Raw genomic sequence first — 71,897 nt, forward strand, 5'->3', positions numbered from 1 at the left:
AAGTCTGCTTTGCATGGTGATTTCATTCCCCTCTTTGAGCATATGGATCTCATGTATAATGGAGAAGAATGTATCATGTAAAATAGAGAAAGTAGTACTAACCTTGGATGATTAACTGTGATATCACACAGGAGACAGGTCCCAATCCCTGGGTGCTGGCTGCACAGTATAGGAAATCTACACCAGAGACACTACAGGACCTGTTGTAAACTTGGGGATAAGACTCGAGAAACTGCATTTCAGACAAAAATTCCAGGGAGGTTCTCATGAAGGAAAAAGCCCCAACATTAAACAAATGGCCGAGAATGAAGACCTTGAAGTCCTAGCAGCAACAGGCATGACTCAGCTTAAGTAAAACAAGTCCCTTGTCAAGGTGGCTTCTCAAGGGAAAATGTCTTCTTTATAGCATGGTGCCCAACCCTGCCCAACCCCACTCTTTTCCAGGACAGAACTGGGCAGCAGTGGCCAGTGGTACATGATGAGACCTCAGGAAGTGAGCATAACTGGAGACCTATCCTCAGGCTCCTCCATGTGCCAGCTTCACTCCAAACCCACAGGTAAACACAAAGCTGAGTGGGTCAGCCTGTGAAATGAAGTCTCATTTAGGATCCATCTCTTTTCTACCAGGGCATCCTCCTCCATTTCTCCTCTAGACCCTGCTCACAGAGTGAGGAAAAGGAAGGGCCCTAGCAGTGCCAAGTCCTTCCAAGTGCACCCCTCATCCTCCCCACCCCGGGCCTCGGGGCGGAGCAGGGTGTGAGCGAGTCAGTGATTATCTCTGTGCTCTCATCACATCCTTCTCAGTCCCTGCACCCTAGTCCCCTCGCAGCCCACTCTCAGACCCTTCCAGAATGCCAGGTGCCAACATTCACAGAACATCTTCCATCATCAAGAGTTATAACAGAATGTGGGGCTGTTTCTACACAGATCCTAACCCCATGAACGTGCCCTGTGTACCAACCCAATTCAAACTCTCCTTCTAACTCCTAGCTCCCTGGTCTCCACCTGGTGGAGAGGCGCATCACACAGGTGAATGCTGGGATGCAGCCCAGTTCCAACAGAAGACAACTGGGATTCTCAGAAAAAGGCTGTCCTCAGTTAAAATGAGGCATTTGATGGAGTCTGTCATTAGCACCCCACCCACTGCTCTTTCCTGCATCTTTTGTTCTTTTCTTTGGAGTGTTTTTTCCAACTCTCTATTCAGCTGTCAGATTCCTACTTCAGTGCCATACAGACAAAGATAATGTCATACTAGAGATGTTTTTATGCAAACACAGGTGCAGTCATTTATGGAGGAGTAGATAATTGTGACTGAGATTGAACTGGCACTTCCAAATCAGGGTTGCAGGTAGAAGAGCTAAGAAAAGGCATTTTAAGGTCTGTTTGCAAATAACAGGACATAGAATCAGCCAATCTCCTTTGGAAAAGCAAATTCACCTGGATTACCTGCTGGAAGCACTGGAGATGGCAAGTATTCAAAACTTTAGCAACCAAAGGCAATGGCCTTGATGAGGCAAGGGATGGTTAGTTGAAACATTAAATAGCAGACATCAGTACAATCATTTTTGCTCCCAAAGACCACATCACAGTTGAGGGAGCTTTCTTCCTTCCATAATAAAAGTGATTTCAGGGAATTGTTGAGAACCAATCATTAACCACACAGGATGAGTTGACATGAGGTACTAACAGTTTAAACTTTATTTATTTATTATTTTTGGCTGTGCTGGGTCTTCATTGCTATGCAGGACCTTGCTCTAGTTGCAGCAAGTGGAGGTTACTCTCTAGTTATGGTGCACAGGCTTCTCATTGTGGTCCCTTCTTTTGTTATGGAGCCAGGACTCTAGAGCATATGAGCTTCACTAGCTGTGGTGAACGCATGGGCTTTGTTGCCCTGCAGCATGTGGAATCTTCCTGGTCCAGGTATCAAACTCATGTCCCCTCCATTGGCAGGCATATTCTTAATCACGGGGCCACCAGGGAAGTCCATGAGATACCCACTTTTACCTTAGGCCTTCTCTCTAAGGGTGGAGGAAGAGCATTGTTCCTTGTGAAGGAATGTTCAGTCAAGGGTCAGTGCAAGGAGAGGAATTAAGCTTAATTGAGCTCCTCCCTAGTACCCTCAAGTCAACTGAGGCAAAGTTAACACCTGTCTAGGGTCTAGACCGAGAGCCACAGCCTTGAGTTATTTTTCTAGACAATGGGAAACGCCTTACACCTACCAGTTGCCCAGGTAACTGGCCATGTATTACAACTCCCTTACACATACCCTGTATGGGAGGAGGCCACTGGGGCTTGCTTAGCATCACCTGTCCTGTGTTTGAAGCCAGTTTACTCTTCAAGCAAGCTCACCTAAACTTCTGGATGTCTGTGTGAGAGAGGATGGTGATCTTTGGGATTTTGCTGGCCGAGCCCCACCCCCAGTGTGGGCCCCACGAGTGACCAGGGTGCTCCATCCCCACCTCCTCCTATCCTGCTAGGTGGCTTGCAGGGGCTGACCTGCTAGAGGAACATCTTGGTGAAATCTGGAATCTGCCCCAGGGCCTAGAGGAGTCCATCTGCATTAACAACCACCCACAGGAGCACCTGGAACACAGGCTCAGCTCCTCAGGCCCACGGAAGCAGTAGGAGAGGCCCAGGGCCTCCTATTTCTGGTCTATTTAGCGAGAATATATTTCCTGGCTTCCATTTCCCAGAGATTTTGTTGGTGTGGAGTCCTAGAGTCTGAATTTTTCACATAAACACAACCATATGTTTCTGATGTGGGTAAGCTGTAGATCACCGTTTAAGACCTATTGTTCTATAACACTGATTCAAACCCATATATAAGTTTGTTCTCTTTTAATTAAATATCTTTAATTAAAAAGTAGATTCGTTGAACCACAAATTAACATGAAGATCTTCAAACATTCCTTGGAAAATGTCCTTCGTTACATTCTTTTGCCTTCCAGAATTAAAATCAAGCACTCATTCCACAGTTAATTCCTAGTAACAGTTGAAAAATAAAACAAGCAACAACATGAACAAAAAAACTCACCACCCCTACCACCAATTACAAAACGATCCTTCAAGAGACTCAGCCCTGAGGAAGAGCAACATGCCCCCTTTTTGAAGTAGATGGAAAGACCTCAACTTCTGCTTTTTACACTTAGCTAATTACATATTTTCCATCAGCACCTCTGGCTGTCACTATAGAGGAACTCACTGGCAGAATCAGCAGAATGGGTGAAAAGTCAGCCAAGATATGAACTATTATTTTAAGATAAAGTAGTAAAATTGGAGTATCCTTTGCTGTGTGGTTATTCAAGCATCCCAGAAATTTTCCTTCATCCCAGTGTTGCTGGGGACTCTAGGAATTGATAATATAATCAGTAATTAATGGAGGACTCAAGTAATGCTTTTAAAAAACTTCATTTTGTGGACAAAGATTTTACAAAAACAACAGCATATGAATCATGTAAATTTCAGACCTGGTCAGGATCAAATCACAAATTACTTTTGGGGAAAATTCCTAAAAGCTATTTTGTGTTTCACCCTTTGAAAGGTAGTGCTTCACCCTAATTTTAAAAAAAAAGTTGCAAAAAAGTGTATCTTTAAGATGGAGTATTCTGCAATATTTAACTTTTCATAAATTATATTATTTCCCTCTACACGTTAGAATCCATTCTAAAACAAATGAAATCAACCTGTGTCATCACCAATGTCTTCCAATTTGCTGTAAATGAGAACCACGTTGGGTATAACTGTGCAGGAAATAGGGTGAGAGTCCTTGAGGGGAAAAAAATAGAAAGGAAAAAAGACACTTAATGAAATGCTTCAAAGAAGTACCAATATTGCTTGACCTGTCAGTAGACAACCTGCAGGTCCATACAGGGTTCATTATGTCCCCCATCTTATAACTTCTAAAGTGAATGTAATAGACACATTGAACTGATGTTCTATGTCTGCTGTAATAAGTGACCATGAGTTTAGCCTCTTAAAAGAACACACTTTTATTACCTTAAAAGAACACACTTTTATTATCTTCAATTTTGTTGGAGGCCAACAAAGTTCTCATTAGACTAAAATCAAAATGTCAACAGGACTGTCTTACCTTCTGAAGGCTTTAAGGGATAATATGTTTCCTTGTCAATTCTAAAGGAGGAGGAGGGGAAAACAGAGGCAGAGTAAGGAGGAAGATGACCAGAGCCTGAATGGCAAAGAAAGTTCTAGTCCTGGTCCCAGATTAGCAGCTGCTCTCTCTTGAACTTCTCCTGACCTCATGGTGGACAGTTACACATGCCCAACCACCTCTTTCATCTTCCAACCCCCTTGGTTCCCATAAGAGCAGCCTCTTATCACATCCCCCTCCAGCCCCCTTCCATGCTCTGATTCTAGGGATTTTTTCTTTTTTGCCTAGGTCTCCTTAGAGCTAGCCACAGATTTCTCAGCAGCACCCAAACCCTAGTCTGTGGCTCTGGAGAGTCCAAACCACAGAAATCTCCCAGGAGAAGAGGAAATGCAGGCCACATGTTCTCATGGGGTCACTCTGCAAAAATCTCAATCTGGCTGTTCAAAACATGCCAGGTTGATATTTGGGAAGATGCAAAAACTGTTTACAAAAAAAAAAACCAAACCAAAAAACCAACTCCTTTGTGCAGGTTATTGTTACATGGAATAACTTATACTATAAAACCCTAAACCAGGTGATCAATTCTCATTCTAAAGTCACAGATAAGCCTTAATAAGGGAAAGCAGGCTGTGAGTACTAATTACAGGAAATGAACAAAATTGGGGCAGATCCCACAAAGGCCCAGGTAGGAGAAGATTCTCAGGCCAATGGTTAAGCAACCTCCTGTATTAGTCAGCTCAGGCAAACCATACAAAATTACCATAGATTGGGTGGCTTACCTATCAGTCTGTTTTCACACATTCTGGAGGATGGTTGTCCAAGATAAAGACTCATGTCACGTTCATGTCATGTCATGTCAATTCAATTTATGATGCAAACACTCTTCCTGGCTTGCAAATGTTAGAGCAGATTTCTCACTGGGTCCTCTCCGGGCTTCTTCTCTGTGGTTGAGCTGGGGTAGGGCAGGAGCCCAAGCTCTCTGGTTTCTTTTCTCACAAGGACACTAATCCTATCAGATCAGGACCCCAAGGCTATGGCCTCATTTAAGCTTATGCAAGTGAAAGTTATATCCTTGAGTCCTGTCTGACTCTTTGCAAGCCCATGGACTGTAGCCTACCTGGATCCTCCGGCTATGGGATTTTCCAGGCAAGAGTACTGGAGTGGGTTGCCATTTCCTTCTCCAGGGGATCCTCCCGGCCCAGGAATCAAACCCAGATTCCCGCATTGTAGGCAGACGCTTTACATTCTGAGCCACCTTAATTACTTCCTTAACGATAGAAGGCAGGAGGAGAAGGGGACAACAGAAGACAAGATGGTTGGATGGCATCACCGACTCAACGGACATGAGTTTGAGCAATCTCCAGATGTGAAGGACAGGGAAGCCTGGCATGCTGAAGGCCACAGCAGTTGCAAAGAGGTGGACATGACTGAACAACATCTTCCTCAAAATGCTTTCTCCAAATACAGCCCCACAGGGATTAGGGGTCAACATATGAATTAGGTGGTGGTGGGTGCTGGTGGTGGTGATATACATTCAGTTCCTAACACCCTCCCCAGCCTTCTCCCCCCATGAAGGCATTTGCAGCTCTCAGCTCTTGTCCCTAGGAACTTCCCAGGCACTGGCTACTCAGATTCATCTCCCCATAGACTTTCTCCTTCTCTCTCTCTCTCTCTGACTCTACTGCCTGAGCTCAGGGCACAGCTGTTGACTGGCTGATTCTAAGAAGCCGTGGATTGACTTGCTTTCACCTGGATGAGTTTCAGAAGAGAGCAGAAATGTGGTCACTGAGGATTCTGGCTGCGGTGGCAGGCTAATGCTTCCCCAAAGATGTCCACATCTGAGTCCCTGGAATCTGTGATTATGTTACTTGACATGGCAAAAGAGACTTTGCAGTGTGATTAAATTAAAGATCTTGAGATGGGCACTGCATGGAATCACAAAGGTCATATAGAGGGAGGAAAGAGACTTGGTGTCAGAATAATGTGTTGTGAGAATAACTTGATCAGTTGTAACTAGCAGCCCATGAGAGTAGAATCTGGGCATCTTTTAGAGGCTGGACAAGGTAAACGGATTCTCCCCTAGCATCTCAAAGAACCACCACAACACAACTGTCACATTGATTTTAGCCCAGGGAGATGCATCTTGAACTTCTGACCTCCAGAATCATAAGATAAGAAATGTGTGTTGTTTTAAGGCACTAAATATGTAGTGACATGTAACAGTAGCAATAGGAAACTCCTACAGTGGACCTCGGTGAATAAAGAATATTTAAAACCACTTATGGTGGGAATCTGTTACCATAGCTTTAGACCAATTACTCTATCCCCAGAAATGGGAACTTTCAAGCTATTTAATTCTCAGTGAAGAAAATGTAAATAATACTGGATGAGGTACAACCATCCCCATATAAGAGGCTGAAACCTCGCTTGCACTCAGGGATAAACGTCTAATATGCTCCAAGAAAGGGTTGTGCATGCCTGGTCTATTTGACACAGGGTTGCACTGTGTCAAATGGGGCACTGAATTTATAATGTTCTTCGCTGGGCTAGCTGCAGGGCTGTCCTTTGTTATATCTTGATCAACTACTATCTGAACCCCCCTTCCCCTTGATGAGGAATTTTCCATATTCTACAACTTCTAAGGATCACACACTTAGTTTTCTGAGGGGCTAAGATGTGGATCTATTACCAGGAACTGGCCACTCCCTACAAGTTACAAATACTCCAGCATTTAATAGGAGGTGAGAGACACAGGAGTGGGCCCTGGGATAATTCTTTCTGGCCACTACAACAGAAGAATCCCCCCACGACAAGATCTTTAGTTGAACACCAACCAGGTGCAGCAGAAGTCATGGAACCACGGGTGGTGTCTAATGCCCAGGCCCAACAGGGTCAGCTGTGCAGTTAGAGGGTTTGTTACTGAGCAGAAGGCACCAGTGTCCTTTCCATTTGGTTTGTGTGCTGGCTTTCATCAGCCTTTTTTCTTCCTCCCAGTTTGTATAAATTCATTCTCCAGTTTTCTGGAGATTCTTTAAGGTATTACTAGCCCTGGATTTAAGTTTATGTCATATGAAAAGAGCCAGAATCTATTTCTGATACTGCAGAGATAGAAATGGGGGGGGGGGGAGGGAGGCAGAAAGCGAGATTCTTCGTGGAAGTTAACTGCATGCTGAGTTCCTTTGCTGTTCGCCCCAAGATTTTCCAGAAGTCACCTTCCCCCTTAAACCAAAGGCACCTCAAGGATCAAGTCAGTCCATTTCCCCTTGCTCTCTGGTCGGAAAACACAAGTTGGCTGTCTTCTCCAGCCTCCCACTTCTCTGCCCTCAGGTCTAACCCAGTCTTCTGCAGTAAGAGAAAACAAATAGACAAACCTCACTCTCCAAGCAAACCTCACTCTCTCACGTCATCTTTCTTGCCCTTATTTTAGTCATCAGTTTCTATTTCAGAGTCCTCATTTCTTGTATTCTGTATGGTAAGCAAAGGAAAAGCATGGTCCTTGGGATATCCTCAGAATGAAACAGGAAGAATCTGCACAGAAAACAAGTCCACCGAGTAGCACTTTGAGATGTAACCCGAAATCCATATGTTTACACACATGAAATATACATATGCTTTTATTTTGTCTCTGTATTTCTATTCACTGTTTTCAGTTCAGTTCAGTTCAGTCTCTCAGTCGTGTCCGACTTTTTGCGACCCCATGAATTGCAGCACGCCAGGCCTCCCTGTCCATCACCCACTCCCGCAATTTACTCAAACTCATGTCCATCGAGTTGGTGATGCCATCTAGCCATCTCATCCTCTGTTGTCCCCTTCTCCTCCTGCCCCCAATCCCTCCCAGCATCAGAGTCTTTTCCAATGAGTCAACTCTTGGCATGAGGTGGCCAAAATACTGGAGTGTCAGCTTCAACATCAGTCCTTCCAATGAACACCCAGGACTGATCTCCCTTAGGATGGACTGGTTGGAGCTCCTTGCAGTCCAAGGGACTCTCAAGAGTCTTCTCCAACGCCACAGTTCAAAAGCATCAATTCTTTGGTGCTCAGCCTTCTTCACAGTCCAACTCTGACACCCATACATTACCACTGGAAAAACCATAGCCTTGACTAGACAGACCTTTGTTGGCAAAGTAATGTCTCTGCTATTTAATATGTTATCTAGGTTGGTCATAACTTTCCTTCCAAGGATTAAGTGTCTTTTAATTTCATGGCTGCAGTCACCATCTGCAGTGATTTTGCAGCCCCCAAAAATAAAGTCTGACACTGTTTCCACTGTTTCCCCATCTATTTCCCGTGAAGTGATGGGATCGAATGCCATGATCTTAGTTTTCTGAATGTTGAGCTTTAAGCCAACTTTTTCACTCTTCTCTTTCACTTTCGTGAAGAGAATTTTTAGTTCTTCACTTTGTGCCATAAGGGTGGTGTCATCTGCATATCTGAGGTTACTGATATTTCTCCCGGCAATCTTGATTCCAGCTTGTGCTTCTGCCAGCCCAGCGTTTCTCATGATGTACTCTGCATATAAGTTAAATAAGCAGGGTGACAATAGACAGCCTTGATGTATTCCTTTTCCTATTTGGAGCCAGTCTGTTGTTCCATGTCCAGTTCTAACTGTTGCTTCCTGACATGTTTTTACAACTTATTTATTACTTAAAAACATTTGCATCAGTGTAACACACGATCCCTAAATTTCTCTCCTCGGCGTGCAATCCAGCCCGAAGGGTCAGACTCCGAGGAGGCTGGCAAAATCCGTCCGGATCTCCATGTATGTGTATGGCTGAATCCCTTCGCTATTCACCTGAAACTACCACAACATTGTTAACTGGCTATACCCAAATAAAAAATAAAAATTTTAAAGTGCAAAGAAATAAAAAAACCCATGTATGTCTCATTTAAACGGTGAAGGTTATATTGCTGAGTCGTGTTGGACTTTTTGCAAGCCCATAGATTGTAGCCTACCAGGATCCGCCGTCTATGGATTTTTTTCAGACAAGAGTATTGGAGTGGGTTAGCCATTTCTTCAGGGGACCCTCGCGACCTAGGAATCGAACCCGGGTTGCCTGGATTGTAAACTGATGCTTTACCGCCTGAGCCACCAAAGACGCCCCAGGTCTTTTCTATCGTTGTAAGTATGTCGATTGCTAACGTTGATGAAGTCATGACGTCACTTCCCGTCACAGGGGACTCGCCACTGGTCATCTCCACAGGCGTGGGTTGGGTTGAAGAAGAGGAGCCGCCTTAGAGGTCCCGAATGGGGTTGGTTTATGTAAATCTTGCAGCGAAGTGGTCCTGTTCCTAGCGAGCCACTTCACTCGTTACGGAAATTTTTATGAGATTTTGTTGGATATGTTTTTTTAGAAGAGTTATTTGGAGGGACTGAGGGGTGTGGGAAAGGAGAGGGTGCGGAGGATAGTGGAAGAACTGCGGGGAAACGGCAAAGTCAGCGTGTGTGTACAGTGAACGGGTCTAAGGCTGTGTGTGGCGCAGGGGGAAGGTCAACTCATACTTACCCGGCAGAGGAGATACCATGATCAAGAAGGTGGTTCTCCCAGGGCGAGGCTCACCCATTGCACTCCGGGTGTGTTGACCTCTGCGATTTCCTCAAATAGGGGAAACTCGACTGTGTAATTTATGGTAGTGGGGGACTGCGTGCGCGCGTTCCCCTGATAACTAAGTAATAACTGCAGACTTAATCCATGTTTCCTTGGCAGTGATTTAGTTATTCAGTTGTATCTGACTCTTGTGGTTCCCACGGAGTGTAGTTTGCCAGGCTTCTCTGTGAGATTTTTTCAAGGCAAAAATACTTGAGTGGGTCACTATTTTTTTCCCCAGGGAATCTTCTTAACCTGGAAATCACACTCGGGTCTCCTCGCATCAGGTGGCCCAAGGACTGCAGTTTCAGCTTCAATACTGGTTCTTCCAATAAACACCGTGAACTGATCTTCTTTAGGATGAACTCGTTGGATCTCCTTGCAGTCCAAGGGACTCTCAAGAGTCTTCTCCAACACCACATTTCAAAAGCATCAATTCTTCAGTGCTCAGCTTTCTTTATAGTCCACCTCTCACATCCATATATGACCAGTGGAAAAACCATAGCCTTGACTAGACAGACCTTTGTTGGCAAAGTAATGTCTCTGCTGTTTAATATGCTATCTAGGTTGGTCATAACTTTCGTTCCAAGGAGTAAGTGTCTTTTTATTTCATGGCTGCAATCACCATCTGCAGTGATTTTGGAACCCAGAGAAATAGCCACTGTTTCCACTGTTTCCCCATCTATTTGCCGTGAAGTGATGGCACTGAATGCCATGATCTTAGTTTTCTGAATGTTGAGTTTTAAGCCAACTTTTTCACTGTCCTCTTTCACTTTCATCAAGAGAATTTTTAGTTCTTCACTTTGTGCCATAAGGGTGGTGTCATCTGCATATCTGAGGTTATTGATATTTCTCCCTGCAATCTTGATTCTAGCTTGTGCTTCATCAAGTCCAGCGTTTCTCATGATGTACTCTGCATATAAGTTAAATAAGCAGGGTGACAATATACAGCTTTGATGTCCTCCTTTTCCTATTTGGAACCAGTCTGTTCCATGTCCAGTTCTAACTGTTGCTTCCTGACCTGCATACAGGTTTCTCAAGAGGCAGGTCAGCCAATCTTTAAGAAATTGAATGAAGGGGTGTGATTACTTTTGAGACACCTCAGACAAAACTTCTACTGAGATACTTGCAGTTGTTGTTCACTCACTCAATGATGTCTGATTTCTTTGCAAGATGTTTGCTAGTCGTGACACTTTGTGTGAAGTCTTTAATTGTTGTTTGACAAATGCAGACCTCAAAAGATTTTAGTGGGTACCTGTGTTCTGTACCATGTAGAACTCTTTTAGAATCTTAATGGTTTTTTCACAACTTGAGTTCAGAGGGTCCCCACACCCATATACAATTAATAGAAACTAAGTTTACTGAACTGCTGAAACCACAAAGTCAGACTGGGGACATTAAACAGAGATTTTCAGGAGACTTGGTATCAGGTGAAGAAGGACAGGGAGTGATCCCTGAGAGATGGGAAACAATGGCTCCAGTGGCTCCAACTGATTGCGTGGAGAGTTCCCAAGCGAGGCACCAGGAGCAAACTGAAAACCAGCCCAGTGGACCTTGCTGAGTTGAGGACAAGTTCCTGGATGTCAAAGGAGCTAGAGTGCATAGGACAAAGTCCCAGGGAGGAGAGAGATGCTGAGGGTAACCAGGAGAGCCCTGCAAAGGAGGCTCCTCCAGAGGGCAGCAAAGTACTGATCAGTGCAGCCCTGGGAGAAAACTCCCCAAAGTCAGGGGGAAATCTTCCACAGGCTCAGACAGAACAGAGAGCCTGGCACTCACAGTCATGCTTGCCCTCAACAGGTAGACTAGGAAATACTAATAATAACCTCGTAATTAAGGAGATCGTGGAGTGGAGTGCTCAAGGAAGTCTTAGCTCAGTAGCAGGAATTTGTTAGCCCTAGACTGAGTGTTCAGCTGCTCCAGACCATTTAGCAAATCATAAAAGCAAGACCTGAGACTGTCAAACTGTTTACAAATAACTTAAGGGCAACCCTGAACAAAACTCAACATTTATAGGAACACAAAACTATCTAGCACCCAACAAGATAGCATTTACAATGTCTGGCATTCCATCCGATTTGTAGGTATCCAAAGAGGAAGGGGAAATGACTCACAATGAAGGGACACATTGATCATTTATGAGTGACCGAGAGCTGACACAGATGTCAGAATAACCAGGGAAGGACATTTAAACTTTTATTCCAACTATATTCCAGTCAAAGCTATGTTTTTTCCAGTGCTATGTGCTTAGTTGTGTCAGCTTTGCAGACCCCATGAACTGTATGTAGCCCTCCAGGCTCTTCTGTCCATGGGGATTCTCCAGGCAAGAAAACTGGATTGGGTTGCCATGCCCTCCTTCAGGGAATCTTCCCAACCCAGGGATCGAACCCATGTCTCCCGCATTGCAGGTGGAGTCAAAAATTTCAGCAAATAAGAAGATTGCCTCAAAATCACAAAAAAAACATTGGGAAATGTAAAATGGCATCCATATTTTGAATTATTCTGAACAAAGCATTTGTAGACACATACACATGGAAAAAACTTCAATATTTTACCTAAGAAATTCAGGACATGAGATAGAAGTAGACAGGAAAGAAGAAATGAGAAATTGGAACTGGCAGAGATTAAAAAAAATTGAAGGTAAGGAAAATTCTTTGGGAAAAAAAAAGGCTAAATGACAAGGTACATAGAGAACATATTTATCTAAACTAATATGGGACACTGCATTAAAAATGAAAGCATCAAACAGAATAGAAATGGACAAAAGATAGTGAGGAAGGATCGGAGAGAAAATTATAGAGACCTAGGGGAAACAGACCTGGAATAGTCAGTCCTAAGACCTATCCTAGTAGAGCTGAAAGACTTGCTTTCTAAAAGAAAACATGTCCTGAAGCTCCAGATCACCCTTTGTCCTCAGTGAAAAAAAAATCAATTTGCATTCTACATCTCAGCAGAACATACAAATTAAGACAATATTTACTTTTCAAAAATCAATTGAACTCATTGTGGATAAGTTCTTTTTATTGAGCCAAGGTGTCTGTACTGAATCAAAGCAACAGAAGAAATGTATTAGGTATATCAAACTTAAGAAGTCCTCAGACCATCATGAGAAATCTTTAAAGATGAACTCTATTCATCAAGATTTGACAGGAAACTTGAGTTTTGTACATCTGGTCATCACTGAATATATGTGATTGTAGATTGATTAAGCCACTGTGTTGTGGGCCCTGCTCTGGGGGCAGCCTAGGTACACCCTCAAACTTCTGCAGGGAGGCTGCTAGTACTCCCAGAGTGGGACAGCCATCCTGTGCCACCAGGGGGTCGAAAGGACCCAGTGGGCCCCTCCTCCAGCTCCTACCTCTACCCTACCAACTAGCACATTAACAAAAAAAGGTAGGGAAAATATGGTATATAAAGGGCATACATTTGATTGGGTTGAAATAATGCAATAAGGTAATAATACTATCAGGTAGGTAAAGACAGAAGAAAAAAGCAAAGAATGTCCTCGATCATCACAGTAGTAAGTAGTTGAGGTTGATAGACAACATTTAAAACATATACTTCAAATATTAGACATGTGACAAAATACTAAAGGACTAGCGTGTCAAAAATGTTAGTGCACTAACTAGCTATCCAGGCCTTCCAAAATACCAAGCAAAACACACACACACACACAAATATGCATACACAAAGAAAAGAAAATCACAGAGAAAGAAACAGAGAAGATACCATCTACTACAAATAGGAAACATAGATGAAAAGATGCGAGAGGAGTTTAAGATACAAAACTGAATAGGAGAAACAAAGGGGCTTCCCTGGTAGCTCAGCTGGTAAAGAATCTGCCTGGGATTCAGGAGACCCCGGATCGATTCCTGGTTGTCGGATTCCCTGGAGAAGGGATGGGATACCCACTCCAGTATTCTTGGGCTGCCCTGGTGGAAGCCGCCTGTAATGGGGGACACCTGGGTTCGATCCCAGGGTTGGAAAGATCCCCTGAAGTAGAGCATGGCAACCCGCTCCAGTATTCTTGCCTGGAGAATCCCCATGGACACAGGAGCCAGGGGGGCTACAGTCCATGGGGGTGCAAAGAGTCGGACATGACTGAGCAATTAAGCACAGCACGGCACATGAGAAACAGAGTCTTTATATTAATAAAATCAATCATGTTAATAATGGACTGTGGGTGGGGGAGGGGTGGGAAGAAGTTCAAGAAGGAGGGGACATATTTATACTTACGTTTGATTCCCACTGGTGTATGGCAGAAACCAGCACAACAGTGTAAAGCAGTTAGCCTCCAATTAAAAATAAATGTAAGAAAATAAGGGATTATAACACTGAATTTTAAAAAAGCATGGGTCCACAGTGAAACACAAAAATATTTTTAATAATATGTTAGGGGTAGGGATTGTCTTTTCCACAGCACAAAGCTGGCAATACCACAGATATGATAACTGACACACATCAGGGATCAATAAAGGATGGTAAAATTTTTACAGAAAGAGCATCATAGAATATGATATTCATACACTCTCGAAATACCACTCATCAAATTACTCATTACAGACACAAAAGCCTGTCTTTTCAATGAACAGATCTTCTAAGCCTCTGCATAACAGTGTTCAATGCTAAAATAATGATAGTGGTGACAGGTAAAGTGGACACTCTTAGCCTCCAAACAGGCTGCACTAGGAAGCACACAGCATGTACTAGATGGTGTTCCTGGCAAAAAGGGTTCACCTGAATTTACTCATGAGGAAATGATCAGACAACTGCAAAATGGAGACCTTTGAGTAGACAGCTGACCTATCCTCTGCAAACAAGTCAATGTCACGAGCATCAAAGAAAACTGCAAGAAGCTGAGGAGATGTTTGAGGTTCCAAAGGACTAAAGAAATAAAGTAACATGATCTTTTTAGTCCTTTGGAGCCTAAAACATCTCTTTTCCTTTTTGCTGTCTTTTTGGTGCAAACATCGACTGTTTGAAGAAAAATTGGCCAGTTGTCTGGTTCAAAGGTCTAAATTCTGCAGTTATCTGATATCTACCTCAATAGTAAACACAGGACAAACACTTTCAGCAAGAACAATGCATAGTAAATGCTGTCTGCTTTGAGCACAGTCCATCTGGTGGCAAAGAATGACCAGGATGATATGTTGTCTTCCTCCAGTTGTTCCCATGCTGGTGTGTGGAGGATGAATATTTAGAGGTGCAAGAGTTAAGGTCTTTCCAAACTGTGTGTCCATCAAAGCACTGATCACATTACTGAGGATTACATTGTGAGGCTGATGACTGGGATGACTCCCATCAATTCTGTCCCTTGGGGTGTGGAGCGTGGTTGTCGGTTGGGATGCTCATTCTCAGGAAGGGATCCCTCCAGTGTTGCTGAGGTTTAAATTGAGTTGCTGTCGTAGATTTTTTTTTGCATCAAGTGGAAAAGGTACATTTTATAGTGTGGTTTCTCAAATTGACAATATCTTTCCTTAGTTCCTAAAGCAATTGGTATCTGTGAAAGACAGAGAGAGGGAGAGAAGCAATGTGAGTGTTTGTTAGGTCCTGCTGAGACTGGAGGGTTGGCCACATGGTGACTGGGGCCAGGGGCAGACAGAGCTCCTGTTGACAGGACGAGCTGAAGGGAGAGCACAGGCTGGCTGGAGAGGAAAGTGAGATCCATGATTTAGAAGGAACACCTCCCTAAACTTTCCTCTAGCCTGTGGTGCAGCATCGAAGGACCCCTCCTCACCCCACCTGTGCTTGGTGATGTCTCCGCTCAGAGCTGCTTCAGAGCCTTAACTGGATCCCCACCGCTCAATCCTCAACAGTCCTTTCACTCTTTAATCCCCTTCATCTGTACGCTTTCCCACACATTCAGGGATGGACGTGCTGAGCGTCCCTCATATACAGCTGGAAATAGACTGCTATGGGAGCAGAGGATCTTCATTGAGAAAGGACCCTCTTCTACCTTTTCATCGCTACCCTCTGAGGAGGAGAAGCAGGCTACTGGAGAGTCCTGGATGTGAGCAACAATAGGGACTTCAGAAGGTATCCAAGTCCAGTTCCATAATTTACAGGGGAGGAGCTATGTTTCCAAGGTCTAAGGACTACCCAAAACCACATGACTTGTTACTGAAAACCCAGGCCACAGGCCCTTCCTACACATTTGCGGGAAGGTAGAGGAGAAGAGGAAAGCTCCCATCTGGAGGAGTCAACAGTTAATGGAGCGTGTTTGGTTATCCTCCTGGACAGGAATAAGGCGTTCCAGGGAAATCCTGCTCCAAAGAGACTGAGGAATGAATGGAAAGGGGGGAAACTCAAAATAAAATGAGCAAAAAGAGAGCAGGGAGTGGAACTGTGTCTCAACCCATTTGCATCCTGTGGATACCAAAATGCTATGAAGGTGATTTCATGCTGGATCTACCTTAAGGCATTTCTAGGAATATCCTTGAGATCTACACAAATCAAACTCTGAAGTGAAACAGCATTCACTTTAGTTATACTAAATTCTCATCACCTTTTCCCCAAACTTTTCTTTAAAAAGAGTCTCTCCTAGTGTTTTATGCTAGTGTATAGAAAAACACCTACTTCTGCTTTCTTGACTAGGCCAAAGCCTTTGACTGTGAGGATCACAGCAAAGTATGGAAAATTCTTAAAGAGATGGGAATACCAGACCACCTTAGCTGCCTCCTGAGAAACCTGTATGCAGCTCAAGAAGCATCATTAGAACTGGACATGGAACACGGAATGGTTCCAAATTGAGAAAGGAGGATGTCAAGGCTGTATATACTCATATTGATTATTTAACTTAAATCCAGAGTACATCATGTGAAATGCTGGGCTGGATGAAGCACAGCTGGAATCAAGATTGCCAGAAGAAATATCAATAACCTCAGATATGCAGATGCCACCACCCTTATGGCAGAAAGCAAAGAGGAACTAAAAAGCCTCTTGTCAAAAGTGAGAGATGAGTGAAAAGGGTGGCTTAAAACTTTGCATTCAAAAAAACGAAGATCATGGCATCTGGTCCCATCACGTCATGGCAAATAGATGGGGAAACAATGGAAAGAGAGACAGACTTAATTTTCTTGGGCTCCAAAATCACTGCAGATGGTGACTGCAGCCATGAATTTAAAAGACTCTTACTCCTTGGAAGGAAAGGTATGATAAACTGAGACAGCATATTAAAAAGCAGAGATGTGACTTTGCCAACAAAGGTCCATCTAATCAAAGTTAGAGTTTTTGCAGTAGTCATGTATGGATGTGAAAGTTGGACCATAAAGGAAGCTGAGTGCCAAAGAATTGATGCTTTTGAACGATGGTGTTGGAGAAGACTCCTGAGAGTCCCTTAGACTGCAACGAGATCCAACCAGTCCATCCTAAAGGAAATCAGTCCTGAATGTTCATTGGAAGGACTGATGCTGAAGCTGAAAGTGCAATACTTTGGCCACCTAATGTGAAGAACTGACTCACAGGAAAAGACCCTGATGCTGGGAAAGATTGAAGGCAGGAGGAGAAGGGGACAAAAGAGGATGAGATGGTAGGATGGCCTCACCGACTCAATGGACATGAATGTGAGCAAGCTCTGGGAGTTGGTGGTGAACAGAGAAGCCTGGCCTGCTGCAGTCCATGGGGTCGCAGAGATTTGGAGAAGACTGAGGAACTTAACTGAACTGATAGACGGGTGTGTAAAAGGGTAAACATAGCAGGGTAAAGCCTAATACTCATTAGGGGGCTTTTGCATAAAGAATATATTCAGTGAAAAAAACTTTGTTGCATCTGCTCTTCTGAACCAGTTAGTAGTCTGTGAAACAGGTCAAGTGAATAGCTAACTGCAAGTGCATTTTAACATTTGAAAAGGAAATACTAAACTGCATTCTTGTGGCAAGGGGAGGGGTGATTTTATACTTTGAGGCATTTGTAATGTTCTTTTGTTTGTTTGTTTGTTTTCTTGTAAATTGTACTATGAAAATTGTAAGAAACTTGAATCCAAACAGAGAGATTATATATCTAACTTAACTATCTACATCTCTTTTTCTCTCTTTTCTCTTCTCCAGGCTGTACAAAATAGTTCTGTTGAGAGAAGAATGCAATTTCCCTTAACTGTTGATATTCAGCTTTTTGAGGAAGCAGCCACTCATAGGCCATTGCCATGTTGGTTACTTATATCCTATCCGGTCCACTGTCCTCTGATCCTTGATGCATATTAGCAGAGCTTTGAAAGATACTGATATCCAAACCTCATCCTCAGAACTTTAAAAATCAGAATTTCAATGGATTGGGTTAAGGCATTCATGTTAGCTCAAAACCCAACCCGTTTTCATTTTACAATAGCATGATTTAGAACTACACACTAGACTACACTATTTCACATCACTCTTTTTATTTTCTCCTTCTAGTCCAATATGGACTTCTCCCCACTGGCCCTAAAGATGTTTTGGTCTTTTGCTGTTACTCTCATATATAATTGGCCTTCTCAATTGGATGGTCAGAAGCAATGATTCCCTTGTATTCTTCTGTATCTCCCTGGGTCTTCATAAATGTGGCCCAAGTTAATTCAGTATAATGCTGTCCTACATTCCCTGGCCTCAGACTTCAACTCAGTTCATTTTTCTGGGCTTTGACTAATACTGAGAAGGACTAATGTGACTAAAACTGGAGAGGTCCGAGCGCTGTCCATCTCACGCTCTGTGTATTTTGAAAACCTGGCTTCTCTATCTCCTTTTCCCCAGTGTCCCTTTAGGGGGCCATTTACAGCCCTCCCCCTAATGCCAGCTCCAGTGAGATCCTCGAAGCCCCTGCACATTAGCAAAGTTCTGCCCATCAGGGCCTGAGGGGAATCATGACTCAGGCCAGTCCAGCACTCCCACCTATGACCCAGGTTCTTCTTTTATGTTAGTAATCAAGGCTTTTTCCTCCAGTTCTGGCATTTCTTATTCAGGTGGAAAAGCTGAGGGTTAAGGACTTTCCTAGGTTCATTTCTCCAGAAGCCAACTCACATGTGAGAGATTCCTTCAGTCATGATCCTGAAAGAAAGAGGCAGTGGACTTGGAGGCAAGGGGGGAAAGTCAGGTGAGGAAACCAAGAATGTGTGTGATTGAAGGCCAATGTTTTCAGTGGCTTAAATGCCGCTCTTCTGATGAGGAGGACCATGGATCTGGGCTTCCTTGTGGCTAATAGGAAAGGTCAGAGGGAATATGAGGATGGTAGCAGTGTGGAAACAGGATGGGTCAGAGTGGAAACAGGAGAGTGAGAGGGAAGGCCACTGCAGGGTGGCAGCCCCCACGGAAAAGAGAAGAAAGACCACACAGAGGTGTGTCAGCTGTTGAGTGAACAAATGGGGAAGAGCAAACTTAGTGGGAGATTGAGCCATAAGAGATAAAGAGCATAAGGAAGAAGTGCCTGGGATTACCTCTGTACCCTAAGCTTGAAGGCCAGGGAATCTGCACGCTAGTCTCCACTTGCCAAACAGCAGTTTTCTTCTGAGAATCTTCTGTTTCAGGACACTTAAGCCTTTAATCTTGTTACAGACTGGATGCTCCTGTGTGCTTGCTGTGGAGCCCTCACCTTCCAGCTTGGGAGGGTTCTTCATTGTGATGGAAGCATCCAGCTCTGAAGAGAAAACCACAGCCAACAGGATCCATTGTTATTCATGATTTACAGAGACTTACTCCTTCATCCAAGAAGGACATCAGGTACCAAAAGTGTCCAGGAACAAGAAAGGCCATCTGAAATCCCATGGGTAGGTGAAGCAATGGAGATATTTTTATATTTTCTTTTTTGCTGATCTTTCTCATACTACCCACTATTGCTAAGTGTGCCACAGGGCGAACGTGTTTCCAAATGCCAAAAATGAGCAAGAAAAATAAAATGGATGACAACCAAATGTTCCTAGGTAGAAAAGACAAAGGCAAGAAACTCCTACAGGATGTAGTTTGTACTGTTGGGAGGGAAGAGATGAAGGAAAGTGGAAGTTGAAGGAGAACCTCATGAGAGAAAAGAAGTGGGGAAGTCTAAATTGGAAAACTTTTAAATGTGCATCAATATACACTTCATATATATGGACACACACTACATATGATATTTATACATAATTTATATAAGGCATAGATGATATGATAAAAATGGAAGAAAACTCAAAGGTGAGTGTGTTTGTGATGGAATAAATGAATGAAGGATTTGAGCTATTGAATGGATCATTCTGTTGGCTTCCTGATGAGTTGAATTTGGAAAAGAAAATAGAAAAATAAGAAGAATGAGAAAGAAGCTCTATTTGGTGACAGGAACTAGGAGATATGGGGGAGGGCAGATGGGAGTCACAGTGTGAAGGGGTGTGAAAGTAAAGGGCATTAAGACTACCCTTTGCTGCAAAATCTGCTGTGAAGCCTGGATTTATGCTCAGGTCTCCATGGAAGATGAGCAGGAAACAGAGTGACTGAGCCAGTGGGGTTCAGTCTTGGCTGAGAATGTGGGAGACCAAGCCCAAGAACAGGAGAGATAAGCGGAAGAGGAGACAATAAACACCACAAGACCTACTGGCTCTTGTCAGGCTCTGCACCCCTCCCTCCCTGAGCACTTTCCGTGAGACTCTGGGTGCTGCACCAGGGGGCTCCTTCTCAGCTCAGCTCCACCTGAGGATGTGGGTCTCTCCTGGATCCTCACATGAAGCCACAGCCTGAGGGAGGAGCACCAGGCAGCCCCAGGCTCCAGTGGAGGATATGGAGAGCGAGGGAGGGTAAGGATGAATACGTCCCAGATGAAATGGATGTGAGGGTCTGAAAGCTCTTTGAAGGAAACTTGAACAGAGGTGGATCCAGAGGAGAGGAAGACTAGGAGACGGAAAAGGAGATGAGTGGAGAGAATGAATTAAATGGAGGGTCACAAAAGAGACTGACGGGTGCACTTCAAGAATGAGGGTAGCCCTTTATATTAAAATGAGGGGAAAATGAGGAAAAGAAACTGGATATGAAAAGCCAACATGGGACTGAGTTGCAGGGCCAGTGTTTACACTCCTATGGCATGTTGCTAATACACTGTTCCTGGGAGCACCCAACAGGAGTAAATTGCCTTGATGACAGATGTTGAAAGGAGAGGAAAATACTGGCCAAGCTACCTTCCTGAGAAAGCAAGGGAAGATGGGGTTTAGAGAAAGGGAGACAATAAAGCTTATGCTACCAGAGAGGAAACAACCATTGTGCAATCATTTTGTAAGCGTTAAAGCACCAGAAAGACACAATGCTTAGATATTATATATTCATAGTGGTTATCAAACAAATTTTAGCGAATCAGATGCCCTGGACATTATATTGTTTAAGATTCCCAACAATCATGCAAAGGAGATAGAATTTTCATGAGTTTAGTTGAGGGACGAGAGAGGCAAATACCTAGGAAGATAAATAAGTTGGCTCAGTTAAACAAGCAGGAGTTTGCAGAACCAGGACCTGAGGCTGAGCTGGTCCTAAGTCCCAGGCTCTTGATCACCTCACTCTGTTAGAGTGTCACGGGTTTCAACTGGGCCGTAAGAGGGTTTGGGAGAAGCCCTCTGCCTCCTCCACCCACAGCTTTGTGATGACCAGCACATGGACAGAGCTTTCTAATCCCCTTTTCTTTCTTACCTAGAAAGAGTGGTCCTTGGTTTCCAGAATCAGGGTTGGTGGTAAAGGCCCAGTTGGTGGAAGAAAGACCAAGAATGGCTTTGCTGTCACCACAGTCAAGATGCTGGTCCAGCTGCCGCTGCAGACAATCAGTCATGTGGGTGCTTTTCTGAAGCTGTGCTTGTGAAGTTGGCACCTCTGACCCTGGGAAACTCACAGGTTCTTGGTGAGAGTCCTCCCAGGTGTCACCTGAAAGGAAAAGAGGGTTCGTTGGACCAATGAAAGCTTTTTCTTGCTAAGCCCTCCCAGAGGGCCCATTTCTGCTGTCCTAGCCCATAAGTGAAACCACCTAATAACGCAGACAACAATGGCAGACATCAATGTGAAGAAGGCGCCGTATTTATGCCTGGGACTGGGGTGTTGAGAAGGCAGGTGCTAGGCTGCAATTTCTTGAGATGAGAAATCACCCACTTGAGTCGAGAGGGTTTGGGTGACACAGGAGGTCAAGCCTCTTATTCTGTTATTAGCCTTATTAGTCTTGAAGCCTAGAGAGAAGGTTCTAGACAAGCCTCTAGGCATGGGGGAGAAAGAGTTGTTGATATCTACCCACAGGAATAAAAGATCAGGAAGAGACATATGGCCTGAAAGCTTCAGGTCCTACTAGAATTTGAGCTGAGAAAATACAGTACATTCCAGACCCTTTTGAACTTCCTTGCTTGAAATGTTTGTCTACCCTTCCACTCACCCGTACATGTACATATAGAATAAAACCTATTCCCACGTGGGGCAGAATGGGGATGGATGGTATTAGCAGCTAGAACTAGTGGGGGAGAGGGCCAAGACCCTGTTGGAAACACCTATGTGTCTCTTTAGAGAGATTATATAAGTATACTCCTTCAATACATGTCCTCCTGCTGGTGCCTGGGCAGTGCTCCTAATGAAATCTGTTTATATTTCCACTGCGAAATGAGTATATATTCTCAGAACCTGGGCTAACCAGGCACGAAGATCCCTCCTCTGGTGCAGGTCAGGCTGCTGTGAGGTCCCGGCCGCCAGGGCCTGCTCTCCATTGCTGTGGGGCCCTCCTCTCACCTCCTTATGCGTCCGCACCCTCAACAGGGTTTGTTTCTGTAGCTGTCTCTCATGTGTCTGTTATGTCTTAGTCTTCCAGAGAGCATCTGAGTCTGACTCTCATCAAAGATTCATCCAACCTCCTTCCAACTGCTTTCTCTGATTCAGTCCTCTCCGCACTCTCAAAGGTCACCTGGCTTATCACCCCTCAATCCTGTTTTATCGCATGTGCCTCAGTTTATGGAAATTCATCCTCCCTTCCCTGCTACACAGATCTAACCTCCTCACCTGCCTTTCCAGGGCTCCTGGCTTCTGTCCCTCTTTCTTCTGCAACATCACTTCCCACAACACCCTCTGCAAATCCTCCTAGGACTCAGGCTGGCCCCTTTCTGACCCCAGCCCTGTACCAGGAGCCTCTGTGAGCTTCCAGGGCTGTTTCCAAAAGCACCTCTCTCAGTTTGATGTGCCCTTCATATTTCCACCAGGCAAACTTCATTAAATATTAATCATCATGTTTTAGGACACTTCATCAGATTTTATGATAATTCACATTGGGCTGAAGGGTAAATCCTTGTATATCAACAAATTTGGTATTTGAAAGAACTGTCACAACTAATATTCTCCAATGTTATTATGAATCGATGTCTAGGATTGTCTTTAATTAGCACTGTGTAATTTCATCATCTAATTTTATTTGCCTTTCTTGAGAATGGGTTTTATTAAACCTATGCTTTGAATATTCTTTGCGTTGACAGAATATATAATAACCAAACATTTTAATAATCATCAACAATACTGCCCAATATTGTTAGTGTGGGGAAGAGCCTCCAATAGAAGATCAAGATATAATTTAAAAATCAAGTGTCTGTGTTGTTTCTGCAGGGTTTCTCCTTGTACAGAGAGGACGGGGTAGGCCTGACTACTTGTACCCGCATGGCTGCATAATGGCTATTCACACTGTCCTCAGGTTATCATGTGAACCCAGACGCAGGATGGATCCTGTATAGTTAGATATTCTATTCATTCATCTCAATCCATCTGTGGGGCTTTGGCCTTTCCTGGCCCATTGTGAACAATGGATTCCCGGGACTGGGCCCTATCACACACTAACAAACATCTCAGACACATATCTGAGTCACGTGTCTGAGCCTCACTCATCCTCTTCACGGGAACCCACACCCGGCAGTCAGTGTCTCTGAGATAGAGCTCCACAGTTTTCAATGGCTTCAGCACAGCCAAATTCAAGGTCCACCTGGACCCGTCATGAGAGCAGGTGACTGGGGGGCAGGAGTGGGGAGCAGGTGGACTCTCACCCTGGCTGATCCCAGAGAGAGCCCCATGGAGCTGTGGCTCCACCTGGAGGGGCCGGGGAGCCGCTGGCTCTGCCCTTGGGACACAGTGCACAGAGGGGCTGGGAGCTGGCAGTCTGAGTGAGGGACCACAGGGCTTCTCTGCAGCCCTCTGGCAACTTTCTGTTGAAGATTAAGATAGTTGCAAATCATTTGGATAGGGCAAAGAGAAAAACGTGAGCAACATCCTCTCTGAGTCACTGATGGTCTGACTGCTGAGAGGAGAGGACAGAGCCTGAGCCAGGGAGTCGGGCCCAGGAGAGTTCAGTGTCCCACCTGCCAGTGGCCAGGAGTCTGGGCCCAGGGAAGGGACCTGCTGATCCTCAGTGCCCTCGGCTCCACCATGGGACACCACAGCTACCTGAGAGGGTGCCTGGGAGGGCTGCAGGGGTTATACTGCACTAGGAGCTCGCTTAGGAAGAGCATGGAGGACAGCAGGTGCACAATAACTGTGTGTTCCCTTTCTGGTTTGTGAACTACTGTGATCCTGAGAAAGCCTTTGCTTCTCTGCTCCTCAGGGAAGAATGAGAAATAAGAAAGAAACTGCTTCCAAGGGGAAAAGTCACCAAGTGATTGACGGACAACATTTATATGCCCAATATCATTTTAAAAGAAGTCAGATAAAGTCTGATACATAATGGAGTTTCTTTTGGTTTATCAAGATGATCTTATGTATCAAAGTCCTAACAATAAGAATGCTTCTCCTAAAGAAAAAGTCAAAAAACTAACCCAAGAAGGATTTCATACTAGGTTTTAATCTCCACACCCTATGAACTGCTACCCAAGTGGACCTGGCCCATAAATTAGGTCAATACCCCCATCAGATACACAGGTTATGGGTGTTTCCTTGAGATTATACCACTGATATTGCTTAAAACAATGAAACTGTAACCCACACATGGAAAACTCCGTTTTGCTTCACAAAGGATGAAACACAAGGGTGTTTCTAGAGGATGGAACAACAGAGACAAATATTTGGCTTCATGGAAATGACAGGGCATAGGCAGATTTGATGCTCAGGACCTAGTATCTAAATGCTTCAGAGGGAGATAGGCAGCAAAGGGGTAAGAATCTGGAGTTGCGCAACAATATAACGTGCATTAAAAATATGGAGCAGATTGCAATCATGAATGTAAAGCCAGAGAGCTTGCCAGAAACTATTCAAGAAATAAATTTAGGAACAAAATTTCATGACTCTAAGGATTCTTATCTTGATAAAAAGAGCTCTGTTACACAAATTCCTGCAGGTGAGACAGTGGGAGCTGAGATTCTGCCCTTATCCCTCCACTTGCCCTCTCTGGTCTGACTTGATACCACAGAGCAGTGCTGGTGAGACGAGTTCAGGTGACAGAGGGCAGCCTGGGGCAAGAAGTTTGCAAAGGCTCATGATGCCTTTTAAAAGTTCAAACTGAGAACATAGTTCTAATCGACCAGAGCCTAAGAATCTGTCTGGGAGTACTCACCGTTTACATCTAGAGCCAAGAAAACTTCTCTCTTCTCTGTTGGGAAGGAGACACTCCTAGAAGGAGGACAGGAGCCTTCCAGATGATGGCCAATCGAAGCAGCCAGATAACATTCATCCACTGAGTCCGGGTGGACTTCATTCTCTTCTACCACCAGCTGCTCCATACTGAGATTTGTGGGGTTGGGAGAGCAGATGGTTAAACAAGAGGGATTAGTCAACCTGGAGTCATAATTGGTTTTGATGGGAGGGTTAAGGGACATGTTGGGAAAAACAAATGAGGAGTCCCCTTAAAGGGAGGCATAACAATACCCCACCCACAAGCCCCATCTGGGGCCTGAAGGCGCTTGCAAAGGGAAAGTGAGAGAGAGTGAGGGAGAGTGAGCATGAGATGCTCTGAGCACAGAGAAGAAATGAGCTCAGGAGGAAGGAGAGGAGCCACCCCAGGACACAGAGTCATGTCACACACGCCCTCAGAACACAAAGGCGGCTTCAAATGCACCATAAATTTTGTTGAAATTTACATGCTGCATCCAGATGAATACCAGCTCTGGCAGCATAATGGACTCCTAGAATCTTGTGTCTACCAGACCAATTTTTCTAATAATGCGATGGGACATGAATTTTTTTTTCCCTAGTTACTTTCCTTGCCATGAAATACCTGCCAAGGTCTTAAGACCAAAGACAGAGGCATATAAGTATGGCATGCTGGTTTTAATAAAAAGGAGAGGACAGAGGAGTACAAGAAATCCTGTGGCTGATCAGTAGCCCTGCTTCAACTGACTGCAAGTTACTCTAATTGAGAGGGATTCATAAAGGGTGAAAACAGATAACGGTGTTACAGGGACAATTTGTGGTGGTCTGAATGGAAGGAATAGGCATGTTCAGCACTTTGATTCCCATGCATGTGAGATGACCAAATGTCACTACTGATGTCAGACCCACGTTTCTCCATAGTTACCTAGAACAGATGATGTCTTGATTTTCCTCGTCCTCAAGATCAGCAAGATTTTCTATGGATAAATTCAGACAGGTTGAGAAACATTTAGCAGATCTCTTTGTGTAAATTAATAATCCAATGTCTAATACTACCATAGGGACATTTATATCAGCAATGAGATGATAGGCTATTTAAGAAGGACATTCCAGGTGCCTCAAGTTGGATCTCTCAGAATCTGCTTGGTTTACTTTCCTGAGACATCAGGCAAGATCTCCCTTCCCTGGTAGATCCTCACCACAGTATTCTCTTCCAAGTCTCAGTAAAAGTTAAAGATTCATCTTCCCCACTAAGTCTGGGGAATCGCCCACAGCATTCTTACAGAATACTGTAATACTCAGGCTTGTCTCATCATATGCTGACTGCTTTAGCAGAATGATGAGTGGAATGAACAAATCCTCGAGTCACATGAATCCTAGTTGTTACACGGATCCTTCAGTCATTCATGGGGCGGGATAATGCCAGGGCTCTGCCTTGCTTCATGAAACACACATGCAAGGTGATGGGAGGGCTCTCTGCATCCTGGGGCCCAGATGATTGGTTTGCTAAGACAAGCAATTTAGAGAAGCAGACACTGGGGGTGCCAGCAGTGACACCAGGGGAGTAACAAATACTGAAGGCTGTGAGCGCCTGTGGGAAGGCGCAGAGATTCAAGGGGCACTCTGGGTGTGAAAATGGGAGCCTTGTGGGTAAGAAGAGACATCACAAAGGGGTCAGGAAAAAATACAGTCATCTCCAGACACCTGCACACATACAAGTGAGTGAGTGTGTCACACCAGCCTTGGGTCCGTGATCTAACTTGGGGCCTGACCTGTAGGCTTCACCTGAATGAAGAAGACAGCAGAGCTCCCAGACCCATCTGATGTCTGTACTTAAAACTCTACCACAGAGTCCGATTCAAATCACTGTCTACAGAACTTCCAACAGGGATGAGAAATCTCTGCACCCCAGAGGTGAGGAGTACGAAGCACACAGAGTCTACCTGGGTATCCAGGTGGAGTTCTATCACAAGAAGATACTCACTGGTTACATCCCGAGCATAAGAGACATCCAGGTCCTCAGGTGAGAAGACGGCTGTGCTCCTATAAGGCCAGAAGGAGTCTGACAGGTTAGGAAGCACCGAGTAAGTCAGATAATAGTCATCCAGAGAGTTCTGTGGGACACCATCTTCTACCATCTGTGGCATCTGTCTGCTGAACCTGGTCGGGGAGGGAGGGCAAAAGATTAAGCCAAGACTGATCAGAAACTGTACAGTTCTATCTGGTTCTGGTGGAATGTTTGAGTGGTGAAGCACGCCAAGGGTCTCATCCATTAGAGAGAGAAAAGTCTGTTTTGTGTGTGAGACACAGCGTGGTCTCACAGGGGCAGTAGAGAGAAAGAACAGTAGGTGCTCAGTGCTCTGGCCAAAGAACAGGCTCATGAACAGACTGAATTCTCTCTGATGGTGCAGTCATGCCTCACATACAGGGACACAGAACATTGGCTTTCACACTTCTATCTACACTGCCTTGACATTACTATGACACACATTCCAGGATGCTAACAACAAATGGAAAGCAGATATGCATCTCACTCTGTAAACCACACCTGACATAAAAGTTGAGTACAAAAGCACCAGTCGCACTTAGTTCACCCGGGTCAACTGATTTGGGTTTTAAACTTGACAAGTAAATAAGAAATGGGAAACAATAGAAGTACCACAGTGAAAGCAGAGAACATTATGAAAAAGGATAATAGTGGTGGGCAAAACTGCCGACACAATACATTCAGCACTTTCTGGTTTTCCCTGGATCGGGGTCTCTAGATGTCATCACTGTACAAAGGCCCACAGATATTCAAAATTACCTCGGGGCAACCACCTCTGGTCCTTTCAGGTCATCATGATCATTCTGCTTTTCTGCAAATAAATTAACAGGAGAGTAATATCAGGCAAATGCCTTTCAAAAACACCCAATCGTATGCCTAACTTCACAATGTGGTAACAGGCTGTTGAGACAGAAATCATCCAGGAGGCCCTAGAAAGAGCCTCATAAGAAGGCACTGGGTTTCCTTCTTGAGCCATTGGGCAAATTTCCTTGATATCATATGTCATTGGCAGAGTATCCTGGTCGTGATTCTGTGCAAACAGCTAAATAAATCCTTTTCCCCACAGTTCCTAGGGAACAACTTTGCTACATCCTCAGCCTGCTATAATACTCAGGCTTTTTTCATCTGAAATGTTGTTTATTAATGGGATAAGTGATTACACACTGAGATAAATGGAAGTGGAATCCATACACCATCAAGTCAAATGAATCTCAAAGCTGCAATCAGTGGCCATTCATCAGGTTGGGAAGTTCCAGGGCCCTGCCTTAGCTCAGAGAAACATACCAAAAGATGACAGTGTGGCTTACCTTCTGGTTTCAGAAGACTTCGAACAAGATAAGTCAAAGGAAAAGAGAGCCTATGGGTTGATAGAAGTGAATCAAAGTAGTGACATCTCCAAAGGTATAAACAAGCCTGCCAAAAGCCCTGCACAGGTGTAGGAACTCAGGGACATTACCCAGAAATGAAAATTAAAGCATTTCATGTGAGATAAGAGGTTCACTCAAAATTAGGAAGCCTGAACGGTACCTCCTGTGCCCCAGCTGCTGAGGTACACGTGAGTCTGGCTGGACCACCTTGGGTAGAGTGGTTTACCACAGGGACACCCATGACAGTGAACTTAGAAAAGTTCATTCATAGAATGTCTTATTTTAAATGGAATTATAGAGTCTGGTTCAAACCAGGCTTCAGGATGTAAGCATAGGGTCTATTAAAGGGGATTAATTCTCCTGGAGTAGACTAACAGATGTAGTGAAGCCTACCTGTGAGACCAGTTGGAATTTCATCCTCTTCAGCATGAGAGCAACCACAGGCTCCATCCACAGCAGACTCCACATTCTCTTCATCAAATGCAACTTTCCCATCACTGTAAGGCTGGTTGCAGGCAGAACCTTCCTGGGGAGTGGAAGCTACTGAAACACATTCATCCTGGGTTTGCGGGAACACCACCTTCTTTTCCACATCCTGTACATTCACGCTGTGTCAGAGGGAGAAGGGATGATAGATTAAGTGGACTCGACTCCAAGCTATCTGGCTGGTTTTGAGGACAGGCATTGAAAGTGGTCACAGAAAGCAAAAGGGCAGCCCCCTTAAGGAGGGAAGTAACTCCTCGTGCTGTGGAGTGGAGTGTGGCTGCCCTGGGATGGGAGAGAGACAGCAGGTTCTCCGAACACTGGCCACACAATTGATGGCTGAAGGAGGAGTCGGAACGTTCCCTGCATGCTAAAGTCATGACCCCCAGCACACAGAGAGGACTGGGACTCGGTTCAAACTTCTCTGCACACATTGTGTTGATCTGGATATCCTGTGTCCAAGTCAACACAGCTGTTAAGAAGTTAAAAATTTGTTTGAGTTTGGACTCTATTCCATTCAATTTAAAATTTTTTAGTTGCACAAATATACCTTCCAAATCAGTATTTCAGAGTTGGAGAAAAAGGAGTTATAGACTAGATATTCTGCCTTCAAGAACTATTTTTTCAATATTTTGTTGTAATATGAATACCATTCTGTTTTCTTCCGTTGAAATCTAATATTTGCCAACATGATGCTGATGCCAAACCAGTGTAAGACCATAGGATCTCACCCTATATTAACCACTCAGGAGAAAGCACATGAACACAGGAACTCCTAGGTTTGGTTATTTCACCTGCATCAACTCACTGTACATTACTAAACTTGAAGGATTAAAAAATTGAAATGCAGAAACTTATGAAACATAAATAGACAACATTGTTAAAGAGATAATTGTTGTTGAATGAATAGATGAAGGAGTTACATAGGCTACTTTCTATTTTTCTTTTGATCTGAGGTCTCTTGCTGTCACCACTGACATTCAAAGCCCACAGATCTTCAAATTACCTGGGAAATGTGAGCTCTTGTCCATTCACTTGCTTCTCATAATTTTCATTGTCTAGTAAGAAATACAAGACATCAGGTCATAATAAGAAAATCAGACCTCACACATATCTACTCAGTAATCACATATACAACAAGGACTTTAATATTCTCATTGTAAGACCATAATTCTTTAGTAAAGTTATTCTAGGACACTTAAGACTTATGAGAATTAGACTGGACTGCTTCCAGAGCCATTGAGGAAATTTGGAGATAGAATTTTTCAAGAGTTCAGATGAGGGACTAGAGAGGCAAATACCTAGGAAGATAAATTAGTTGTCTCAGTTAAACAAGCAGGAGTTTGCAGAACCAGGGCCTGAGGCTGAGCTGGTCCTAAGTCCCAGGCTCTTGATCACCTCACTCTGGTAGAGTGTCACGGGTTTCAACTGGGCTGACAGCGGGTTTGGGAGAGGCCTTCTGCCTCCTCCACCCACAGCTTTGTGATGATCAGCACATGGACCAGAGCATTCTAATCCCCTTTTCTTTCTTACCTAGAAAGAGTGGTCCTTGGTTTCCAGGATCAGGGTTGTTGGAAAAGGCCCAGTTGGTGGAAGAAAGACCAAGAATGGCTTTGCTGTCCCCACAGTCAAGATGCTGGTCCAGCTGCCACTGCAGACAATCAGTCATGTGGGTGCTTTTCTGAAGCTGTGCCTGTGAAGTTGGCACCTCTGACCCTGGGAAACTCACAGGTTCCTGGTGAGAGTCCTCCCAGGTGTCACCTGAAAGGAAAAGAGGGTTCAGGAATGAAACCAATGAAAGCTTTTTCTTGCTAAGCCCTCCCAGAGGGCCCATTTCTGCTGTCCTAGCCCATGAGTGAAACCACCCAATAACCCAGACAACAATGGCAGACATCAATGTGAGGAAGTTGCCATATTTACGGCTGGGACTGGGGTGTTGAGAAGGCAGGTGCTAGGCTGCAGTTTCTTGAAATGAGAAATCACCCACTTGAGTCGAGAGAGTTTGGGTGACACAGGAGGTCAAGCCTCTTATTCTGTTATTAGCCTTAGCTTGGAGCCTAGAGAGAAGGTTCTAGACAAGCCTCTAGGCATGGGGAGAAAGAGTTGTTGATATCTACCCACAGGAATAAAAGATCAGGAAGAGACATATGGCCTGAAAGCTTCAGGTCCTACTAGAATTTGAGCTGAGAAAATACAGTACATTCCAGACCCTTTTGAACTTCCTTGCTTGAAATGTTTGTCTACCCTTCCACTCACCCGTACATGTACATATAGAATAAAACCTATTCCCACGTGGGGCAGAATGGGGATGGATGGTATTAGCAGCTAGAACTAGTGGGGGAGAGGGCCAAGACCCTGTTGGAAACACCTATGTGTCTCTTTAGAGAGATTATATAAGTATACTCCTTCAATACATGTCCTCCTGCTGGTGCCTGGGCAGTGCTCCTAATGATATCTGTTTATATTTCCACTGCGAAATGAGTACATATTCTCAGAACCTGGGCTAACCAAAGGCACGAAGTTCCCTCCTCTGGTGCAGCTCAGGCTGCTGTGAGGTCTCGGCCGCCAGGGCCTGCTCTCCATTGCTGTGGGGCTCTCCTCTCACCTCCTTATGCATCCGCACCCTCAACAGGGTTTGTTTCTGTAGCTGTCTCTCATGTGTCTGTTATCTCTTAGTCTTCCAGAGAGCATCTGAGTCTGACTCTCATCAGATTCATCCAACCTCCTTCCAACTGCTTTCTCTGATTCAGTCCTCTCTACACTCTCAAAGGCCACCTGTCTTCAGTTCAGTTCCATCGCTCAGTCATGTCCAACTCTTTGCGACCCCAGGAATTGCAGCACGCCAGGCCTCCCTGTCCATCACCAACTTCCAGAGTTTACTCAGACTCATGCCATCGATTCGGTGATGCCATCCAGCCATCTCATGGTCTGTTGTCCCCTTCTCCTCCTACCCCCAATCCCTCTCAGCATCAGGGTCTTTTCCAATGAGTCAACTCTTCGCATGAGGTGGCCAAAGTACTGGAGTTTCAGCTTCAGCATCAGTCCTTCCAATGAACACCCAGGACTGATCTCCTTTAGGATGGACAGGTTGGATCTCCTTGCAGTCCAAGGGACTCTCAAGAGTCTTCTCCAACACCATAGCTCAAAAGCATCAATTTTTCGGCCCTCAGCTTTCTTCAAGTCCAACTCTCACATCCATACATGACCACTGGAAAAACCATAGCCTTGACCAGATGGACCTTTGTTAGCAAATAATGTCTCTGCTTTTTAATATGCTATCCAGGTTGATCATAACTTTCCTTCCCAGGAGTAAGCGTCTTTTAATTTCACAGCTGAAGTCACCATCTGCAGTGATTTTGGAGCCCCCGAAAATAAAGTCTGACACTGTTTCCACTGTCTCCCCATCTAATTCCCATGAGGTGATGGGACCAGATGCCATGATTTAGTTTTCTGAATGTTAAGCTTTAAGCCAACTTTTTCACTCTCCTCTTTCACTTTCTTTTTTTTTTTTTTAATAGTTATGAATATTCTTTAATATCACAAAATATTCAGGTTTAGTTCCTTCACTTTCTGCCATAAGGGTGGTGTCATCTGCATATCTGAGGTTATTGATATTTCTCCTGTCTTACCATCTCCAATCCTGATTTATCACATGCTCCTCAGTTTATGGAAATTCATCCTCCCTTCCCTGCTACACAGATCGAACCGCCTCACCCACCTTTCCTGTGCTCCTGTCTTCTAGTCTCTCTTTTTTCTGCAACATCACTTCCTACAGCTCCCTCTGCAAATCCTCCTAGGCTCAGGCTGGCCCCTTTCTGACCCCAGCCCTGTACCAGGAGCCTCTGTGAGTTTCCAGGGCTTTTTCCTAAAGCACTTCTCTCAGTCTGGTGTGCCCTTCATATTTCCACCAGGCAAACTTCATTAATCATTAATCATCGTATTTTAGGACACTTCATCAGATTTTATGATAATTCACATTGGGCTGAAGGGTAAATCCTTGTACAAATTTGGTGGTTGAAAGAACTGTCAAAACTATGTATCCCTTTATTCCCCAGTGTTATTTTGAATCAATGTCTAGGATTGTTTTTAATTGTCATTGTGTAATTTCATCATCTAATTTTATTTGTCTTTTCTTGAGAATGGGTTTTATTAAAACTATGCTTTGAATATTCTTTGCATTCACGAATATAAAATAACCAAACATTTTTTCAAACATAAACATTACTGCCCAAGTCTGTTAGTGTGGAGAAAAGCCTCCAATAGAAGATCAAGATATAATTTAAAAATCAAGTGTTTGTGTTGTTTCTGCAGGGTTTCTCCTTCTACAGAGAAGATGGGGTAGACCTGACTACTCGTATCCGCATGGCTCCATAAAAGCTATTCACACTGTTCTCAGGTTATCATGAGAATGAAGACGCAGGATGGATCCTGTATAGATATTCTATTCATTCATCTCAATCCATCTGTGGGGATTTGGCCTTTCCTGGCCCATTGTGAACAATGGAATCCCAGGACTGGGCCCTATCACAAACTCACAAACATCTCAGACACATATCTGAGTCACGTGTCTGAGCCTCACTCATCCTCTTCACGGGAACCCACACCCGGTGGTCAGTGTCTCTGAGATAGAGCTCCACAGTTTTCAATGGCTTCAGCACAGCCAAATTCAAGGTCTACCTGGACCCGTCGTGACAGCAGGTGACCTGGGGGCAGGAGTGGGGAGTGGTGTGGACTCTCACCCTGACTGATCCCAGAGAGAACCCCATGGAGCTGTGGCTCCACCTGGAGGGGCCAGGGAGCCGCTGGCTCTGCCCTTGGGACACAGTGCACAGAGGGGCTGGGAGCTGGCAGGTCTGAGTGAGGGACCACAGGGCTCTGCAGCCCTCTGGCAACTTTCTTTTGAAGATTAAGATAGTTGCAAATCATTTGGATAGGGCAAAGAGAAAAACGTGAGCAACATCCTCTCTGAGTCACTGATGGTCTGACTGCTGAGAGGAGAGGACAGAGCCTGAGCCAGGGAGTCGGGCCCAGGAGAGTTCAGTGTCCCACCTGCCAGTGGCCAGGAGTCTGGGCCCAGGGAAGGGACCTGCTGATCCTCAGTGCCCTCGGCTCCGCCATGAGACACCACAGCTACCTGAGAGGGTGCCTGGGAGGGCTGCAGGGGTTATACTGCACTAGGAGCTCGCTTAGGAAGAGCATGGAGGACAGCAGGTGCACAATAACTGTGTGTTCCCTTTCTGGTTTGTGAACTACTGTGATCCGGAGAAAGCCTTTGCTTCTCTGCTCCTCAGGGAAGAATGAGAAATAAGAAAGAAACTGCTTCCAAGGGGAAAAGGCACCAACTGATTGACAGACAACATTTTTATGCCCAATATCATTTGAAAAGAAGTCAGATAAAGTCTGATACATAATGGAGTTTCTTCTGGTTTATCAAGATGATCTTATGTATCAAAGTCCTAACAATAAGAATGCTTCTCCTAAAGAAAAAGAAACAAAAAATAGCCCAAGAAGGATTTCATACTAGGTTTTAATTTCCACAACCTATGAACTCCTACCCAAGGGGACCTGGCTCATAAATTCAGTCAATACCCCCATCAGATACACAGGTTATGGGTGTTTCCATGAGATTATACCACTGAGATTGCATAAAACATTGAAACTATAACCCACACATGGAAGACCCCTTTTTGCTGCACAAAGGATGAAACACAAGGGTGATTCTAGAGGATAGAACAACAGAGACAGATATTTGGATTCACGGAAATGACAGGGCTTAGACAGATTTAATGCTCAGGACCTAGTATCTAAATGCTTCAGAGGGAGGTAGGCACCAAAGGGGTAAGAATCTGGAGTTGGGGAACAATATAATATGCATTCAAATATGGAGCAGATTGCAATCATGAATGCAAAGCCAGAGAGCTTGCATTTTCAAGAAATACAATTAGCAGCAAAATTTCATGACTACAAGGATTCTTATCTTGATAAAAAGAGCTCTGTTACACAAATTCCTGCAGGTGAGACAGTGGGAGCTGAGATTCTGCCCTAATCCCTCCACTTGCCCTCTCTGGTCTGACTTGATACCACAGGCCTGTGCTGGTGAGACGAGTTCAGGTGACAGAGGGCAGCCTGGGGCATGAAGAATGCAAAGGCTCATGACGCCTTTTAAAAGTTCAATCTGAGAACATAGTTCTAATCGACCCGAGCCTAAGAACCTGTCTGGGAGCACTCACCGTTTACATCTAGAGCCAAGAAAACTTCTCTCTTCTTTGTTGGGAAGGAGACACTCCTAGAAGGATGACAGGAGCCTTCCAGATGATGGCCAATCGAAGCAGCCAGATAACATTCATCCAGTGAGTCCGGGTGGACTTCATTCTCTTCTACCACCAGCTGCTCCATACTGAGATTTGTGGGATTGGAAGAGCAGATGGTTAAACAAGAGGGATTAGTCAACCTGGAGCCATAATTGATTTTGATGGGAGGGTTAAGGGACATGTTGGGAAAAACAAATGGGGAGTCCCTTAAAGGGAGGCATATCAATCCCCCCACCCACAACCCCAATCTGGGGCCTGAAAGCACTTGCAAAGGGAAAGTGAGAGAGAGTGAGGGAGAGTGAGCATCAGATGCTCTGAGCACAGAGAAGAAATGAGCTCAGGAGGAAGGAGAGGAGCCACCCCAGGACACATAGTCATGTCACACACGCCCTCAGAACACAAAGGCGGCTTCAAATGCACCATAAATTTTGTTGAAATTTACATGCTGCATCCAGATGAATACCAGCTCTGGCAGCATAATGGACTCCTAGAAATCTTGTGTCTGCAAGACCAATTTTTCTAATACTGCGATGGGACATGAATTTTTATTTCCCTAGTTACTTTCCTTGCCATGAAATACCTGCCAAGGTCTTAAGACCAAAGACAGAGGCATATAAGTATGGCATGCTGGTTTTAATAAAAAGGAGAGGACAGAGGAGTACAAGAAATCCTGTGGCTGATCAGTAGCCCTGCTTCAACTGACTACAAGTCACTATAATTGAGAGGGATTCATAAAGGGTGAAAACAGATAACCTTGCTACAGGGACAATTTGTGGTGGTCTGAATGGAAGGAATAGGCATGTGCAGCACTTTCTGATTCCCCTGCATGTGAGATGACCAAATGTCACTACTGATGTCAGACCCACGTTTCTCCATAGTTACCTAGAACAGATGAAGTCTTGATTTTCCTCATCCTCAAGATCAGCAAGATTTTCTATGGATAAATTCAGACAAGTTGAGAAACATTTAGCAGATCTCTTTGTGTAAATTAATAATCCAGTGTCTAATACTACCATAGGGACATTTATATCAGCAATGAGATGATAGGCTATTTAAGAAGGATATTCCAGATGCCTCAATTTGGATCTCTCAGACTCTCCTTGGTTTACTTTCCTGAGACATCAGGCAAGATCTCCCTTCCCTGGTAGATCCTCACCACAGTATTCTCTTCTAAGTCTCAGTAAAAGTTAAAGATTCATCTTCCCCACTAAGTCTGGGGAATCGCCCACAGCATTCTTACAGAATACTGTAATACTCAGGCTTTTCTTATCATACACTGACTGCTTTAGCAGAATAATGAGTGGGATGAACAAAACCTCGAGTCACATGAATCCTAGTTGTTACACGGACCCTTCAGTCATTCATGGGGCGGGATAATGCCAGGGCTCTGCCTTGCTTCATGAAACACACACGCAAGGTGATGGGAGGGCTCTCTGCATCCTGGGGCCCAGATGATTGGTTTGCTAAGACAAGCAATTTAGAGAAGCAGACACTGGGGGTGCCAGCAGTGACACCAGGGGAGTAACAAATACTGAAGGCTGTGAGCGCCTGTGGGAAGGCGTGGAAATTCAAGGGACACTTTGGGTGTGAAAATGGGAGGTTTGTGGGTAAGAAGAGACATCGCAAAGGAGTCAGGAAAAAATACAGTCATCTCCAGACACCTGCACAGATACAAGTGAATGAGTGTGTCACACCAGCCTTGGGTCCATGATCTAACTTGGGGCCTGACCCGTAGGCTTCACCTGAATGAAGAAGACAGCAGAGCTCCCAGACCCACCTGACGTCTGTACTTAAAACTCTACCACAGAGTCTGATTCAAATCACTGTCTACAGAACTTCCAACAGGGATGAGAAATCTCAGCACCCCTGAGGCGAGGAGTACGAAGCACACAGAGTCTACCTGGGTATCCAGGTGGAGTTCTATCTCAAGAAAATACTCACTGGTTACATCCCGAGCATAAGAGACATCCAGGTCCTCAGGTGAGAAGACGGCTGTGCTCCTATAAGGCCAGAAGGAGTCTGACAGGTTAGGAAGCACTGAGTAATTCAGATAATAGTCATCCAGAGAGTTCTGTGGGACACCATCTTCTACCATCTGTGGCATCTGTCTGCTGAACCTGGTGGGAGAGGGAGGGCAAAAGACTAAGCCAAGACTGATCAGAAACTGTACAGTTCTATCTGGTTCTGATGGAATGTTTGAGTGGCGAAGCACGCCAAGGGTCTCATCCATTAGAGAGAGAAAAGTCTGTTTTGTGTGTGAGACACAGCGTGGTTTCACAGGGGCAGAACAGAGAAACAGCAGTAGGTGCTCACTGCTCTGGCCAAAGAACAGGCTCATGAACAGACTGAATTCTCTCTGATGGTGCAGTCATGCCTCACATACAGGGACACAGAACACTGGCTTTCACACTTCCATCTACACTGCCTTGACATTACTATGACACACACACCAGCATGCTAACACAAACAGAAAGCAGATACGCATCTCACTCTGTAAACCACACCTGACATACTGGTTGAGTATAAAAGCACCAGTCTGACTTAGTTCACCCGGGTCAACTGATTTGGTGTTTATAGTTCACAAGTAAATACGAAATGGGAAATAATAGAAGTACCACAGTGAAAGCAGAGAACATTATGATAGAGGATAATAGTGGTGGGCAAAACTGCCGACACAATATATTCAGCACTTTCCGGTTTTCCCTGGATCAGGGTGTGTAGATGTCAGCACTGTACAAAGAGCCCACAGATATTCAAAGTTACCTCGGGGCAACCACCTCTGGTCCTTTCAGGTCATCATGATCATTCTGCTTTTCTGCAAATCAATTAACAGGAGAGTTATATCGGGAAAATGCCTTTCAAAAACGCCCAATCATATGCCTAACTTCACAATGTGGTAACAGGCTGTTGAGACAGAAATCATCCAGGAGGCCCTAGAAAGAGCCTCATAAGAAGGAACTGGGTTTCCTTCTTGAGCCATTGGGCAAATTTCCTTGATATCATATGTCATTGGCAGAGTATCCTGGTCGTGAGTCTGTGCAAACAGCTAAATAAATCCTTTTCCCCACAGTTCCTGGGGAACAACTTTGCTACATTCTCAGCCTGCTATAATACTCAGGCTTTTTTCATCTGAAATGTTGTTTACTAATGGGATAAGTGATTACACACTGAGATAAATGGAAGTGGAATCCATACACCATCAAGTCAAATGAATCTCAAAGCTGCAATCAGTGGCCATTCATCAGGTTGGGAAGTTCCAGGGCCCTGCCTTAGCTCAGAGAAACATACCAAAAGATGACAGTGTGGCTTACCTTCTGGTTTCAGAAGACTTCGAACAAGATAAGTCAAAGGAAAAGAGAGCCTATGGGTTGATAGAAGTGAACCAAAGTAGTGACATCTCCAAAGGTATAAACAAGCCTGCCAAAAGCCCTGGACAGGTGTAGGAACTCAGGGACATTACCCAGAAATGAAAATTAAAGCATTTCATGTGAGCTAAGAGTTTCACTCAAAATTAGGAAGCCTGAACGGTACCTCCTGTGCCACAGCTGCTGAGGTACACGTGAGTCTGGCTGGACCACCTTGGGTAGAGTGGTTTACCACAGGGACACCCATGACAGGGAACTTAGAAAAGTTCATTCATAGAATGTCTTATTTTAAATGGAATTATAGAGTCTGGTTCAAACCAGGCTTCAGGATGTAAGCATAGGGTGTATCAAAGGGGATTAATTCTCCAGGAGTAGACTAACAGATGTAGTGAAGCCTACCTGTGAGACCAGTTGGAATTTCATCCTCTTCAGCATGAGAGCAACCACAGGCTCCATCCACGGCAGACTCCACATTCTCTTCATCAAATGCAACTTTCCCATCACTGTAAGGCTGGTTGCAGGCAGAACCGTCCTGGGGAGTGGAAGCTACTGAAACACATTCATCCTGGGATTGCGGGAACACCACCTTCTTTTCCACATCCTGCATGTTCACACTGTGTCAGTGGGAAAAGGGAGGACAGAAGCTTAAGAGGACTCGACTCCAAGCTATCTGGCTGGTTTTGAGGACAGGCATTGAAAGTGGTCACAGAAAGCAAAAGGGCAGCCCCCTTAAGGAGGGACGTAACTCCTCCTGATGTGGAGTGGAGTGTGGCTGCCCTGGGGTGGGAAAGAGACAGCAGGTTCTCCGAACACTGGCCACACAACCGGTGGCTGAAGGAGGAGTCGGAACGTTCCCTGCATGCTAATGTCATGATTCCCAGCACACACAGAGGACTGGGACCTCGGTGCAAACTTTTCTGCACACATTGTGTTGATCTGGATATCCTGTGTCCAAGTCATCACAGCAGTTAAGAAGTTAAAAATTTGTTTGAGTTTGGACTCTATTCCATTCAATTTAAAATTTTTTAGTTGCACAAATATACCTTCCAAATTAGTATTTCAGAGTTGGAGAAAAAGGAGTTATAGACTAGATATTCTGCCTTCAAGAACTATTTTTTCAATATTTTGTTGTAATATGAATATCATTCTGTTTTCTTCCCTTGAAATCCAATATTTGCCAACATGCTGATGCCAAACCAGTGTAAGACCATAGGATCTCACCCTGCATTAACACTCAGGAGAAAGCACATGAACACAGGAACTCCTAGGTTTGGTTATTTCACCTGCATCAACTCACTGTACATTACTAAACTTGAAGGATTAAAAAATTGAAATGCAAAAACATGTGAAACATAAATAGACAACGTTGTTAAAGAGATAATTGTTGTTGAATGAATAGATGAAAGAGTTACATAGGCTACTTTCTATTTTTCAGTGGATCTGAGGTCTCTTGCTGTCAGCACTGACATTCACAGCCCACAGATCTTCAAATTACCTGGGAAATGTGAGCTCTTGTCCACTCACTTGCTTCTGATAATTTTCATTGTCTAGTAAGAAATTCAGAGACAGCAGGTCATAATAAGAAAATCAGACCTCACACATATCTAGTCAGTAATCACATATACAACAAGGACTTTAATATTCTCATTGTAAGAACATAATTCTTTAGCAAAGTTATTCTAGGACACTTAAGTCTTATGAGAATTAGACTGGACTGCTTCCAGAGCCATTGAGGAAATTTGCTGCTTGAGCTGGTATCTCTGCCATCATCTTTTGTTCTGAGTCCGTATAAGCAGTTAAAAATGTATTTTCCACAGAGATGCTGGAACATGAGCTGAGTTATTTTCTAGAATTATTTCTGTAGTACTGCTTAGTCCCATCAGATTATGTGGTTGTTGATGGTTTAGAGGAATTTATACTTGGGGTTAGAGTGATGGGTGAATTGTGAAAGCCTTAGCCACTCAGTAATATCCGTCTCTTTGTGACCACGTGGACTACAGCCCACCAGGCTCCTCTGGCCATGGAATTCTCCACACAAGAATACTAGAGTGGGTGCCATTCTCTTCTCCAGAGGATCTGCATGACGCAGGGATTGAACCTGGGTCCCTGCATTGCGGACAGATCTTAACCATCTGAGACACCACGATAACCCAGTGAATTGTACTAACCCTCAAATCAAAAAGAATCTTTGGTGCTACACAGAAGCCATGGCCATTGGAAGCTGGAGGAACTGCCAGAGCCCAGCCTTGCTGCATGCAAACATCCAAGCGAGGCAATGGTACAGTTGTGTCTGTCTTGGTGTCAGATAACATCTTAGCTAAGACCTGCCAACATCGAGAAAGGGGAGACTGGGGCTGAGAGGAATAAAACCAAACCTGGAAATCACCTCTCCTTATAAAGAGGCAACATCATCATCATTTCTGGAGAGGCCAGGAACATTTACAAAAATTAGATCACTGCAGGTAACAATACACTGGCTCCAAACTAGTTCTGACAGATACCTCCTGTGGATTTCCAGCTGAGGTGGGTGAGAGTTGTCAAAACTGATTTGGGTCAAATGCCTGACACTGGGGTCAGGGTGACAGAGGCAAGCCCAGAGCCAAGAAAAGAATGAAAGCTCCCTGACCCACCTGATGTCTCTGTTCCATAATAGACCCTTTTCCCTGGTTTCGACTAAGATGTGTCTATACAACCTGTCCTCAGAGATGACCTTCCTTGGTCTACACAGCTTGTGGGGACAAATAATATGGGGGCTACCTGAGATCTTGGTTGGAATTTCATCTTCTTTAGCATGAGAGTAACCACATGGTCCATCCGGATCAACGTCTACTTCCAGTTCATTAAAGTTAAATTTGTCATCACTGTAAGGCAGGTGCTGATCAGAACTTCCTTGAAGAATTGAAGGCATCAAAACACATTCATCCTTGGATTCTTCATGCACTTCCTTCTTTTCAACCTCCTGCAGCTCCATGCTGTGCCAGATGGGAAAGGAGTGACAGAAAGTTAAATGAAGACGATCTGACCCCAAGCCATGCTGGCTGGTTTTGACAGGAGGTATGAGGAGTGGTCACAGAGAGTACAAGAGCAGGCCCCTTCAAGACAGAAGGAACTGTCCTCTCTTATATGAAGTGGAGTGTGTCTGTCTGGGGATGGGAGAGGGGGTCAAGCAGGTACCCAACAGACCAGCCACAAAGCTCTGAGGAGGAAGGAGCCTCAACCATCCCAGGATGGTACTTTCAGGAACAGGAAGCACAGATGAACTTCCACACCAAGTGCTTCCCCACAGGTCCTAAGCCATGTTGAATTTAAGATGAAGTAGTCAAGTGAATAAGGGCTTCCCCGGTGGCTCAGGAGGCTGAGTGGCTCCTGCCAATGCAGAGATGCAGCTTCGAACCCTGGCCAGGAAGATCTCTTGGAGAAGGAAATGGCAACCCACTCTAGTATTCTTGATGGGAAAATGCATGGGACTGAGGAGCCTGGCATGCTCCATCCAGTCTGTGCGAGTCACAAAGATTCAGAGACAACTGAGCAACTGAGCATGCACAGTGAGGTGAGTACAGATATTAAAGCTTTATAGACTCTCTGAGATGTTCTATCTTCTCTTTAGGAATTGAAAGGCCTCTAAGGCCGCTTTCACTTACTAGTATCACAGACAACTAAATTTCTTTTCTGGACAGTTGTCCTGGTGTTTAATTTTGCTAGGTGCTTCTCTACTAATTCCGTTGCTAGTTACCTTCCTTCCAAGGGTTGAAAACAACTGTGTAGAAATCGATATTTATCTCACTTGGACTTCCTATAGAAGAGAACAGATGCTCTCTGTCTATACAGGAAATCCTAAGGGTGGTGCATTCACTTTTGGTCATACATACAAGTAGCACAGAGACAGCAGACAACCAAGTTACAGGGACACTTCCATGTGCGTTGAGTGAAGTAAATTAATGCCATGTGAAGTTGTGCTTATACTGACATCTGGCATGTGACTCTCTTGAGTTCACTTATTGTTCTTTTGTGACCCTGTCCATGTTTACCCTACACATTACCAGCTCCTGACAGACAAACTGAAAACCACAATCACAGAAACCTAACCACTCTAATCACATGGGGCACAGCCTTGACTAACTCAATGAAATTATGAGCCACGCCGTGAAGGGTCATGGTGGAGAGTTCTGACAAAACGTGGCCCACTGAGAAGGGAATGGAAAATCACTTCAGTATTCTTGCCTTGAGAACCCCATGAACAGTATGAAAAGGCAAAAAGATAGGACACTTAAAGATGAACTTCCCATGTCGGTAGGTGCCCAATATGCTCCTGGAGATCAGTGGGGAAATAACTCCTGAAAGAATGAAGAGATGGAGCCAAAGCAAAGACAACAGCCAGTTGTGGATGTGACTGGTGATGGAAGCAAGGTCTGATTCTGTAAAGAGCAATACTGCATAGGAACCTGGAATGTTAGGTCCGTGTTTCAAGGCAAATTGGAAGTGGTCAAACAGGAGATGGCAAGGGTGAACATCGACATTTTAGGAATCAGCGATCTAAAATGGACTGGAATGGGTGAATTTGACTCAGATGACTATTATATCTACTACTGTGGGCAAGAAGCCCTTACAAGAAATGGAGTAGCCATCATAGTAAACAGAAGAGCCCAAAATGCAGTACTTGGATGCAATCTCAAAAAGGACAGAATGAGCTCTGTTCGTTTCCAAGGCAAACCATTCAGTATCCCAGGAGTCCAAATCTCTGCCTTGGCCAGTAATGCTGAAGAAGATGCAGTTGAACAGTTCTCTGAAGATCTACAAGACCTTCGAGAACCAACACCCATAAAAGATGTTCTTTTCATTATAGGGGACTGGAATGCAAAAGTAGGAAGTCAAGAAACACCTAAAGTAACAGGCAAATTTGGCCTTGGAGTACAGAATGAAGCAGGGCAAAGGCTAATAGAGTTTTGCCAAGAGAATGCACTGGTCATAGCAAACACCCTCTTCCAACAACACAAGAGAAAACTCTACACATGCACATCACCAGATGGTCAGCACCAAAATCAGATTGATTACATTCTTTGCAGCAAAGGTGGAGAAGTTCTATACACTCAGCAAAAAGACTAGGAGCTGACTGTGGCTCAGATCATGAACTACTTAATGCCAAATTCAGACTTAAATTGAAGCAAGTAGGGAAAACCACTAGACCATTCAGGTATGACCTAAATCAAATCCCTTATGATTAAACAGTGGAGGTGAGAAGCAGGTTTAAGGCACTAGATCTGATAGAGTGCCTGATGAACTGTGGACGGAGGTTCGTGACATTGTACAGGAGACAGAGATCAAGACCATCCCCAAGAAAAACAAATGCAAAAAAGCAAAAGGGCTGTCTGAGGAGGCAGTAGAAATAGCTGGGGAAAGAAGAGAAGTGAAAAACAAAGGAGAAAAGGAAAGATATTCCCGTTTCACTGCAGAGTTCCAAAGAAGAGCAAGGAGAGATAAGAAAGCCTTCCTCAGTGATCAGTGCAAAGACATAGAGGAAAAAATAGAATGGGAAAGACTAGAGATCTCTTCAAGAAAATCAGAGATACTGTGGGAACATTTCATGCAAAGATGGGCTCAATAGAATTGTATGGGCCTCACAGAGCAGAAGATATGAAGAAGAGGTGGCAATAATGCACAGAAGAACTATACAAAAAAGATTTTCATGATCCAGATAACCACGACGCTGTGATCACTCACCTAGAGCCAGACATCCTGGAATGTGAAGTCAAGTAGGCCCTAGGCAGCATCACTATGAACAAAGCTAGTGGAGGTGATGGAATTCCAGCTGAGCTATTTCAAATCCTAAAAGATGATGCTGTGAAAGTGCTGCACTCAAAATGCCAGCAAATTTGGGAAACTCAGCAGTGGCCACAGGACTAGGAAATGTCAGATTTCATTCCAGTCCCAAAGAAAGGCAATGCCAAAGAATGCTCAAACTACTGCACAATTGCACTCATCTCACATGCTAGTAAAGTAATGCTTAAAATCCTCCTAGCCAGGCTTCAACAATACCTGAACCATGAACTTCCAGATGTTCAAGCTGGTTTTAGAAAAGGCAGAGGAACCAGAGATCAAATTGTCAACATCCGGTGGATCAATGGGAAAGTAAGAGAGTTCCAGAAAAAACAACTGTCATGCTTTATTGACTATGCCAAAGCCTTTGACTGTGTAAGTTAAGCTAAGCTAAGTCACTTCAGTTGTGTCCGACTCTGTGCGACCCCATAGATGTCAGCCCACCAGGCTCCCCCGTCCCTAGGATTCTCCAGGCAAGAACACTGGAGTGGGTTGCCATTTCCTTCTCCAATGCATGAGAGAGAAAATTGAAAGTGAAGTCACTCAGTCGTGTCTGACTCTTAGAGACCCCATGGACTGCAGCCTACCAGCTCCTCCATCCATGGGATTTTCCAGGCAAGAGTACTGGAGTGGGGTGCCATTGCCTTCTCCGTTTGACTGTGTGCATCACCACAAACTGTGGAAAATTTTGAAAGAGATGGGAATACCAGACCACCTGACCTGCCTCTGGAGAAATCTGTATGCAGGTCAGGAAGCAACAGTTAGAACTGGGCATGGAACAACGGACTGGTTCCAAACAGGAAAGGTGTACGTCAAGGCTGTATATTGTCACCCTCCTTATTTAACTTACATGCAGAGTACATCGTGAGAAATGCTGGGCTGCATGAAGCACAAGCTGGAATCAAGATTGCCAGGAGAAACATCAGTAACCTCATATATGCAGATGATACCACCCTTATGGCAGAAAGCAAAGAAGAACTGAAGAGCTTCTTGATGAAAGTCAAAGAGGAGAGTGAAAAAGTTGGCTAAAGCTCAACATTCAGAAAACTAAGACCATGGCACCTGGTCCCATCACTTCATGGCAAATAGATCGGAAGACAGAGGAAACAGTGTCAGACTTATTTTTGGGGGGTCCAAAATAACTGCAGATGGTGACTGCAGCCATGCAATTAAAAGATGCTTACTCCTTGGAAGAAAAGTTATGACCAAACTAGACAGCATATTGAGAAGCAGAGACATTATTTTGCCAACAAAGATCCATGTAGTCAAGTCTATGATTGTTCCACTAGTCATGTATGGATGTGAGAGTTGGACTATAAAGAGAGCTGAGCACCGAAGAATTGATGCTTTTGAACTGTGGTGTTGGAGAGGACTCTTGAGATTCCCTTGGACTGCAAGGAGATCCAACTAGTCCATCATAAAGGAAATCAGTCCTGAATATTCACTGGAAGGACTGATGTTGAAGCTGAAACTCCAATCCTTTGGCCACCTGATGTGAAGATCTAACTCATTTGGAAACACCCTGATGCTGGGAAAGATTGAAGTTGGGAGGAGAAGGGGACGACAGAGGATGAGATGGTTGGATGGCATCATCAAGTCAATGAGCCTGAGTTTGAGACTCCGGGAGTTGGTGATGGACAGGGAGGCCTGGTGTGCTGCAGTCCATGGGGTCACAAAGAGTTGGACACGACTGAGGGACTGAACTGAACTGATAGATAATCATCACCTGGGGGTTGCTGTTTCTTGTGCTTGTTCATCGACTTCATCTTCATCAGTTTCTGCAAACAAAATCGGAAATACCCAGTCAGCTTTTCGTCACTTCACCCACTAAAAACACAGGGACTCCTAGTTACAGAACCATAAACATCTATGTGTGAGGCAGTACTGTACGGGAGTTTTAATGCATTGTCTTTAAACAGCTGCCCAAGCATGGATTTCTGACCCAACAGGCAGTCTGTTTCTAAACTGGTAGATCATCCGCAGGACACCTTCTGCTTGAAATTGGGCAAACATTTAAATTGTCTTCTCTTCCTTATATCACCTCATATTGTCCACCTCCCATCTCCACTTCTACAAATGTATCATCCATCCTGCCACAAATTCTGCCAATGACACAGCCTCTATAAACCTTCTCAGGTCTCACAAGATGCTGTCCTTGCTCTAAGGAGAACAACCACGTCCCACATTCCTCCACCTGGGAACATCCTGGCTCTTCAAGGTCGCTTTTGTTTGTTATCTGGGAAACTCCCTATGGAAAGTGAGTGCTCCAGTTTAAACCATTTTCCCAACACCAAGTCCAACTCTATCAAGTACCTTATCCAACACCAAAAAGTGAAGGGCTTTCTCTTTTCTGCAGTGTATTTGTAAATATTCCCAAATTTCATCACTATAGCTACCATCAACAGATTATTTCATCCATTTTACAGATGAGAACAGTTACTAACATAAGGAAAAGCAATCATTCTCACACAGTTATAAACAAAACACTCAGCATGGAACCTGGGAACTTCCAAGCTTCATCGAGGGCTCTATTCACTCTAACAAGCTGCCTGTCACCTTCTCCTTTCTGTGCTTTAATACTGGCTGGATGTTGCCTCCTTCCCCAGTGGCCATGGTCCATCAGGGAGGAAGCAGACCGTTGGGATACGCTGACTTCCACCCTGTGCATTTCTCCTCTGTCCTCTTACTAAGACAATCCTGCTCCTACATAGCCCCAAATAGGATATGAAACAGGAAAGCTGATAAACATTCCCAGTGGAAGTGTTCATCTTATCACCTGGGGACCTAGGGGAGGATCAGTGCTCTCAGGGTCTGTGGCCCCCTCACCTGGGCTGAGCTTGCAGGCAAGGCGCTCTGCCAGGCGGTATCCCTCAGACAGGCTCTCTCGGAAGCCCTGCCCCTGGTGTTTGTTCAGGTCATTGTGGGTGAGGATGTCCTTGAGGTGCTGCTTGAGCAGGACAGAGTCATCTTTCCCATCCTGTAGTGTCTGCCGTAGCTGGGTCAGCTCTCGTGCCTGACTTCGAATTAGGACATCACACGTCCTAGGTGGAAGAGAAGACACAAATGTGAAAGGCAAAGAGTTAGATGAAAGACGGTTAGGGATTTCTGTGAGAACATCCCCAAGGAGACCTCGAAATAGAATTCTGGCACATATCTGATGACTGGTTCAGTCACTCAGTCGTGTCCGACTCTTGCGATCAAATGGAGTATAGTGCACCAGTTTTTCTGCCCATTGGCTTATCCTGACAAGAATACTGGAGTGGGTTGCCATTTCCTACTCCATATCTGATGACTGGCCTATGGCAAAGAGAAAGAAGGTAAACAACGGTTTCCTCTGTATCAGACAGTACTCCTCTGGGATTCCATGACATTCCATTCATCTTGTCCTTCTGTGAAGGTAACCTAATGTCTTCCCTGGTGGCTCCGCTCGTAAAGATCCGGACTGACAATTCAGGAAACGCAAGAGATGCAGATTTGATCCCTGAGTCGGGGACATTCACTGGAGAAGGAAATGGCAACCCATTTCAGTATTCTTGCCTGGAATCTTCATGGACAGTGGAGCCTGGTGGGCTACAGTCCATGGGGTCATAAACAGTCAGACACTACTGAGTGCACACGCATGCATCAGTGTCTTCCTAAATCTGCATCATGAAGCCGTCTCTTCAGTTCCTCACTCGGCCATAGCCATTTTCATTACAAATACACAAAATATTTTCTGTATTTTTAATTTGGCAACATAAAGTATTGTCCAGTGAATGTCACACAGCCAGATACAGAGTGTGGACACGTACAGCTGGTGTGAATTGGGAAGAACGTAAGAATGACAGGGTCAAGAAAGCATTCCAGGATGTAGTCAGTCAGGAGGCGGTTGTGATTGAAAGGCAAATAAGGTACCGATGGCACAACATTGTCAATGAGCTAAGTGCCACTGGTTCACTTGAATGTAGTGAATTTCATGATGGGATTCAAGTCACTAGTTTATTTAAAAGCAAAGTAAATTACTTCCTGAATAACAACTTGAGTCCATAATTCACAAACTGGTGTTCTCCACCAATTTTATCACATTCTGCCCTGTGCCTGTGATGAATATCCCTGCCCTCCTTACCTCAACCTTTCATCAAGTGTTGGCTTCTCTGCCTGCTTCTCTGCTGGCCTGCGCACCTCAACTGGCACCTTCTCCCCCAACACGGATTCAAGGATGTCCTTACATGCTTTACAATCTGAGGAAAGAGAGACGCTGCATCAGGGAAAGCCGTCCTTGCTGCTGTGGTCACTGCCTTCAAGGGAGGAGGATGGGCCACCTCAGTGGTGGATGTAACTCCTTCCCCAGTCTCTATGGAGAGATTTCCACATCTGATTCCTCAGCGTCTGAACCGAGGTGACTCCCCATTTTAGAGCTGAGGAAAGAGAAGTTCCTAGGCACAGAACACAACTTGACAAGATGAAATACCTTTTGGCAAAGTCAGAATTCACATCCCCTGAGACTGACCCTGAATCCCGGGCCACTGAACCAGGACCTGCAGCCTCTTAGGTGAGACACTGAGCAGGGGCCTGGGTGGCGAGTCCTGTGGGGTCGGGAAGGCTCCTAGGACTACAGCACTACTGGTTCCCTCATGATGGGATCTCAGTAATGAACAGGTGTCTCAAGTATAAAACTCACCTGGACACACTGGTGTGAAATAGAATACATGAAACCATAAGGACCTGAAAGAGATAGGCCCAAACCCTGAGAAAACCTGTGTCATTAGGAACAGTAGAACTATGAACTAAGTGTATTTACACTGAGCCAGGCACTGTTGTCAGAGCTTTGTCAGATTTACTCAGTATTCACTACAACTCAAACAAGAGTTCCTATTACAGCACCACACGGACAGAGGAGGAAAGCAAGACACAGAAAGGTTCCCACCAGGGATGTGAGCCCAGGAAGCCTGGCCCAGAGTCCACATCTTTCACACAGTGCTGCGGTGACCTCCACACCAGGGTCCTGGTGAGACATTTCTTCTTCACCAGCCTCACAATGTCTTTCCTAGAATTTTGTGACTATCATAAGGAGTGGTGTAAATAAAACTTAGTTTGTCCTTTCCCCAAAGCTCATCATTTCACTTTCTTAAATAGGAGACTTTACCTCTTACGTCTCTCTGTGTCAGTCATTTTTCATTGACTCCCTCATCGCTTCATTGAAAATCATGTAGGAAAGTGACACAGACACAAGTTGTCAAGATTCCTCTCATCTCCTTGTTGTGCATGTACCCTGGTCATGACTTCTTTCCTTACTCCAGGCCCCTCTTACTGAACAGGAAAAAATGATTCCATTTGCCGGCTGACTGTGGGTGCAAAACACCAACTCACACTCATCCTGAGTTTTTACTGGGGCTGGTGATCTCCCACCACTTACTATCATCTTCATGTTGGTCACACAACTTATAGCATAGACTCAGGGTCTCCGGACTCCTGGTCAACCTGTATCATCAAAGTTTCACCAGCTCAAGTGGGGAGAGAGGGGAAAGTGCAGATTGTCTGATTTCATCAGAAACACCTTCATTCTTGCCACAGAGTCACATGGCTTTCTTGGACTCAGGAAGGAGAACCTGCACCTCAGAAAGCATGGATTCCTTCTCACAAGGGAGGCCCTGTCATGATGGCCTCACAGAGACCATGGTTTCAGTGAGAAGCAGATTCATCCTTAAGCTCCTTTAAATCATATCCCCTGCTTCTCACAGTGTGTAACCACACATTACCCCAGTGCAGATAGCACAGGGCTTTGCCAATGGAACTTCAGGGAACCTCGAACTGATGGAGTTCATTAGCCAAGAGGCATGCAGGATCAGATACAGAACAGAAAAGATTCCAATCAATGCAGCTTAGTTGTGCCTGAGAGACACAGGCAATCCTGTGCCGGCACCAGGAATCACTGTCTGGAATTTTAACTCGAATCTCACCCTACACATCACTAAAAACTTGGAAAAGTGCCTCACTCCTTGTGCCTCAGTTTCCCCAGCCTCAGGAACTGAAGGCGAAAGAGCCACACTACTACCTTTCCTGCACTGTGGTCAGAATGGAATTCAAAATGACTAAGGGAAAAGGAGACCAATATTAGAGACTTAGTTTCTTAGATGGAAGACAGTGATCATTCATTGCTTTGGTGACCATGATCCCAAGGACTTACTGTATTTCTGCAGATGGTTGGCCAGGGAGTAAGCAGTAGCTTGGGATACGAGGAATTTCTCTGTGAGGTCTCTGAAGTCCTGCTTGTACTTTTCTAGCTGCAACTGAAGCTCCTGGTTGATTTCCATGAGGGTACGTTCTGCCCTCAGATCCGATAAAGACGGAAGACATACTGCCATGGTGACATGTGGTAGAAGAGGTAGAAGCCAGGGATGGGGAGGAGATACCCTATATATGGGGGACTCAAACAGGCAAAATCACATTGGTTTAATCAGCACTGAAGATGACAAAAACGGAATTCCTGACTTACTTTTGGGAACAACTAGAGGGTTCTCAACCGCAAAGAGAAGTTGAAGATGCCAGAGCTCAGAGCCACAGGTGCTGTGTGGGGCTCAGACTAAGACAGGAGTGAAGGAGGAGGACCCAGCATGCTAGGTAACCATCTGGAGTTGCCATAACAGAACTAGTAGGGGGAGGGGTTCATGGAATCTTGGGGGCCCCTGCCTTCCAGGTGCCTAGTCCATGACCATTTGTGGACATCACCACTGATTGCACCCAATCCCTCAGCAGCCACTCTTGGGTTGTCTACATACGTTCCGATACCACTGACCTATCTCCTTCCAAAAACTATCTCAGCTGAGTTCCCATTGTTCATTCATCTGTGTATAAAAATATTCATGGTAAAAAAACTTTGCCAGCAGGTCTTAATTTCTGTCGGGCTGTCATAAAGTCACCTCATTTCAGTTCAGTTCATTTCAGTTGCTCAGTCATGTCCGACTCTTTGCAACCCCATGGACTGCAGCACACCAGGCCTCCCTGTCCATCACCAACTCCTGGAGTTCACTCAAATTCACATCCACTGAGTCGGTGATGCCATCCAACCATCCTCTGTCGTCCCCTTCTCCTCCCGCCTTCAATCTTTCCCCGCATCAGGGTCTTTTCCAGTGAGTCAGTTCTTTGCATCAGGTGGCCAAAATATTGGAGTTTCAGCCTCCGCATCAGTCCTTCTAGTGAATATTCATGATTGATTTCCTTTAGGATGGACTGGTTTGATCTCCATGGAGTCCAAGGGGCTCTCAAGAATCTTCTCCAACACCACATTTCAAAAGCATCAATTCTTCGCCACTCGCTTTCTTTATAGTCCAACTCTCACATGCATACATGACTACTGGACAAACCATATCACTTCATCTTCTCTTTAAACTGATCTTAAGGCTTTTCCACAAGTGAAGGACATCAAACTTGTAGACTGTCATGAACTTCTTCTCTGGGTCTTCTCCTGTTTAGTCTGTGTCCTAAAAACTGTAGGGTACAAATCAAAGTAAGATACTAAGTGAATAAATAATTTTTAAATATATTTTTTGTCCCATCTCAGTGCTTTTGCTGCATCCTGTTGTTATGTCATTTTCTTCTCTTTGCTGGGCAGCATGTTGTCTTCAGAATAAACTTAAGTCTGATATCCCTACTTTCTAAATTCTTCCCCTGGGTCTGGGTTGTTCTATTTGATTTTTTTAAAAATGTTACTAAACACTGCATTTCATACTTTCACTTATGTATTTCACTGTAGCCTCACAAGAGCTCGTTCCAAGCTGTCAAAGTGACTAGAAGAGTCTATGTGTATATCCTAGAAAACATGGTGTGCTTGTGCCATCACTTCATTCTTGTCTGACTCTTTGCGATCCCAGGACGGTAGCCCGTCAGGCTCCTCTCTCTATGGGGATTCTGCTTGCAAGAATCCTGGAGTGGGTTGCCATGCCCACTTCCAGGGGATCTTCCTGACCCAGGGATCGATCCCGCATCTCCTGTGTCTCTTGCATTGCCGGCTGATTCTTTACCACTGAGCCACTGAAAAATGGGGTACCTGTCTGTTTAGGAAAGATCTGACAGCCTCGTGCTATCCTTCTGTGTTCATTCAGTTCACCCACATATTGAACAGACCAGGGCTCCAGAGCAGTGTTGGTGGCACACACTTTGACCATCTCTTTGAGTTTTCCTCCTGCCATTGACCTGTGGTTGTATTCCAGATACAGACCATGGTTAAGTTCAAGGTCATAGATCGGGGATCATGATGATCCAAAGTGAACATAAGCATTGTTTGTGTTCAGTGACATAGAAGCTGAGTTTGAGGAAAGAGAGACAGGCAGCCCTGGGACAGGGATGGTCTGAACCAACTCTTCATTTCCCTAGCATCTCTTCCGACCTGGGTCTTGTGAGTCTGAGACTTGGGGAACCCCTATAGCATCTGTCTCTTCAGTTTAGCAGTTGGTATAACCTGGATGGAGGGTGAAATGGGTGTGACAACAGGTCACTGAGCATTTGTTCATGTTAAGGTAAAAGATACAGAACTGGAACAACTATTTATGAAAGCTTATCTTCCCCACACCCCCACACAATCCTCCAACTCAATGCTTAGTGATAATTGGTATGTGAGATGCAGCAAAGGCTTGAAGGGAATCTATTTTCCGGTTGCTGTGGGGCCTGACATTCTGTGGGAGAAAGAAAAATGTGTCAAATTTCTTCATTAAAAATAGGATGAAACCAAAAAAGCTCACCAGAAGGTACCTGACTTGAGGTCAAATGGGGATGAATTTTGCCATGCTAGCAGAAGTGTATAACAGGTACAGTTCATTGACTGATACCGTGCCAGGCATTTCACACATATTATGATACTTTCCTTTATCGTAATCATTCAAGGTAACATCATTGTAGAAGAAGTACATTAAAAAATTTATTCAACCAAAGTTAAAATTAAAAAAATACCAAATATTTTATCAAGGCAAGTAAGCTATTGCTTTGTACTTTGTAGGTAGGAGAATTCTATTGTTTTTATCCTTCCTTTGTCCCATTTCATACTCCTCTTTTTCTCTGTGACCTGACTTTATTCCTAGAGCCCTACCTTTTGTCAACTGAACCATTTCTATGCACTGAGCAATAGCAGAAGTGAGGGCTGGGCCCTTCTAAAGGCTCCCTGAGCGCTGACATGTTTCAGGACACCAGACACCGTCTGGAGGCAAGAGCAGCCCGTCTGTCAGATTGTGTGTGTGCTAAGTTGCTTCAGGCGTGTCCGATTCTTTGTGATCCCATGGACTGTAGCCCTCCAGCCTCCTCTGTTCATGGAATTTCCCAGGCAAGAACACTGGAGTGGCTTGCCATTTCTTCCTCCAGGGAATCTTCCTGACCAGGGATCAAAACCATGTCTCCTTCACCCTTTCCATTGCCCTTTTAAGGCTGACGCAGTGCCTTAAGAGGCTAACACAGGAGGGTAAAGAAAGTCTCCATAAAACCCAGAGAAGAGATTTTTAGAACTCCTCTCTGGATCCTGTCTGGAGTCACAACTGAATCGGAAGATTTTAAGTCTTAGCACTTACTAGTATGTGTATAGTTAATACCTAAGTCACTAAATTTAAACTTGACCTTCGATTTGACAATAAAAAGAAACAAAAAACTGAGTCTCTTGCATGTCCTACATTAGCAGGTGGGTTCTTCACCACTAGCGCCACCTGAGAATCCCGTCTGTTAGAATGGGCAGCTGCTTTCCCAGCCCACTGAAGTTAGCAGGATGTCCCAGGACAGAAAGGGATCACTTCCCTTCAACTCAAGAATCTTTTCTATCAGTGACTGTGCTCTACTGGGCCGAACTCTCCTGAAATTGAATGCTCTTGCCAACTTTTTGGTTTCTTGTTAGGTGGCTTGAGTATTTATAGAATTTTCTAATAAACATCTTTGTTGAAGTTTGCATTTATAGCAATGCAATTTATTTTTTAGAAAGTGGCAGCTTGGAGGAGATTGGTCCCATCAATGAGCAAACAAGGGTGAATTTAGCTTTCACTCAAAACCAGACTGAGTTAAAAATTAGGCCTCTCACTTTCCTCAAGGTGGATGGTCAGCTGCCACAGGCATGTGTCCCCAAGGACTTGTGTCTCTGCTGTAAACTGGACAAGAGTAAAATGGGGTCAGATGGGCCTAGTCCTTCAGTTCTAGAGTCTCCCTATAGTTCTCTGCTTTAGTCACTGGATTGGAAACACCCCTGTGCTTCTGCTCTGTCCTACTTGTGTTTGGGTAAAAGTTATACACCTCAGTGTGTTCTGTCCCCAAGCTGATCATTGTAAGAGTCACTAATCTGAGTTAGCACCCAGACAAGTGCCCAGTCCTCTCCTGAAGCAACTGTGGTTCAGCGAGTTGAGGTGGGACCTGGAATCTATTTGTTAAAGGCACTCAGTTGTGCACTTAGTTTTACCCACTGATATCATTGACCTCCCTCATGATTCGAGGGGATGATTATTTCATTTATGGTACTTCTACTGTTCAAAATTGACTGGTGCCAAAAACATAACTCTCTGCTGCTTTGCAGTTGAAGAAACTGAGGCACAGAGAGGGTCTCTAAAGGGTCAAGACCCCCTTGCTGTAAGTGCTGGAGCCACACCCGGGTAGCATCCCTTCTACTCCGAAACCCCAGACCACATTTTCCAGTTCACTCTTGTGTCAGATTCTTCCAACAAGCTGTTTCCTTCACCTATACTGTATTTCTACCGAAAACTTCCCCAATGTATTAATAATTTCTCACTTGATACTGTTTATCACAACAGATATTTTTCAGGGAAGTCTATCATTACCCCGTGATGCATATTTGTGACTTTATTAAAAAGCTGAATATGGGTGTGGGTAACTTTTCTATCTTTCCTCTTTCATTCATCAGTTTGTGTTCTGTTTACTTACACCAGTATAGTGTCTTAAATACTGTAGTTTTAACCTGAGTTTTGAAATCTAGTAGAGTAAATCCTCAAACTTAATTCTGCATCTTGGCTAATTGAGATACTTTGATTTCCACTTACATGTTATAATTCGCCTGCAAAACTAGACCTCCCCCCAAATGCCAGCTGTAATACTATTCAGAAGAACAAGGATTAAACATTCTAAAAATATTGTTTTCCAATCTATGAATATAATGTATATTTCTGTTTATTTAGGTCTTCTTTAATTTCTCTTAGCAATAGATTTCAGGAGTCGTCAGTATCTGTATTCTTCAGCATTAAATGATCATGGATGTTTCTCTCTATTATGTTTTACTGAATTTCATTTCCTAATATTGTTGGTATGGAGAAACATGGTAGATTTTTATATGAGTCCTCTTGACTGCACCATTTAAAAATATACAACTAAATGCATTTTGATAGATGTATACACTATGGAAACCACAGCCAGAATCAAGATGCAGGGTGTTTCCATTGGTCACAACTTTCCTTGTCCCCCTTTGCAGTGCATCATGCCCTCAACTCTTAGCCCCAAGGAACCATTGCCAGTTTAAATGAATTTGCCTTTTTAACAAATTTATACAATGGAACAGTATACATATTCTTTCTTGTCTGCAAATTGAGCACTCAACACATAGTTAAGAGATGATGTGTGTAAAGCCTCAAAATTATACATGAAGAAGAATATTATTACCATCTCTGCTTCAGAAATGAGTCCCATTATCCTGGCCCCTGATAAGAATGAAGATCTCTAATTTTCTCCAAACACCATTTATCCACCTTATTGCACACTTACTTGGAGGACATCCACGTGTGGGCGCTTCCACGTTTCAGGCTGGGGGTCTAGGGCAGAGCCTCAGGGTCTCATCATCCTCCTCCGGGAATTGGTGCTCCCAGCAGTATAGACCTCATCCTCCTCCTGGAATTGGTGCTCCTAGCAGTATAAGACAACTGGATCCGTCGTGTGGATCTCCTCGGCAGGTGCACAAGTTCACTGTGGACTAAGTTACTCTCCTGGTCCTTCTTGCTCAGCTCAGGTTGCTCCTTGAGAACTTTCATGATGCTGTGCATTCCTCACTTCCTATTGAACTTTCCAAGCTCAGCTTGCCCTTATCCTCACCTCCCTTGGCAAACAGCTCCTCGACCATTACCTTGCTTTTCTCTGGGTTTTCTCATCCTCCGAACCTGCTGATTTCCTTTCTTCCATCCCCTCTCTCCTCTCTGTGTTTCCAGTGTGTGGGCCCAGTTGAGGCTCCTATAGGAGACACACAGAGAAGGAACCAAGATCAGGTCTTGGCTGCAGATCCCAGTGCACGTTTAACATGCATCTCAGTCTCTTATGCACTCAGAAAAAACTCAGCAGGAAAGAAATTTGGAGAATTGGAATAACCTTCTCTTACGGATGGGGAAACTGAGGCCCAGAGAGATGTGGAGATTTTGCCTAAATTCCCACACCCTTAGGCAGCATAGCTGCCGCACAAACCTTGACCACAAGTTTTTGTATCCAAAAGCACCAGGACCCCATGGCTAAATTTCAGGGGACATTTGATCAAACATACTTCTTATTTTGCTTCTTAAAATAAAAATACCTGATGGACATTTCCCCAAAAGAATTTCATCTCTTTTCAATAGTCCTGTATTTATAATTGGCATTTCTTTCTCCAGGGTATCTTCCTGACCCAGGGATTGAACGCAGGTCTCCTGCATTGCAGGCAGATTCTTTACCATCTGAATCACCAGAAGCCCAAACTCCTCCCAGTAGTCCCATATTTATATTGTGTTTACCAACTGGTTGGACACAGTGGGACCAAGGAATGCATGAATGTTGAATACGTCACAGTCTGTATTTTAAAATTAGATGTGCTTCTCTGTAAAGCATCTGGCTCCTGTGCTACAGGCCATGTTCCTGAGAGCCAGGCCTTCTCTGGGCCTTAGTCAACCCTCCACCCAAAGTCTCTTCAAGGCCTGCCACATAGAATATTCAGTAAATACTTGTCAAGCAGATCCATACTAGTTACCAGGAATCACTAACTCTTACTGAGGTCTTCTGCTCCCTACACGAATTCCACCGATCCTACCCTGTGTCTATGTGAAAACAATGAAAGCACAGCCCTGGTGACAGAAGTCCAAGATGCAAATTCCAACTCCACCAAAATACCAAGTCTGCTTTGCATGGTGATTTCATTCCCCTCTTTGAGCATATGGATCTCATGTATAATGGAGAAGAATGTATCATGTAAAATAGAGAAAGTAGTACTAACCTTGGATGATTAACTGTGATATCACACAGGAGACAGGTCCCAATCCCTGGGTGCTGGCTGCACAGTATAGGAAATCTACACCAGAGACACTACAGGACCTGTTGTAAACTTGGGGATAAGACTCGAGAAACTGCATTTCAGACAAAAATTCCAGGGAGATTCTCATGAAGGAAAAAGCCCCAACATTAAACAAATGGCCGAGAATGAAGACCTTGAAGTCCTAGCAGCAACAGGCATGACTCAGCTTAAGTAAAACAAGTCCCTTGTCAAGGTGGCTTCTCAAGGGAAAATGTCTTCTTTATAGCATGGTGCCCAACCCTGCCCAACCCCACTCTTTTCCAGGACAGAACTGGGCAGCAGTGGCCAGTGGTACATGATGAGACCTCAGGAAGTGAGCATAACTGGAGACCTATCCTCAGGCTCCTCCATGTGCCAGCTTCACTCCAAACCCACAGGTAAACACAAAGCTGAGTGGGTCAGCCTGTGAAATGAAGTCTCATTTAGGATCCATCTCTTTTCTACCAGGGCATCCTCCTCCATTTCTCCTCTAGACCCTGCTCACAGAGTGAGGAAAAGGAAGCGCCCTAGCAGTGCCAAGTCCTTCCAAGTGCACCCCTCATCCACCCCACCCCGGGCCTCGGGGCGGAGTAGGGGTGTGAGCGAGTCAGTGATTACCTCTGTGCTCTCATCACATCCTTCTCAGTCCCTGCACCCTAGTTCCCTCGCAGCCCACTCTCAGACCCTTCCAGAATGCCAGGTGCCAACATTCACAGAACATCTTCCATCATCAAGAGTTATAACAGAATGTGGGGCTGTTTCTACACAGATCCTAACCCCATGAACGTGCCCTGTGTACCAACCCAATTCAAACTCTCCTTCTAAATCCTAGCTCCCTGGTCTCCACCTGGTGGAGAGGCACATCACACAGGTGAATGCTGGGATGCAGCCCAGTTCCAACAGAAGACAACTGGGATTCTCAGAAAAAGGCTGTCCTCAGTTAAAATGAGGCATTTGATGGAGTCTGTCATTAGCACCCCACCCACTGCTCTTTCCTGCATCTTTTGTTCTTTTCTTTGGAGTGTTTTTTCCAACTCTCTAATCAGCTGTCAGATTCCTACTTCAGTGCCATACAGACAAAGATAATGTCATACTAGAGATGTTTTTATGCAAACACAGGAGCAGCCATTTATGGAGGAGTAGATAATTGTGACTGAGATTGAACTGGCACTTCCAAATCAGGGTTGCAGGTAGAAGAGCTAAGAAAAGGCATTTTAAGGTCTGTTTGCAAATAACAGGACATAGAATCAGCCAATCTCCTTTGGAAAAGCAAATTCACCTGGATTACCTGCTGAAAGGACTGGAGATGGCAAGTATTCAAAACTTTAGCAACCAAAGGCAATGGCCTTGATGAGGCAAGGGATGGTTAGTTGAAACATTAAATAGCAGACATCAGTACAATCATTTTTGCTCCCAAAGACCACATCACAGTTGAGGGAGCTTTCTTCCTTCCATAATAAAAGTGATTTCAGGGAATTGTTGAGAACCAATCATTAACCACACAGGATGAGTTGACATGAGGTACTAACAGTTTAAACTTTATTTATTTATTATTTTTGGCTGTGCTGGGTCTTCATTGCTATGCAGGACCTTGCTCTAGTTGCAGCAAGTGGAGGTTACTCTCTAGTTATGGTGCACAGGCTTCTCATTGTGGTCCCTTCTTTTGTTATGGAGCCAGGACTCTAGAGCATATGAGCTTCACTAGCTGTGGTGAACGCATGGGCTTTGTTGCCCTGCAGCATGTGGAATCTTCCTGGTCCAGGTATCAAACTCATGTCCCCTCCATTGGCAGGCATATTCTTAATCACGGGGCCACCAGGGAAGTCCATGAGATACCCACTTTTACCTTAGGCCTTCTCTCTAAGGGTGGAGGAAGAGCATTGTTCCTTGTGAAGGAATGTTCAGTCAAGGGTCAGTGCAAGGAGAGGAATTAAGCTTAATTGAGCTCCTCCCTAGTACCCTCAAGTCAACTGAGGCAAAGTTAACACCTGTCTAGGGTCTAGACCGAGAGCCACAGCCTTGAGTTATTTTTCTAGACAATGGGAAACGCCTTACACCTACCAGTTGCCCAGGTAACTGGCCATGTATTACAACTCCCTTACACATACCCTGTATGGGAGGAGGCCACTGGGGCTTGCTTAGCATCACCTGTCCTGTGTTTGAAGCCAGTTTACTCTTCAAGCAAGCTCACCTAAACTTCTGGATGTCTGTGTGAGAGAGGATGGTGATCTTTGGGATTTTGCTGGCCGAGCCCCACCCCCAGTGTGGGCCCCACGAGTGACCAGGGTGCTCCATCCCCACCTCCTCCTATCCTGCTAGGTGGCTTGCAGGGGCTGACCTGCTAGAGGAACATCTTGGTGAAATCTGGAATCTGCCCCAGGGCCTAGAGGAGTCCATCTGCATTAACAACCACCCACAGGAGCACCTGGAACACAGGCTCAGCTCCTCAGGCCCACGGAAGCAGTAGGAGAGGCCCAGGGCCTCCTATTTCTGGTCTATTTAGCGAGAATATATTTCCTGGCTTCCATTTCCCAGAGATTTTGTTGGTGTGGAGTCCTAGAGTCTGAATTTTTCACATAAACACAACCATATGTTTCTGATGTGGGTAAGCTGTAGATCACCGTTTAAGACCTATTGTTCTATAACACTGATTCAAACCCATATATAAGTTTGTTCTCTTTTAATTAAATATCTTTAATTAAAAAGTAGATTCGTTGAACCACAAATTAACATGAAGATCTTCAAACATTCCTTGGAAAATGTCCTTCGTTACATTCTTTTGCCTTCCAGAATTAAAATCAAGCACTCATTCCACAGTTAATTCCTAGTAACAGTTGAAAAATAAAATAAGCAACAACATGAACAAAAAAACTCACCACCCCTACCACCAATTACAAAACGATCCTTCAAGAGACTCAGCCCTGAGGAAGAGCAACATGCCCCCTTTTTGAAGTAGATGGAAAGACCTCAACTTCTGCTTTTTACACTTAGCTAATTACATATTTTCCATCAGCACCTCTGGCTGTCACTATAGAGGAACTCACTGGCAGAATCAGCAGAATGGGTGAAAAGTCAGCCAAGATATGAACTATTATTTTAAGATAAAGTAGTAAAATTGGAGTATCCTTTGCTCTGTGGTTATTCAAGCATCCCAGAAATTTTTCCTTCATCCCAATGTTGCTGGGGACTCTAGGAATTGATAATATAATCAGTAATTAATGGAGGACTCAAGTAATGCTTTTAAAAAACTTCATTTTGTGGACAAAGATTTTACAAAAACAACAGCATATGAATCATGTAAATTTCAGACCTGGTCAGGATCAAATCACAAATTACTTTTGGGGAAAATTCCTAAAAGCTATTTTGTGTTTCACCCTTTGAAAGGTAGTGCTTCACCCTAATTTTAAAAAAAAAGTTGCAAAAAAGTGTATCTTTAAGATGGAGTATTCTGCAATATTTAACTTTTCATAAATTATATTATTTCCCTCTACATGTTAGAATCCATTCTAAAACAAATGAAATCAACCTGTGTCATCACCAATGTCTTCCAATTTGCTGTAAATGTGAACCACGTTTGCGACAACTGTGCAGGAAATAGGGTGAGAGTCCTTGAGGGGAAAAAAATAGAAAGGAAAAAAGACACTTAATGAAATGCTTCAAAGAAGTACCAATATTGCTTGACCTGTCAGCAGACAACCTGCAGGTCCATACAGGGTTCATTATGTCCCCCATCTTATAACTTCTAAAGTGAATGTAATAGACACATTGAACTGATGTTCTATGTCTGCTGTAATAAGTGACCATGAGTTTAGCCTCTTAAAAGAACACACTTTTATTACCTTAAAAGAACACACTTTTATTATCTTCAATTTTGTTGGAGGCCAACAAAGTTCTCATTAGACTAAAATCAAAATGTCAACAGGACTGTCTTACCTTCTGAAGGCTTTAAGGGATAATATGTTTCCTTGTCAATTCTAAAGGAGGAGGAGGGGAAAACAGAGGCAGAGTAAGGAGGAAGATGACCAGAGCCTGAATGGCAAAGAAAGTTCTAGTCCTGGTCCCAGATTAGCAGCTGCTCTCTCTTGAACTTCTCCTGACCTCATGGTGGACAGTTACACATGCCCAACCACCTCTTTCATCTTCCAACCCCCTTGGTTCCCATAAGAGCAGCCTCTTATCACATCCCCCTCCAGCCCCCTTCCATGCTCTGATTCTAGGGATTTTTTCTTTTTTGCCTAGGTCTCCTTAGAGCTAGCCACAGATTTCTCAGCAGCACCCAAACCCTAGTCTGTGGCTCTGGAGAGTCCAAACCACAGAAATCTCCCAGGAGAAGAGGAAATGCAGGCCACATGTTCTCATGGGGTCACTCTGCAAAAATCTCAATCTGGCTGTTCAAAACATGCCAGGTTGATATTTGGGAAGATGCAAAAACTGTTTACAAAAAAAAAAACCAAACCAAAAAACCAACTCCTTTGTGCAGGTTATTGTTACATGGAATAACTTATACTATAAAACCCTAAACCAGGTGATCAATTCTCATTCTAAAGTCACAGATAAGCCTTAATAAGGGAAAGCAGGCTGTGAGTACTAATTACAGGAAATGAACAAAATTGGGGCAGATCCCACAAAGGCCCAGGTAGGAGAAGATTCTCAGGCCAATGGTTAAGCAACCTCCTGTATTAGTCAGCTCAGGCAAACCATACAAAATTACCATAGATTGGGTGGCTTACCTATCAGTCTGTTTTCACACATTCTGGAGGATGGTTGTCCAAGATAAAGACTCATGTCACGTTCATGTCATGTCATGTCAATTCAATTTATGATGCAAACACTCTTCCTGGCTTGCAAATGTTAGAGCAGATTTCTCACTGGGTCCTCTCCGGGCTTCTTCTGTGTGGTTGAGCTGGGGTAGGGCAGGAGCCCAAGCTCTCTGGTTTCTTTTCTCACAAGGACACTAATCCTATCAGATCAGGACCCCAAGGCTATGGCCTCATTTAAGCTTATGCAAGTGAAAGTTATATCCTTGAGTCCTGTCTGACTCTTTGCAAGCCCATGGACTGTAGCCTACCAGGATCCTCCGGCTATGGGATTTTCCAGGCAAGAGTACTGGAGTGGGTTGCCATTTCCTTCTCTAGGGGATCCTCCCGGCCCAGGAATCAAACCCAGATTCCCGCATTGTAGGCAGACGCTTTACATTTTGAGCCACCTTAATTACTTCCTTAACGATAGAAGGCAGGAGGAGAAGGGGACAACAGAAGACAAGATGGTTTGATGGCATCACCGACTCAACGGACATGAGTTTGAGCAATCTCCAGATGTGAAGGACAGGGAAGCCTGGCATGCTGAAGGCCACAGCAGTTGCAAAGAGGTGGACATGACTGAACAACATCTTCCTCAAAATGCTTTCTCCAAATACAGCCCCACAGGGATTAGGGGTCAACATATGAATTAGGTGGTGGTGGGTGCTGGTGGTGGTGATATACATTCAGTTCCTAACACCCTCCCCAGCCTTCTCCCCCCATGAAGGCATTTGCAGCTCTCAGCTCTTGTCCCTAGGAACTTCCCAGGCACTGGCTACTCAGATTCATCTCCCCATAGACTTTCTCCTTCTCTCTCTCTCTCTCTGACTCTACTGCCTGAGCTCAGGGCACAGCTGTTGACTGGCTGATTCTAAGAAGCCGTGGATTGACTTGCTTTCACCTGGATGAGTTTCAGAAGAGAGCAGAAATGTGGTCACTGAGGATTCTGGCTGCGGTGGCAGGCTAATGCTTCCCCAAAGATGTCCACATCTGAGTCCCTGGAATCTGTGATTATGTTACTTGACATGGCAAAAGAGACTTTGCAGTGTGATTAAATTAAAGATCTTGAGATGGGCACTGCATGGAATCACAAAGGTCATATAGAGGGAGGAAAGAGACTTGGTGTCAGAATAATGTGTTGTGAGAATAACTTGATCAGTTGTAACTAGCGGCCCATGAGAGTAGAATCTGGGCATCTTTTAGAGGCTGGACAAGGTAAACGGATTCTCCCCTAGCATCTCAAAGAACCACCACAACACAACTGTCACATTGATTTTAGCCCAGGGAGATGCATCTTGAACTTCTGACCTCCAGAATCATAAGATAAGAAATGTGTGTTGTTTTAAGGCACTAAATATGTAGTGACATGTAACAGTAGCAATAGGAAACTCCTACAGTGGACCTCGGTGAATAAAGAATATTTAAAACCACTTATGGTGGGAATCTGTTACCATAGCTTTAGACCAATTACTCTATCCCCAGAAATGGGAACTTTCAAGCTATTTAATTCTCAGTGAAGAAAATGTAAATAATACTGGATGAGGTACAACCATCCCCATATAAGAGGCTGAAACCTCGCTTGCACTCAGGGATAAACGTCTAATATGCTCCAAGACAGGGTTGTGCATGCCTGGTCTATTTGACACAGGGTTGCACTGTGTCAAATGGGGCACTGAATTTATAATGTTCTTCACTGGGCTAGCTGCAGGGCTGTCCTTTGTTATATCTTGATCAACTACTATCTGAACCCCCCTTTCCCTTGATGAGGAATTTTCCATATTCTACAACTTCTAAGGATCACACACTTAGTTTTCTGAGGGGCTAAGATGTGGATCTATTGCCAGGAACTGGCCACTCCCTACAAGTAACAAATACTCCAGCATTTAATAGGAGGTGAGAGACACAGGAGTGGGCCCTGGGATAATTCTTTCTGGCCACTACAACAGAAGAATCCCCCCACCACAAGATCTTTAGTTGAACACCAACCAGGTGCAGCAGAAGTCATGGAACCACGGGTGGTGTCTAGTGCCCAGGCCCAACAGGGTCAGCTGTGCAGTTAGAGGGTTTGTTACTGAGCAGAAGGCACCAGTGTCCTTTCCATTTGGTTTGTGTGCTGGCTTTCATCAGCCTTTTTTCTTCCTCCCAGTTTGTATAAATTCATTCTCCAGTTTTCTGGAGATTCTCTAAGGTATTACTAGCCCTGGATTTATGTTTATGTCATATGAAAAGAGCCAGAATCTATTTCTGATACTGCAGAGATAGAAATGGGGGGGGGGGGAGGGAGGCAGAAAGCAAGATTCTTCGTGGAAGTTAACTGCATGCTGAGTTCCTTTGCTGTTCGCCCCAAGATTTTCCAGAACTCACCTTTCCCCTTAAACCAAAGGCACCTCAAGGATCAAGTTAGTCCATTTCCCCTTGCTCTCTGGTCGGAAAACACAAGTTGGCTGTCTTCTCCAGCCTCCCACTTCTCTGCCCTCAGGTCTAACCCAGTCTTCTGCAGTAAGAGAAAACAAATAGACAAACCTCACTCTCCAAGCAAACCTCACTCTCTCACGTCATCTTTCTTGCCCTTATTTTAGTCATCAGTTTCTATTTCAGAGTCCTCATTTCTTGTATTCTGTATGGTAAGCAAAGGAAAAGCATGGTCCTTGGGATATCTTCAGAATGAAACAGGAAGAATCTGCACAGAAAACAAGTCCACCGAGTAGCACTCTGAGATGTAACCCGAAATCTGTATGTTTACACACATGAAATATACATATGCTTTTATTTTGTCTCTGTATTTCTATTCACTGTTTTCAGTTCAGTTCAGTTCAGTCTCTCAGTCGTGTCCGACTGTTTGCGACCCCATGAATTGCAGCACGCCAGGCCTCCCTGTCCATCACCCACTCCCGGAATTTACTCAAACTCATGTCCATAGAGTTGGTGATGCCATCTAGCCATCTCATCCTCTGTTGTCCCCTTCTCCTCCTGCCCCCAATCCCTCCTAGCATCAGAGTCTTTTCCAATGAGTCAACTCTTGGCATGAGGTGGCCAAAGAACTGGAGTGTCAGCTTCAACCTCAGTCCTTCCAATGAACACTCAGGACTGGTCTCCCTTAGGATGGACTGGTTGGATCTCCTTGCAGTCCAAGGGACTCTCAAGAGTCTTCTCCAACACCACAGGTCAAAAGCATCAATTCTTCGGTGCTCAGCCTTCTTCATGGTCCAACTGTGACACCCATACATGATCACTGGATTAACCATAGCCTTGACTAGACGGACCTTTGTTGGCAAAGTAATGTCTCTGCTATTTAATATGTTATCTAGGTTGGTCATAACTTTCCTTCCAAGGAGTAAGTGTCTTTTTATTTCATGGCTGCAATCACCATCTGCAGTGATTTTGGAGCCCCAAAAAATAAAGTCTGACACTGTTTCCACTGTTTCCCCATCTATTTGCCATGAAGTGATGGCACTGAATGCCATGATCTTAGTTTTCTGAATGTTGAGCTTTAAGCCAACTTTTTCACTCTCCTCTTTCACTTTCATCAAGAGAATTTTTAGTTCTTCACTTTGTGCCATAAGGGTGGTGTCATCTGCATATCTGAGGTTATTGATATTTCTCCCGGCAATCTTGATTCTAGCTTGTGCTTCATCAAGTCCAGCGTTTCTCATGATGTACTCTGCATATAAGTTAAATAAGCAGGGTGACAATATACGGCCTTGATGTCCTCCTTTTCCTATTTGGAACCAGTCTGTTCCATGTCCAGTTCTAACTGTTGCTTCCTGACCTGCATACAGGTTTCTCAAGAGGCAGGTCAGCCAATCTTTAAGAAGTTGAGTGAAGGGGTGTGATTACTTTTGAGACACCTCAGGCAAAACTTCTACTGAGATACTTGCAGTTGTTGTTCACTCATTCAATGATGTCTGATTTCTTTGCAAGATGTTTGGTAGTCGTGACACTTTGTGTGAAGTGTTTTGTTGTTGTTTGACAAATGCAGACCTCAAAAGATTTTAGTGGGAACCTGTGTTCTGTACCATGTAGAACTCTTTTAGAATCTTAATGGTTTTTTCACAAGTTGAGTTCAGACGGTCCCCACACCCATATACAATTAATAGAAACTAAGTTTACTGAACTGCTGAAACCACAAAGTCAGACTGGGGACATTAAACAGATTTTCAGGAGACTTGGTATCAGGTGAAGAAGGACAGGGAGTGATCCCTGAGAGATGGGAAACAATGGCTCCAGTGGCTCCAACTGATTGCGTGGAGAGTTCCCAAGCGAGGCACCAGGAGCAAACTGAAAACCAGCCCAGTGGACCTTGCTGAGTTGAGGACAAGTTCCTGGATGTCAACGGAGCTAGAGTGCATAGGACAAAGTCCCAGGGAGGAGAGAGATGCTGAGGGTAGTCAGGAGAGCCCTGCAAAGGAGGCTCCTCCAGAGGGCAGCAAAGTACTGATCAGTGCAGCCCTGGGAGAAAACTCCCCAAAGTCAGGGGGAAAGCTTCCACAGGCTCAGAGAGAACAGAGAGCCTGGCACTCACAGTCATGCTTGCCCTCAACAGGTAGACTAGAAAATACTAATAATAACCTTGTAATTAAGGAGATCGTGGAGTGGAGTGCTCAAGGAAGTCTTAGCTCAGTAGCAGGAATTTGTTAGCCCTAGACTGAGTGTTCAGCTGCTCCAGACCATTTAGCAAATCATAAAAGCAAGACCTGAGACCATCAAACTGTTTACAAATAACTTAAGGGCAACCCTGAACAAAACTCAACATTTATAGGAACACAAAACTATCTAGCACCCAACAAGATAGCATTTACAATGTCTGGGATTCCATCAGATTTTTAGGTATCCAAAGAGGAAGGGGAAATGACTCACAATGAAGGGACACATTGATCATTTATGAGTGACCGAGAGCTGACACAGATGTCAGAATAACCAGGGAAGGACATTTAAACTTTTGTTCCAACTATATTCCAGTCAAAGCTATGTTTTTTCCAGTGCTATGTGCTTAGTTGTGTCAGCTCTGCAGACCCCATGAACTGTATGTAGCCCTCCAGGCTCTTCTGTCCGTGGGGATTCTCCAGGCAAGAAAACTGGATTGGGTTGCCATGCCCTCCTTCAGGGAATCTTCCCAACCCAGGCATCGAACCCATGTCTCCCGCATTGCAGGTGGAGTCAAAAATTTCAGCAAATAAGAAGATTGCCTCAAAATCACACAAAGAACATTGGGAAATGTAAAATGGCATCCATATTTTGAATTATTCTGAACAAAGCATTTGTAGACACATAAACATGGAAAAAACTTCAATATTTTACCTAAGAAATTCAGGACATGAGATAGAAGTAGACAGGAAAGAAGAAATGAGAAATTGGAACTGGCAGCGATTAAAAAAAAATTGAAGGTAAGGAAAATTCTTTGGGAAAAAAAAAGGCTAAATGACAAGGTACATAGAGAACATATTTATCTAAACTAATATGGGACACTGCATTAAAAATGAAAGCATCAAACAGAATAGAAATGAACAAAAGATAGTGAGAAAGGATCGGAGGGAAAGTTATAGATACCTAGGGGAAACAGACCTGAAATGGTCAGTTCTAAGACCTATCCTAGTAGAGCTGAAAGACTTGCTTTCTAAAAGAAAACACGTCCTGAAGCTCCAGATCACCCTTTGTCCTCAGTGAAAAAAAAATCAATTTGCATTCTACATCTCAGCAGAACATACAATGTAAGACAATATTTACTTTTCAAAAATCAATAGAACTCATTGTGGATAAGTTCTTTTTATTGAGCCAAGGTGTCTGTACTGAATCAAAGCAACAGAAGAAATGTATTAGGTATATCAAACTTAAGAAGTCCTCAGACCATCATGAGAAATCTTTAAAGATGAACTCTACTCATCAAGAATTGACAGGAAACTGAGTTTTGTACATCTGGTCATCACTGAATATATGTGATTGTAGATTGATTAAGCCACTGTGTTGTGGGCCCTGCTCTGGGGGCAGCCTAGGTACACCCTCAAACTTCTGCAGGGAGGCTGCTAGTATTCCCAGAGTGGGACAGCCATCCTGTGCCACCAGGGGGTCGAAAGGACCCAGTGGGCCCCTCCTCCAGCTCCTACCTCTACCCTACCAACTAGCACATTAACAAAAAAAGGTAGGGAAAATATGGTATATAAAGGGCATACATTTGATTGGGTTGAAATAATGCAATAAGGTAATAATACTATCAGGTAGGTAAAGACAGAAGAAAAAAGCAAAGAATGTCCTCGATCATCACAGTAGTAAGTAGTTGAGGTTGATAGACAACATTTAAAACATATACTTCAAATATTAGACATGTGACAAAATACTAAAGGACTAGCGTGTCAAAAATGTTAGTGCATTAACTAGCTATCCAGGCCTTCCAAAATACCAAGCAAAACACACACACACACCCAAATATGCATACACAAAGAAAAGAAAATCACAGAGAAAGAAACACAGAAGATACCATCTACTACAAATGGTAAACATAGATGAAAAGATGCGAGAGGAGTTTAAGATACAAAACTGAATAGGAGAAACAAAGGGGCTTCCCTGGTAGCTCAGCTGGTAAAGAATCTGCCTGGGATTCAGGAGACCCCGGATCGATTCCTGGTTGTCAGATTCCCTGGAGAAGGGATGGGATACCCACTCCAGTATTCTTGGGCTGCCCTAGTGGAATCCGCCTGTAATGGGGGACACCTGGTTTCGATCCCTGGGTTGGAAAGATCCCCTGAAGTAGAGCATGGCAACCCGCTCCAGTATTCTTGCCTGGAGAATCCCCATGGACACAGGAGCCAGGGGGGCTACAGTCCATGGGGGTGCAAAGAGTCGGACATGACTGAGCAATTAAGCACAGCATGGCACATGAGAAATAGAGTCTTTATATTAATAAAATCAATCATGTTAATAATGGACTGTAGGTGGGGGAGCGGTGGGAAGGAGGTTCAAGAAGGAGGGGACATATTTATACTTACGTTTGATTCCCACTGGTGTATGGCAGAAACCAGCACAACAGTGTAAAGCAGTTAGCCTCCAATTAAAAATAAATGTAAGAAAATAAGGGATTATAACACTGAATTTTAAAAAAGCATGGGTCCACAGTGAAACACAAAAATATTTTTAATAATATGTTAGGGGTAGGGATTGTCTTTTCCACAGCACAAAGCTGGCAATACCACAGATATGATAACTGACACACATCAGGGATCAATAAAGGATGGTAAAATTTTTACAGAAAGAGCATCATAGAATATGATATTCATACACTCTCGAAATACCACTCATCAAATTACTCATTACAGACACAAAAGCCTGTCTTTTCAATGAACAGATCTTCTAAGCCTCTGCATAACAGTGTTCAATGCTAAAATAATGATAGTGGTGACAGGTAAAGTGGACACTCTTAGCCTCCAAACAGGCTGCACTAGGAAGCACACAGCATGTACTAGATGGTGTTCCTGGCAAAAAGGGTTCACCTGAATTTACTCATGAGGAAATGATCAGACAACTGCAAAATGTAGACCTTTGAGTAGACAGCTGACCTATCCTCTGCAAACAAGTCAATGTCACGAGCATCAAAGAAAACTGCAAGAAGCTGAGGAGATGTTTGAGGTTCCAAAGGACTAAAGAAATAAAGTAACATGATCTTTTTAGTCCTTTGGAGCCTAAAACATCTCTTTTCCTTTTTGCTGTCTTTTTGGTGCAAACATCGAATGTTTGAAGAAAGGCAGGCCAGTTGTCTGGTTCAAAGGTCTAAATTCTGCAGTTATCTGATATCTACCTCAATAGTAAACACAGGATAAACACTTTCAGCAAGAACAATGCATAGTAAATGCTGTCTGCTTTGAGCACAGTCCATCTGGTGGCAAAGAATGACCGGGATTATATGTTGTCTTCTTCCAGTTGATCCCATGCTGTTGTGTGGAGGATGAATATTTAGAGGCGCAAGAGTGAAGGTCTTTCCAACCTGTGTGTCCATCAAAGCACTGATCACATTACTGAGGATTACATTCCGAGGCTGATGACTGGGATGACTCCCATCCACTCTGTCCCTTGGGGTGTGGAGCGTGGTTGTCAGTTGGGATGCTCATTCTCAGGAAGGGATCCCTCCAGTGTTGCTGAGGTTTGAATTGAGTTGCTGTCGAAGATTTTTTTTTGCATCAAATGGAAAAGGTACATTTTATAGTGTGGTTTCTCAAATTGACAATATCTTTCCTTAGTTCCTAAAGTAATTGGAATCTGTGAAAGACAGAGAGAGGGAGAGAAGCAATGTGAGTGTTTGTTAGGTCCTGCTGAGACTGGAGGGTTGGCCACATGGTGACTGGGGCCAGGGGCAGATAGAGCTGTTGACAGGACGAGCTGAAGGGAGAGCACAGGCTGGCTGGAGAGGAAAGTGAGATCCATGATTTAGAAGGAATACCTCCCTAAACTTTCCTCTAGCCTGCGGTGCAGCATCGAAGGACCCTTCCTCACCCCACCTGTGCTTCGTGATGTCTCCGCTCAGAGCTGCTTCAGAGCCTTAACTGGATCCCCACCGCTCAATCCTCAACAGTCCTTCCACTCCTGAATCCCCTTCATCTGTACGCTTTCCCACACATTCAGGGATGGACGTGCTGAGCATCCCTCGTACACAGCTGGAAATAGACTGCTATGGGAGCAGAGGATCCTCATTGAGAAAGAACCCTCTTCTACCTCTTCATCCCTGCCCTCTGAGGAGGAGAAGCAGGCTACCGGAGAGTCCTGGATGTGAGCACCAAAAGGGACCTCAGAATGTATGCAAGTCCAGTTCCATAATTTACAGGGGATGAGCTATGTTTCCAAGGTCTAAGGACTATCCAAAACCACATGACTTGTTACTGAAAACCCAGGCCACAGGCCCTTCCTACACATTTGCGGGAAGGTAGAGGAGAAGAGGAAAGCTCCCATCTGGAGGAGTCAACAGTTAATGGAGCGTGTTTGGCTATCCTCCTAGACAGGAATAAGGCGTTCCAGAGAAATCCTGCTCCAAAGAGACTGAGGAATGAATGGAAAGGGGGGAAACTCAAAATAAAATGAGCAAAAAGAGAGCAGGGAGTGGAACTGTGTCTCAACCCATTTGCATCCTGTGGACACCAAAATGCTATGAAGGTGATTTCATGCTGGATCTACCTTAAGGCATTTCTAGGAATATCCTTGACCTCTACACAAATCAAACTCTGAAGTGAAAGAGCATTCACTTTAGTTATACTAAATTCTCATCACCTTTTTCCCAAGCTTTTCTCTAAGAAAGAGTCTCTCCTAGT

The 71,897-nt window shown here is 44.3% G+C and overlaps 2 protein-coding genes and 2 non-coding genes across 4 annotated transcripts; 2 read left to right on the forward strand and 2 right to left on the reverse strand.

The window, feature by feature from the left end:
• The first annotated feature begins 9,604 nt into the window (after positions 1–9,604).
• LOC122678637 lies at positions 9,605–9,768 on the forward strand. Its single transcript, XR_006336284.1, has one exon. It is a non-coding gene; the product is annotated as a U1 spliceosomal RNA (small nuclear RNA).
• Positions 9,769–24,968: 15,200 nt separating this feature from the next.
• On the reverse strand, positions 24,969–28,061 carry LOC122676720 (neuroblastoma breakpoint family member 3-like). Its single transcript, XM_043876312.1, has 5 exons — positions 27,997–28,061; positions 27,175–27,350; positions 26,116–26,167; positions 25,156–25,322; positions 24,969–25,018 (listed from the first exon to the last, which is right to left on the reverse strand). The coding sequence occupies exons 2-5, from the start codon at positions 27,335–27,337 to the stop codon at positions 24,969–24,971; spliced, it is 432 nt and encodes a 143-aa protein (XP_043732247.1). The 5' UTR covers positions 27,338–27,350; positions 27,997–28,061.
• A 5,637-nt stretch (positions 28,062–33,698) lies between these two features.
• Positions 33,699–50,921, reverse strand: LOC122676722 (putative neuroblastoma breakpoint family member 5). The gene is made up of 8 exons (XM_043876313.1): positions 50,744–50,921; positions 48,683–48,797; positions 47,404–47,618; positions 46,304–46,355; positions 39,163–39,377; positions 38,162–38,213; positions 37,340–37,398; positions 33,699–33,790 (listed from the first exon to the last, which is right to left on the reverse strand). Exons 1-8 carry the CDS (start codon positions 50,919–50,921, stop codon positions 33,699–33,701), a joined length of 978 nt encoding a protein of 325 aa, XP_043732248.1.
• A 3,035-nt stretch (positions 50,922–53,956) lies between these two features.
• On the forward strand, positions 53,957–54,079 carry LOC122678563. Its single transcript, XR_006336217.1, has one exon. It is a non-coding gene; the product is annotated as a small nucleolar RNA SNORA26 (small nucleolar RNA).
• Positions 54,080–71,897: the final 17,818 nt, after the last annotated feature.

Source organism: Cervus elaphus, chromosome 20, assembly GCF_910594005.1.
Source record: "Cervus elaphus chromosome 20, mCerEla1.1, whole genome shotgun sequence".
In the NCBI taxonomy this organism is placed as follows: Eukaryota; Metazoa; Chordata; class Mammalia; order Artiodactyla; family Cervidae; genus Cervus; species Cervus elaphus.

Coding starts and splice junctions, on each gene's coding strand:
- LOC122676720 (XM_043876312.1), bottom strand. CDS start 27,337: ATGCCACAGATGGTAGAAGATGGTGTCCCACAGAACTCTCTGGATGAC. Junction 26,168..27,174: donor TTATGCTCGGGATGTAACCA/GTGAGTATCTTC, acceptor ATTTATCCATAG/AAAATCTTGCTGATCTTGAG. Junction 25,019..25,155: donor CTTGGCTCTAGATGTAAACG/GTGAGTACTCCC, acceptor TCGTCTCACCAG/CACTGCTCTGTGGTATCAAG.
- LOC122676722 (XM_043876313.1), bottom strand. CDS start 50,921: ATGGCAGTATGTCTTCCGTCTTTATCGGATCTGAGGGCAGAACGTACC. Junction 48,798..50,743: donor CAACCATCTGCAGAAATACA/GTAAGTCCTTGG, acceptor CTCTTTCCTCAG/ATTGTAAAGCATGTAAGGAC. Junction 39,378..46,303: donor CAAGAAACAGCAACCCCCAG/GTGATGATTATC, acceptor CCACTGACACAG/TGTGAACATGCAGGATGTGG.